The sequence below is a fragment of the Vombatus ursinus genome, unplaced genomic scaffold, assembly GCF_900497805.2.
Source record: "Vombatus ursinus unplaced genomic scaffold, bare-nosed wombat genome assembly UNPS02014264.1, whole genome shotgun sequence".
Classification (NCBI taxonomy): Eukaryota; Metazoa; Chordata; class Mammalia; order Diprotodontia; family Vombatidae; genus Vombatus; species Vombatus ursinus.
In genome coordinates, this window is record NW_020954042.1 from 4,553 (window position 1) to 76,641 (window position 72,089).

Genomic DNA, 72,089 nt, shown 5'->3' on the forward strand with positions numbered 1-72,089 from the left:
TTGGTCATTAGATTCTGCAGCAACTTGGTCACCACAGTGAGGCAGACAGAACATCCAAGAAGGCCAAATTTAGAAGGAAAAAGTACATGGGATTATACAGTCCTGGATTTAGAATGATCACAATGACAACGAGGGAGTTACCTGTGAAATCCACTATGAAAAGTCCTAAGAAGAGGCTGAAGAGGAAGATCTGAACTTGAGGATTTTCAGAGAAACTTTGTAAGGTGAACTCAGTCACTGATGAATGATTGCTTGATGCCATGTGAATAGGTGGTCAGGTTTTCTTTTGTTAGGGTATACCCACAAAATGAGACCAACAATAGATTGTTTTGTTCACTAAAGAAAAAAAAATCTGAATTAAAATGAGGCAAATTAAAAATGCCTTGATATTCCAAAATCGAATTTTGACAGCGTCATCTAACTGTATTACACCACAGACTCAGAATAGAGAGACATGATTTGGTTTGTGAGAACTCTTCTCAATGAATTTGTTCTCCCTGCAGAGTTAAATCTCACACACATACACACACACAGGCACACACACAATCTTCCTTCAGGGGAATCATGCTCTTTTTCATCTGACATTTTATAGTATCTTCAGCTCTTTGTTGAAAATTCCCCTTACTGTCCCAGTTATGTGATGAAACCAAGTAAGTTCCATGGTATAATTCATTTATCTGAGTCTGGAGTGTGAGGGTTGGCCATGATTGGGAATTCTCTGAACTATTTGCAGGCCAGAAACAAAACTGACATGCAGGATATAGGGAGTGGAGTTGCATGACTGGAAAGTAGTTGAAAGTAGTGCTGTATATGTAATGCAAACTGGGTCAGAAACAGGATCAGATACAGAATCCAAGAGTCATACAAAGAGATTTGTTAAGTAATTAGATATTTCAGCACATAAAGTTTTGGACCTAGAGTTATTAATACCAAAGTTCAAATCTAGGATCATACACTTACACATATGGCTTGGACAAGTCACTTCATCTCTGAATGCTATCATGATCTCCTGTGTCATTTAAACACTCAGTTTCTTCATCAATATTATTCCCTTTCCTCTTCTGAATTCAATATATAGATAAGATGCAATTTCAACATAGAATGCAACAAAGAATAAAACTCAAGTATTCCTATTCTCATACCTGCCTAGGTGGGACCAGCCATGTTTTCCAGTTTCCTCTCATTTCACCATGGCTGGACAGGTGCTTTTAAAGCATTTCTCACTCTTCATGACAATGGTCCCTTGAAGTGGCAGAAATTTAAATTGTTTCTATGCAATCTTAATAATAGAAAGGAATCTTTAATATATAATTTAAAATATAATAGAATATAATGTGATCTAAATTGCCAAATTCAATTGTACCTCCAAGGCCTTTTTTAGGTCATTTTGGATCAGGTTGATTAGTTTTCCTTTTTTCCTGTTTTTTCTTGGTGATATGCTCAGTGTCTGACATGATATTAATTAAGTATAAGATGAAGCTATTGCTTAATGGACCCCATTATACATGAAATGTTCACATTTCAATGACCTATACTGACATCATGTAGATAGAGCTTCTATACAAACTATCTTCTAGCAAATGGTTAGTTTAAAAAAGTCACATTTTTGTTTTATTTTTCCTTTAAACCAAAGAATAATGGGAATGGGCCTAAATTATATCAAGGGGACCCATTTAATCTAAGAAAAAAATATATTAACAATATACGTAATTGACCATTGAACAAAGACTACTGGAAGAAGGGGTGGGATCTTACCAAAATTTGCCAACCTTTAGGTTTTAATGGAGGTCTTTCTAGTCTGTCAGTCAACTCCACATTGTAACTGGACAGAACTCTCTCATTCTTCTAAATCTTAATGCTCCTTACAAGGGGTCATACTGTACACATGACTGGGAAGTTCTGAGAATGGTCTGGGCCTTGAAGAAGTAAGGCAAAAGCTCATATAACAGAACCTAGAGACCCAAAAGTGTAGTCCCAATTTCCATCATTGGTAGGAGATAAGGATGTGAACAAAGAGCTGGCTTTTCAATAAGAGAATTTAATTTAGTCCTTCTTCTGTGTAGACTCTGTATAACTTAAATACATTTTTTTTGTCCCAATCAAATCTCACTCTCTAAGATAATTTGAAGATGGATTGCTCTTCCTTTGTAAAGGAAATACTTCATCACGAACTCCCTATGGCAAAGAAACCACACGTATGAATAGAGAGAGAAAGACACAGAGAGAAAGAGGCCATCTCCCTCTAAAATTACCTCCAGCTCACCTTCTGTATATCATGTTTATATGTAATTGTTTGCATGTTGCCTCCCCCATTAGTGTCTGAGCTTCCATAAGGCAAGTACTATTTTTGCCTTTCTGTGCAGTCCCAGCACTTAGCACACAGTGCCTGGCATATACCAAGTGCTTAGTATTTGCTAATTGACTGACTCATGCAAGGATATTTAAAATATCATTGGCTTATGAGTATTAAAAAGCAATAAAGGAAGAAACATGAAACAATAGCTAGATTCCTGGCTTTGGAGTCTGAAGAAATCTGAATTTGAAGCTCTCTTCTGTATTTAACTCAATAGGGGAACATTGGTGAGTCTCCTACTTTGCCTCTATGAATCTCAGTGTCCCCATCTCAAAAATAGGGATAAATATCACAGATGTTTTCCACAGGAGGTTGTTATAAAACTCCAGTGAGAAAATAAAAGAAAAATGATTCACAAACTTTAAAATACTATGTAGCATCAGTTATCATTACTATTATTCAATGGTAAGAACAATGAAAATAAATATGGTTCCTTTGCAAATGAAGATGAAAGAAGAAATAGAGGCGAAGAGAAAGAAAGAGAGAGAACTGAAAAATTATATCATGTACATTGCTTCATTTGGTCTAAGTGACAATACCACAATATAGATAGGACATACATTATTGTTCTCATTTTGAACCTAAAGATAGTAGTAGTAGTAGGAGTAGTAGTAGTAGTAGTAGTAGTAGCAGCAGCAACAGCAGTAGTGGTGGTGGCGGTGGTGGTGGTGGTGGTGGTAATAGCAAATTATGGTTAAAGAAATGCCTGATAATAAAGAATTTCTAGACTCTGATTCTTTGATGCAATCATAAACCTGAAGATGGAATTTCAAAAGGAAAAAAAATGACATTTGTTATTCTTATCAATAACTATATCATTTCCTATTTTACTGTAAATTCTCTTTCTCAGCCTGTGTCTTTCCTATCTCTCCTTCCCACCCTTTCTATCTCCATCTCCCTTTTTATATGTCTGATTCTCTCTCACACGCTATTGTTTTATCCCCCACTCACACTTTTAATAATTTACATGGATATAAAGAAATCTATCATAAAAATATAAGTGTGCTTAAATTTTAAACATGATTTTTTTTCCTTCCCTGCACTTCTGGTCAGTTTTTTGCTCTTATAACAAAGGAAGGACTATTTGTCATTTCTTAGCAAACTTACCTCTTTCTGCTTGAGTGTTACAACTGGAAAATTCTTTTTTTCTAGAAAACCTTCAGCGCTCCTTAGTTTGTGCGTTCATTGGTCTATAAGTAGGGATTGAACAATGATGCAGTTATGCCCAGTAATTTTCCAAAGGTCAGTTATAGAGAGTCCTGGGAAATTCTGTCATCTTAGCCCCTAGAGGAACAATTAAACAATGATTTTTCTTGGACTCTGTTGAAGCTATGACACTCTAATTCCAGTCAAAAGAAAATACAAGTGCCAAGTTCTTCTTTCTTTTACCTGGACTAAGGAACTGATGTGACTGATGTTTTGAGGTTTATTTTTCCACCAGTGAATTAACAAAATGAACTGTCTAGTAATAGGATGTTGGAATCTTAGACAAGCCTCTAAGATGTGCTACTAGAATTAACACATATTGTGACTTCTTTATCCCTTAGAACATAAAACAAAAAATTGTAGAAATATAGTAACAACAATAAAAAATCAGATTCCACAGGATACCTAAAACCATCCTAAGTAGGCCACTAGAAGCTTGAAACTGACCTTTTATAAACTAAGACAAATCTCCATGCTACAAAAGCAAACCTCAAACCATCCTTGAAAATTTAGAAAATCTGTGATGGAAGTGGAGCATCATTAGGGACAGAACTATTGCCTACAACTGCCTGAATATAACTTTAATTTGTAAATGCTCAAGAATGAGATTTTTTTATTAATTTATTTTGATTTATCAACATTCACTTCCACATGATTTTGAGTTTAAAATTTTTCTCCCTCTTCCTCCCCACTGCCCTTCCCAAGATGGTGCACAATCTGATACAGGCCATACATATTCAATCCTATTAAACATATATTCATATTAGTGATGTTGTAAGTGAAAACTCAGAACCAATAGGAGGAACCATTAGAAAGCACAAAGGAAACTCAACAGAAGAGAAAAAATAGCAATCCAGCTTCCACAGTTCTTTATTTGGATGTGGACACCATTCTGTCATGAGGCCTTCGGAGATGCCTTAGATCCTTTTGTTGATGGGAAGGGTTAAGTTTATCAATGTTAGTTATGGCTGTTACTATGCACAACATTCTCCTGATTCTGCTCACTTCACTCAGCATTAGTTCATACAAGTCTTTCCAGGTTTTTATGAAGTCTGTCTGCTCATCATTTCTTATAACCAATAGTATTCCATTACATTCATATACCACAACTTGCTCAGTCATTCCCTAATTGATGGGCATCCTCTCAATTTCCAATTCTTTCTCACCACAAAAAGATCTGCTATGAATATTTTTGTACATGTGGGTCCTTTTCCCATTTGTATGATCTTTTTGGGATATAGCCCTAGAAGTGCTATTGCTGGGTCAAAGGGTATGCACATTTTTATAGCCCTTTGGGTATAGTTCCAAATTGCTCTCCAAAATGGTTGGATCATTTCACAACTCCACCAAGAATGCATTAGTATTTCAATTTTCCCATATCTTCTCCAACATTTATTATTTTCCTGTTTTGTTCTGTTGGCCAATCTGATAGGTGTGATGTGGTACCTCAGAGTTGTTTTGATTTGCATTTCTCCAATCAGTAGTGATTTAGATCATTTTTTCATTTGACTATAGATGGCTTTAATTTCTTCATCTGAGAACTGTCAGTTCATATCCTTTGACCATTTATCAATTGGGGAATGACTTATATTCTTATAAATTTGACTTAATTCTCTATATATTTTAAAAATGAGGCACTTATCAGAGAGACTGGTTGTAAAAATTCTTTCCCAATTTTCCACCTTCCTTCTAATCTTAATTTCATTGGCTTTGTTTGTCCAAAAACTTTTGAATTTAAAGTAATCAAAGTTATGCATTTTGCTTTTTGTAATGTTCTCTATCTCCTGTGTGTCATGAATTCTTCTGTTCTCCATAGATTTGATCAGTAAACAATTCCTTGCTATCCCAGTTTGCTTCTAGTATCAGCCTTCATATCTAAATCATGAACACATTTAGACTTTGTTTTGGTTTGTGGTGTGAGATTTTGGTCTATGCCTAGTTTGTGCCATGCTCTTTTCCAGTTTTCCCAGCAGTTTGTTTCAAAGATTGGGTTCTTATCCCAGAAGCTGGGGTCTTTGGGTTTATCAAATAATGGATTACTATAGACATTAACTACTGTGTCTTGCTTATTTAACTTATTTCTCTGATCCAGCACTCTATTTCTGAGCCAGTACCAAGCAGTTTTGATGATTGCTGCTTTAAAATACAATATAAGATCTGAAATAACTAGGTGACCATCCCTTGCATTTATTTTCATTAGTTACCTTGATATTCTGGACCTTTTGAAGAACAAGATTCTTAATAGGTGCTGCCACCTCAAGTATTCAAAACCTCCAAATTATTTGAAAAAAATACCTTTCAAAACATGGAGACTTAGAAGAGATTAAAACCCTATGCCAAAAAGATTATGTGCATGTCATCTATATCCTGCTATCTATTCCTGGAGATGTCCTAAAGTTAATTTAACTGCATCATTCAATTACAGAATTAGAATTATTCAATTACAGAAGGCATTTATTTTATCTGGCTGCACAAAGCTCCATAATTTATTAAATATGAAAGAATAATAGTAACATAATGACTTGGGTTTCTCTATTTGTATTCCATCAAGAAAGATAATGAAGTGATGAAGATGATTATGATAATGGTGATAACAATTTTTGGTTAGATGCAAGCCTCGTGTAATCATTGTATTTTGTTTAATCATTTTTCAACTGTGTTCGACTCTTTGTAACCCCATTTGGGGTTTTCCTTGCAAAATTAATTGAGTAGTTTGCCATTTCCTTCTCCAGTTCATTTTACAGATGAAGGACTGAGTCAAACAGAGTTAAGTGACTTGATGAGGGTCACACAGATAGTAAGTGTGTGAGGCCTGATTTGAACTCAAGAAGATGAGTGTTTCTGATTCCAAATCCAGTGCTGTATCCACTGTGCCACCTAGCTGCCTAAGCCTTTTACATGTATAGTATAATTAAAATGTATCAGTAATAGATGGACAAGACAATGAGATGGGAATGGTAGAATGCAATCTTCTTCCCACTTGCTGTCTGGATTTTAATTATACTATACATAATGAACTCAGAGAACATCAAAGTAAACAGAAAATGTACCATCACATAGAAGGCATTTGCCAGGAGAGTTATAGCATTATTTGTATAGGTGGAAGTACATGAGGACAATAAGAGATGGGGAGGTGGGAATTTCACAGAAGACATGACTGATGGCATTGGGTTCACAACAGGAAAGGCTCATTATTAGAATAGTGTTTAATGAATAAACAAGGGCTCAGATGTAGCACACTCTAGACATCAAAACAATACAGAGTATTGTTGGCAATCACGCTTTTCCATGACTGGGAAAAGAAGTAGTTCAGATGGTGTAGCCTATGTGAAGAAGTAGGAAAGGGTCATGTACACTTGACTGTGTGAAGCTCAATTGTGTGTCTGTGTGTGTGTGTGTTTGTCTTACCTCTTGTTACCAGTTCAGATGAGAGTCAGGTTAAATCATCAGCTCCCATCTTTCTTGTTTGAGTAGATTGTACCCTGATTAGGTAAGATACTTTTCTTTAACCTTTCTTTCCCTCTACCACCTCTCCTAGGTGTTACTTTCCCCTTCCCTTTCCATTCTTCTAAGACCATCAACACATAACACAGTCTTTCTCAAGCTTTTAGTCTAGCTTCACTCCATGAGCACTGACGATGATAAGGTACAGAAGAAATACATGTATTATTCCCCCATATTTCAATTTAAGTAGTTTATCCGTTTTCCCTTATGTTTATCTTTTTTATGATGTTTAACTCCCGTATTTGAACTTCAATGTTTTTCGTTAGATGTTCTTTTCATTAGGAATGCATATCAGTCTTCTAATTCATTAAAAAACAACTTTTTCAACTTTCATATTATATTTGCTGGGTAACTTTTGTTTTTTCATAAAAAAGTAAGACTGTATTTAGATATAGATATATTTCATAAAAAGAGAAGAAAACCAAATCACCAATATCAAAAATGAAAAGGGTGAATATAATGCTAACACAAGAAATTAAAAGAATTGTGCGCTACTTTGTCCAATTATATGCCAATAAATTTAACAGTTTAAGTGGAATGGAAGAATATTTACAAAAATATAAATGGCCTAGATCAGCAGAAGAGGAAATAGAATATCTAAACATACTTATTTTAGAAAAAGACATTGAAAAGGCCATAAATGAGCTTCATAAGTAAAAAAGTCCAGGACCATATCATTTTTTAAACAAATACTATAAAAGATTTAGAGATCAACTAATTCCAATATTAAATAATTTATTTGAAATAATAAGTAAAGAAGGGATCCTACCACATTCATTTTAAAATACAAATATGATATTGATAACTAAACAAAGAAGCACAAAAACAGAAAAAGAAAATTATAGACCAATGTCCTTTATGGATATGGATGCAAAAATCCTAAATCGAATACTATCTAAAGGATTAAGTGGGATTTATAAGAGGAATTAATTTATTTTAATTTTTCAACAATCATTTCCCTAAGCATTTAAGTTTTAAATTTTTCTCACCATCCTTCCTCACCTCCCTGACCAAGATGACATGAAATCTGATGTAGGCTATACATACACATTCCCATTAAACATATTTTCACATTGTTGATGTTGTAGGGAAGAATTAGAATTAATAGGAGGAACCACCAGAAAGAGGAAACAAAAGACAAAAGAAGAAAAAATAGCAAATAGTATGCTTCAATCTACATTCAAACTCCATAGTTCTTTTTTTGGATGTGGATAGCATTTTCCATCATGAGACTTTTGGAGAAGTCTTAGATCCTTGCATTGTTGAGAAGGGCTAAGTCTCTAAGTTAGTCATCACACAACATGGCTATTACTATGTACAGCATTTTCCTGGTTCTGCTCATTTCACTCAGCATCAGTCCATATAAGTCTTTCCAGGTTTTTCTGAAGTCTGTCTGCTCATCATTTCTTATAACACAATAGTATTCCATCACATTCATAGACCACAACCCTGTTCATCCATTCCCCAAATGATGGGCATTCCCTCAATTTCCAATTCTTTGCCACCACAAAAAGAGCTGCTATAAATATTTTTGGAATGGCTGGGCCTCCTTCCCCTACATTTCTTTTCATTAGTTCCCTTGACATTCTAGACCTTTTGTTGTTCCAAATGAATCTTGTAATTATTTTTTTCAAGTTGTATAAAATAATTTTTGGTAGTTTGAAATTCTTCTAATTTCTTATAAATGAGTTCATCCCAAGAACACTCACAGCTATGATTCTTAATTGTTTACCCCCTTGCATTTTATTCTCTTTTAGTTTTCCTTCTCTATACTCTTTTGTTCCTGTGTATTTAGAGTTATTATTCTTTTCCTCTCTTTTAACCTTTTCCTTACTATCCCCTCTCCAAGTGTAAGATTTGTTATATTTAAAAACACCAATAGATTCTTGAATCCACCTTCCCACTTATATTTCCCTTTTCCTTCTTCTTTTTTTCTTATTTTTTCCCTGTTCTGTTGAATATATTTATAAACCAAACTCTGTGTGTGTTCTCCCCTCTTTTGACCAGTTTAGATTAAACCCTAATTCAAGGGACATTCACTTTCTTCACTTTATCTATATTGGATATATGCCTACTTATGAAAGCTGATTATGTCTTCACAAAACTGCCATTTTTTTGTCATCTCTCCTTAATGTATATTCTCTAGCTGCCTTTTTTCTTACATCTTCAGAACAATACTATTTATCTGTCTTTGTTTTAGTTGTCTTCTTCTATGATCCCTGTGATAATAGGGTTCCAAAAGAAATCTTTTAACATTCTCTTCTATCTCCATTAGAATATAAATAGATCTATATATTAATTTCAAAGCTCTTTTTTCAATTCAATTTCTATCAAGAATGTTTGAAAATCTGTTTCATTCAAAGTCTCTTCTTATTCATGGAATATAATACTCAGTTTTACTGGGTAAAATATTCTTGGTTATGGACCTTTGTATTTTGTTTCATAGAACATTTCACTCTATGTTCTCCCTTCCTTTGAGGTGATAGCTGCCAAATCTTGTTCAATCTTCACTGTGGTTCTTCTATGTTTTAATTCTTTCTTTCTGACTGCTTATATATATTTTTCCTTTTTCTGGAAGCTCTGAGTACTGCCAATAATATATCAATTCATTTTTATTTTGGAATTTCTTTTAGGAGGTCATCAGTGTATTCTTTCTATTTTCAGTTTTCCCTCTTATTCTTATATGTCTGGATATTTTCATTAATGATTTCTTGCAAAATGATATCCAAGCTCTCTTTCTCTTTGTGGTTATGGTGTTCAAGTCAACCTGTTGTAGCTTGGCTCAAGAAACATAAGGTAGATTTATAAAACAAGGCCCACATTTTTGAGAATCCCAAAACTTACTTTGTCACTGTGAGTGAAAAAATAAAAATAAAAATCTCTACCCCCACCCACAACTGAGGGCTGATCTCCACTCAGTTTTCTTGGTGAAAAACTATAAATCCCAGGGAGTTTTGTGACCCATGAACTACTTCTTGGGGATCGTTACGTAATAAGTCTTCCATTATCTCACATTGATCTATTTTCTACATCACTTATTTTTTATAACAAATACCTTACAGTTTCTATGATTCCATCCTTTTGACTTTATTTTGAGAATTCTTGTTGACTTTTAGAATCATTAATTTGGTCCATTAAGATTTTTAGTGAATTTTTACTACAGTAGGGTTTTATACCTCTTCTGTTAAACTAGGGGGCTTTAATTAAATTTTCTCATCCTAGAGCCCTAGGTTTGGAATCAGAAAGCCTTCAGTTGAAATTTTTCCTCAAACACTTACTAGCTCTATTGGTCTCTGTTTCCTCAACTGCAAAACATGGGTAATCATAGCACCTATATTTCAGTCTATTGAGTATATAAAATGATACAATATTTGGAAAAAGTGCTTAGCACAGTACTGGGCACATGGTAGCCACCACATAAATGCTTATTAATTTCCTTTATATAGTTTTCATTCTTATGTAATTTTTAAAAATGATTTTTTGGAAAAATCCTAATTCTTGTGTGGGAATACATTTTCTTTGAGGTTCTGATTATAAGTACTATTTTGGGGTTATTTTCATCTTCTGAGTTGGTACTTACATCATTCCCAGCATAAGAAAAGTTTTTTTTCTGTTTTGTCATTCATTTTTGTTACTGAGGCCTCAGGAGTTGAGTTCTAGATCTCCCTTACTCAGAAGATGCAATCATTTTGAGGACCTGTCCATACTGCTAGTCTCTCTTTATGACTTTTCCATCACCACGGTCACCAAAGTTCTCTAATACAAGCAGCCTTAGTTGAAACCCTTTTTTTGCATGAAGAGAGAAAGCAGGAGAAAACTTTTCTTTACTCCTCATTTAAATCAAAGGAAGTCTTCTTGTGGTGTAAGAGACCTAATAGAAGCCTTTTCCACTGCACCTAAAGTCTATCAGGTTCATAATAAAAACTCCAATATGTATTTGACATCAGAGAGAACAGGCAACCATACCTTCAAATAAATTATCTCTTCAAATATGACTTGACAACAAAATCCTATTTTTCTTAAACCATGGATCTGACATGGTGTGGCATTGTTTCTGTGCTATTCTTTGGAGACATTCTGACTTTTCCTTCATTAAAAGTATTCAAGAAAAAAAATGTAAGGAGGGAGTTAGCTAGTTCACCTAAGAACACATCCTGAGTTCAGGAGCATTGCTTATCAGGAGAAATGATGTGTAAAGCTGTGATCTATGTACACTTTTCTTTCTCAGAGATACTCTTAATCCCATTATGCTGAACTACATCATGGTCAATTATTTCCTAAGAACGGACATAATTTCTTGAGGATTATTTTCACATCTTTGTTTCTCAGGGAATAGATCAGAGGGTTTATGGCTGGAGTCACTGTGGCATAAAACACTGAGGCTAATTTGCCTTCCTTCAGAGACTGACCGAAAACAGGAAGAATGTAGATATAAATTATACTGCAATAATACATGGTGACCACAATAAGGTGAGAAGAACAAGTGGAAAATGATCTTTTCTTCCCTTCTTTAGTCCGGATTTTCAAGATGCTAGAGATGATGAAACCATAGGACACCAGGATGAGCAGAAAATTGAAAAGAGCAAAGAACATGTCTGCCATAATTACCAAAATATTGTTGACATAAGTTGAGGAGCAAGAGAGAGGCAATAATGATGGAATTTCACAAAAGAAATGATCGATGACATTGGGGCCACAGAAAGACAAGCGAACAATCAATATGATGTGTATTGTTGCATTGGTCCCACTGATAGCCCACACTGCAGATGCTATGAGGCAGCAAGCTGCCTTGCTCATAATAGTGCTGTAGTGGAGGGGCTGGCAGATGGCTACATACCGGTCATAGGCCATGGCTGTGAAAAGTAAGAGCTCTGCCACCAAACACCAACTTAGGAAATAGATCTGAGATATGCAGCCACCATAGGAAATGGTGTTCTTGGTCATTAGGTTCTGCAGCAACTTGGGCACCACAGTGGAGGCAGAGAGAACATCCAAGAAGGCCAAATTTATAAGGAAAAAGTACATGGGAGTATGGAGGCCTGGATTTAGACTGATCACAATGACAATGAGGGAGTTACCTGTGAAAGCCACTATGAAAAGTCCTAAGAAGAGGCTGAAGATGAAGATCTGAACCTGAGGATTTTCAGAGAAACTTTGTAAGGTGAACTCAGCCACTGAGGAATGATTGCTTGATGCCATGTGAGTAGATGGCCAGGTTTTCTTTTGTCTGGCCATGCCCACAAAATGAAAAAAAACAGTAGATTGCTTTGCTCACTAATGAAAAAAAAAAAAAAAAACCAAAGATCCAAATTAAAAAGAGGCAAATTAAAAATACTTTGATATTCCAAAATCAAATTTTCACCAAGTCGTCTAACTGTATTACATCAGAGACCCAAAAAGACAGACATGATTTGGTCAGTGGGATCTCTTCTCAATAAATTCTTTCTCCCTGCAGAGTTAAATCACACACGCACAGATGCACACATACACACACACAATCTTCCTTCAGGGAAATCGTGATCTTTTTCATCTGACATTTTATAGTAACTTCAGCTCTTTTGTTGAAAGTTCCCCTTACTGTCCCAGCCGTGAGTTGATACCAAGTACGTTTCTAATCTATAATTCATTTATCTGAATCTGGAGTGTGAGGGATGGCCATAATTGGGAATTCTCTGAACTATTTACAGGCCACAAACAAAAATGATACCCAGGATATAGATAGTGGAGGTGCATGAATGGAAAATGATGGAAAGTAGTGCTGTATCTGTAATGGAAAATGGATCAGAACCAGGATCAGAAACAGAGTGCAAGATAATCGAACAAAGAGATTTGTTAAGTAGTTAGGTGGTACAATGCATAAAGTTTTGGACCTAGAGTTTGTAATACTTAAGTTCAAATTTACACATATGACTTGGGCAAGTCATTTTATCTCTGACTGCCATCATGATCTCCAGTGTCATTTAAACACTCCTCATCAATATTGAGCCCTTTCTTCTTCCAAATTCAATATATAGCTAAAATGTAATTTCAACATAGAATTCTACTCAAGTAGTTTTATTACCTACCAAGGTGGGACCAACCCTTTTTTTCAGTTTCTTCTCATTTCACCATAGCTGGACAGGTGCTTTTAAAGCATTTCTCACTCTTCATGACAATGGTCTTTTGGAGTGACAGAAATTTACATTGTCTCTAAAAAATCTGCATAACAGAAAGGAGTCTTTAAATTATAATTTATCAACATTCACTCTAAAGTAATTGCAAATGTGATATAAATTACCAAATTCAATTTTACCCCAAAGGATTTTCTTATGTCATTTTAGCTCAGGTTGATTAGTTTTCCTTTTCTTCCAATTTTTTTGGTGATGTGCTCAGTGTCTGACATGATATTAATTAAGCATAAGATGAAACTATTGCATAATGGACCCCATTATACATGAAATGTTCACATTTCAATAACCTGCCCTGATATCATGTAGATAGAGCTTCTATACAAACTGTCTTCTAGCAAAGGGTTAGTTTAAAGAAGGTACAATTTTTTTTTATTTTTCCTGTAAACCAAAGAGTAGTGCGAATGGGCTTAAATTTTATCAAGAGGACAAATTTAATCTAAGAAAAAAAATATGTTAACAGTATAGGTAATTGACTGTTGGACAAAAGCCACTGGGAGAAGGAATGTAATCTTACCAAAAATCTGTTATCATTTATCTAGAATTTAATGGAGATCTTTGTAGTCCATTAGTAAACTCAATGTAATAACTGCTTAGAACCTTCTCATCTTTCTAGGTCAAGGAAACCCTCCCTTTCCAACATTGAAAGAAGACTGACTTCTTTAAGACTTGAAACCACCAGTTTTATGATTATGACTCAAAATTAAGAGACAATTTTGCCATTCATCATTATGCTTTCTAAAATTGTTATTAAAAATGTACTGATCATTTGTCCATAATGCTGTGTGGCCACTTCCTTCATGAGCTCAGTTTTCATATGGAACAAAGATATATTAAAGGGCACAGAAGTGCACAAACCTACTGTAAGATCATAATGTCAAACACACTACTGGCCCTGAATCATCCACTGTCTGTGGCAAAAGTGCTGATTTTTAAGGGATTTTTTTTTATTAATATAGGAAACTGGTGGGTAAAAAAACTGCCTCTACTAACACAGTCTGCTGCCTTCTCTTCCACTTTTAGTCTTTCAGAGTTGCCTAGAACATTGATTTGCTCTGAATCATAGTCCCTGTATGTGTCAAAGATAGGACTTAAATTCAGGTCTTCTTAGCTTTAAGCTCAGGCTTTTGTTTTTCACACAGCCTCTCAATACCAAAAGAAGAAATATTCACAGGAGTAAAGAATATCAGAGCTAGAAGAAACTTGAGCTCATTCAGTTACCACTTTAATTTGACAAATGGGATATCAAAAGGGGAGAAACGTGTCCAAGGTCACACAGAAGGTTAGGATGAATAGAGATTAAAACCCAATGCTTCAGACTACTATTCCAGTGCTTTATTTCTTTCCAGTACTCCACCAAATGCCAGTTTGGAATGAGCATTTTCAAAATCTGAAAGAAGACCTCATTGAAAGCAATTCCTGATCTAAAGGAAATTGAAAGGACTCACAATCATTAAGAACAGAAATGCAGTTATTGCTTCTCATGAGATTTCAAGGTTGGAAATTAGTATCTAAAATATTCTTTGAAATTCAACTCTATTGTTTCTGTCAGAGGAATACGTTCTAAGATTCAGACCTCCCTCCTACAAACAGAGAGAGACAGATAGACAGAGACGAATTTGTCTTTTGTAGTAGGAGGTAGTAAGTAAGACTAGGTGATTTCTGATAGACTTAGAGTTCTAAATCCATGAATAAAAATTCTAGGTTGGGATAAATGGAAAAGAGTGATTTTGAGCATGGTGCTGAGGAATTTAGGATATTGTCACCTGATCAATCAACTGGAATATCTAAAGCACCTCTCATGTACCAGGACCTGGGCTAGATGCTGGTGATAAAAAGACAGAAATTTGGAATAATTAGAAATAATAATAACTTGTATATAGACAGACAGACAGATAGATAGATAGATAGATAGATAAAATATTTATTAAGAACCTACTATGTACCATACGTTATGTGAAGCTTTGAGGAACACAAATACAAACAAAACAGTCCCTTTTCTCAAGGAGCTTATAATGGAGAAAACACACATAAAGATGGTGATGAAAACAGAGGGGTAAGGTACTCACAAGGGTACATAATGTAGATATGACTGGGAAGTTGTGAGAATGGTCTGGGCCCTGAAGAAGTAAGGCAAAAGCTCACATAACAGAATCTAGAGACCCAGAAGTATAGTCCCAATTTCCATCATTGGTAGGAGATGAGGATGTGCACAAAGAGCTGGCCTTCCAATAAGAGAGTCCTAAATTTATTCCTTCCTCTGTATAGACTCTGCATGTCACTTATCTTTTTCGTCATAAGCAATTCTCACTCTCTAAGATTATTTGAAGAAGGATTCATCTTTCTTGGCAAATGAAATGCTTCATCATGAACTCCCTATGCTAAAGAAACAACACGTATGAATAGAGAGAAAGAGAGACAGACATAGACAGAGACAGCCAGAGACAGACACAGAGAGAAAGAGGCCATCTCCTTCTGAGATTTCCTCCAGCTCACCGTCTGTATATTATGTTTATACATAATTGTTTGCATGTTGCCTCCCCATTAGTATCTGAGCTTCCAGAAGGCAAGTACTATTTTTGCCTTTCTTTGCAGGCCCAGCACTTAGTACACAGTGCCTGGCACATATCAAGTGCTTAGTATTTCCTGTTTGACTGATTCATGCAAGCATATTTAAAATATCATTGCCTTATGAGCATTAAAACAGCAATAAAGGAAGAAGCATGAAATAATAGCTAGATTCCTGTGTTTGGAGTCTGGAGAAAGCTGAATTTGAAGCTCACTCTTACTTTGCCCCTATGAATGTCAGTGTTCCCATCTGCAAAATTGGGATAAATATCATAGATGCCTTCCACAGGAGGGTGTTATAACACTCCAATGAGAAATGAATGAAAAATGATTCACAAAACTTAACATACTATGTAACATCAGTTATCATTACTATTACTCAATCGTAAGAATAATGAAAATAAATATGAGACCTTTACAAATGAAGATGATAGGAGAAATAGAGGCAAAGAGAAAGAAAGAGAGATAATACTATTGATAAAACTATTTCATGACATTGTTTCATTTGGTCTGAATGACAATACTAAAATATAGATAAGACATATATTATTGTTCTCATTTTGAAACTTAAGATACTTGAGAAACATGGTAGTTAACTGGCAATTTATTGCCTTTTGACCTTAGGCAAATCACTTGCATTGCTTATCCTCTATTCTGCACCCCTTGTAACATGAGAACGTTGGACCTATAGGAAGATATAAGATATGAGGACTCATAAATAATCTATAAACTCCATCACCACTCTAAATTTAGGACCCTTGACTTACTCAGACATTCATAGCAAAAGACAAAGCTGCAGAGACAAGGTTTCTTGACTCAGTTTATTGACTTTCAATTCAGTGTGTTGCAGGTGTCTTTGCTGAATGCTATTTAGTATTAAGATGATAATTTCCCTGTTTTGTTTTGTTTTTTACTCAATCAGACAGGCTTAGAGTTTGCCTTCCCCCATTAGGATATAAGCTCCTTGATAGTGGGGACTTTTTTTTCTACTTGTACTTGTACACCAATCTAAATTTAGGACCCTTCACTTACTCAGAGTTTCACAGCAAAAGAAAGAGCTGGGCATAGATTCTAGGTTTCTTGACTCTGTTTCCCAACTCTTATTTTAGTGTGTTCTAGCTGTCTTTGTTGAATGCAATTTAGTATTAAGATGATGGCTTCCCTGTATTGTTTGATTTAGTTTAGTTTTTTTTTTTTTTGGTTTTTTTTGTTAGTTTGTTTTTTTTTTTTTACTAAATAAGACAGGCCTACAGTTTGTCTTCCCCCATTAGGATATAAGTTCCTTGATAATGGGAGATTTTTTCTACTTGTATTTATATTCTCAGCCCTTAATATAGTGTCTGGTGCGTTGTTATTCCTTACAAAAAATTCTTGTAAACTTGGCTTGCTGACTTGACTTCTATACCAGCTGTTATGGGCAAGCATATCAGCTGTAGCAGCCCCTCTATACCATCAAGACAATACAATCAGAATTATGTTCTTGGTGGTTTTTTCAATGAAAAGGTTAATACAGACTATATTTCCTTTTGAAAATGACAGCTTTCCTGTCCTGAAAATGCTTCTAGAGGTATCTGAATTTCAAGTGAGTGTTCACTGGCTGGCTAATCCTAGTCCCCTTTCTCTTATACCTAAACACACACATCACCCTCTGTCCTGATATTCCCAGTCCCCAAAGTCTCACAATGTTAGTAGTCACTTGAGAAGAAGACTGCATACTTGAGCAAAGACAGGAAATTGACAAGCCTGGTGAGTTTCCAAGACAGTGGGGTTCCCAGAAAAAAGAGTGGGTTATTTTGGTGTCTCCTCATCTGTAATGAAGCAATGCAAAGCGTAGGGGGGAGAGAAGGTGGGCCAGCAGTAATTTACCTTTTTGTCTCTTCTCATCTCTCACTCCTCACCTTTCCTTTGTGATCCCCATGTCTGAAATCATCTCTTGCAACTGTCCCCAAGAAAGAAAACCCAAGGGATCAGGGAAAAGCAAGAATAGTAGCCATATAAATTCAGAAGGGACTCTGCTTGTGATAGTTGCTGGACTGAAACAAATTATATAAAAACTTTATTGAACTGAAATTGAAAATTGAAAGTCTTTAAGAAGGAAAACTTTACCAGTTCTACAAAGTTAACCACTTCTCTACCATAATATTCTAATAAGGATGGGATGAAAGTTCTGGACCTCTCAGGTTAACTCTCTGCTAATAAAAGAATTAAGATTTTGAAGAAATCTGTAAGTTTGCATATAGTAAAGTTTTATGCAACATTTCTTTTCATGGTCAAACAGTCCTGCAAAACCTGGGAAAAATATAATTATCTTCACTTTGCAAATGAGAAATCAGGCTCTCAGAGCTCACCCAGCTTGCCAGCAATGGAAATAAGTGGCAAAGCTAGATCCCTCTGATTCTAATTTCTAATCAGATCAGATTTGTAATCTAATCAGATCTAATCAACTCTAAGTCAAATCAGATCCTTCTTTTACTAAGTTCAATTATCTTTCTATTATGCCATGCTGCCTTTTTGAAATAATGGGTTTAAACACTGACATGATTATATGATCCCAAAGAGGGAAATCACTTAACTGCAAGGCAGTTATCTGACCTAAGTGAAGTAAATTAAAAAAATTATTACTAATAAAGTATAAATAAAATATATATACATAAAGTTGTGATATATTTATAAATATATATTTATAAATACCATGTACATATAAATGTATAATCATTATTTATTTGTACACAAAGGAAATCACAAATTTATATATATATAAATGTATAAACATTATACATTTATATGTCATATACATATCTACATATTGTATTGTACTGTATTATATTGTTGTTATTGTGTTTAATGTATTTATTATAGTTCCTTTTGTGTTTGCATAAAGGAAATTACCAATGTGTGAAGGAGGACATAGAATTTACACTTTACACCAAAACCACATAGAACAAAATTTATATTTGAGTATTTCAAAATGTTAAGAGCTCACAATATATTATTGCCATGAATGCAAACATGATGTGAGAGGCAGTGCAGAAGGGTAGACAGAGGGCTGGCCTCAGTGTCAGGAAGAACTTGATTCAAGTCATGCCTCTGATAGACACTTGAATGTGTCAGGGACTCAATGCTTATCACCCCAGGCAATTAAGACAACAAATTACAGATGGTGCCAAACTGTATGAATGAAGCAAATGTCCATGCTAATGTTCCCTACAGCCATGAAATTACTGGTCTGGACAAAAGGAGTGGTAGCAGTAGTAGCAGTAATGTTGATGGTGGTAATAACAAATTATGATGAAAGAAATGCCTGATAATAAAGAAATTCCTGACTGTGATTCTTTGATTCAATCACAAACTTTAAGATGGAATTTTAAAAGGAAAAAAGAAATAACGTATTTATTCTTTCAACGATTATATCATTTCCTATTTTACTGAAAATTGTCTCTGTCTTTGTCTTTCATCTTTCTCTTTTCCTCCCTTTTTATCTCCATCTCTATCTTTTTATCTGTCTGACTCTCTCACACTCTTTCTTTTTATCCCTCACTCCCACTTTTGAGAATTTACATAGATATAAAGAAATCTATTATAAAAAAGAAAACGTACTTAAATTTTAAACATGATTTTTTTTCTTTCCCTGCTCTTGTGGTCAGTTTTTTTGCTTTATAAAAAAGGAAGCACTATTTCTCATTTCTTAGCAAATTCACCTTTTTCCGCTAGAGCGTAATAACCGCAAGATGCTTTTCTCTAGAAAACCTTCAGCGCTTATTAGTTTGTGAGTTCATTGGTGTATAAATAGGGATTGAACAGGGATGCAGCTATGCCCGTCATTTTCCAAAGGTCGGCTACAGAGAGCCCTGGGAAATTCTGTCATCTTAGCCCCTAGAGGAACAATTAAACTGTGACTTATCTTGGACTCTGTTGAAGCTATTACACTATAATTCCAGTCAAAAGAAAATACAAGTACTAAGATCTTCTTTGGATTATCTGGCACTAAGCGATTGATGTGACTGATGTTTTGCAGTTTATTTTTCCAGTAGTGAATTAGCAAAATGAACTGTCTAGTAACAGGGTGTTGGAATCTTAGACAAGCCTCTAAGATGTGCTAACAGAATTAACACATATTGTGACTTCTTCATCCCTTAGAAAATAAAACAAAAATATCATAGAAATACAGTAACAACAATAAAAAACAGATTCTATAGGATACCTAAAAAACATGATATGTAGGGCACCAGAAGCTTGAAAGTGAGCCTTTATAAACTAATACAAATATCTGTGCTACAAATGCAAACCATAAGCCATTCTTGAAAATTCAAGGGATTTGTGATGGAAGTTGAGCATCATTAGAGACAGAACCATTCCCTATAACTGCCTGAATATGACTATAATTTGTAAATACTCAAGAACAAGATTCTTTTTTATTAATTTACTTTGATTTATCAATAATCACTTCCATATGCTTTTGAGTTTAAAATTTTTCTCCCCCTTCCTCCCTACCACCCTTCCCAAGATGGTGCACAATCTGATATAGGGTATACATATACATTCCTATTAAAAATATTTCCATATTAGTGATGTTTTAAATAAAAATTAGAACCAATAGGAGGAACCACCAGAAAGAGGAAGCAAAACTAAACAGAAGAGAAAAAACATAGCCATTCAAACTTCATAGCTCTTTCTTTGGATGTGGATAGCATTTTCCATTACAAGTCTTTGGGAGATGTCTTAGATCCTTGTATTGCTGAAAAAGGTTAAGTTTATCAATATTATTCATCACACAGCATGGTTCTTATTTGTACAATGTTCTCTTGGTTCTGCTCACTTTACTCAGCATCATATTATACAAGTCTTTCTAGGTTTTTCTGAAGTCAGCCTGTTTATCATTTCTTAAACCGTAATAGTATTCCATTACATTCATATAACACAACTTGGTCGACCATTCCCCTATTTGATGGGCATCCTCTCAGTTTCCAATTCTTTCTCACCACAAAAAGAGCTGCTATGAATATTTTGGTACACATGGGTCCTTTTCCCATTTGTATGATCTCTTTCGGATATATTTGGATCATCATTAGAGACAGAACTATTGCCTACAACTGTCTGAACATAACTTTCATTTGTAAATGCTCAAGAACAAGATTCTTAATAGTTGCAGCCTCATCAAGTATTCAAAATCTTCACATTATTTGAAAAAAATACCTTTCAAAACATGGAGACTTAGAAGAAATTAAAACCCAACAGCAAAAATGTTATGTACATGTCATCTATATCATCCTATCTATTCCAGAAGATGTCCTAAAGTTAAATTAAGTGAATCATCAGAATCACAGCATATATTCCAGTAGAATTATTCAGTTACAGAAAGCATTCATTTTATCTGCCTGCACAAAGCTCCATAATGTATTAAATATAAAGAATAATAGTTACACAAGGACTTGGGCTTTTCTATTTGTATTCCATCAAGAAAGATAATGAAGTGATGAAGATGATTATGATAATGGTGATAACAATTTTTGGTTAGATGCAAGCCTTATATAATCATTGTGTTTTATTTAATGTTTTTTCAATTGTGTCCAACTCTTTCTAACCACTTTTGGGATTTTCCTGGCAAAGTGAGTGGAGTAGTTTGTCATTTAATTCTCCAGTTCATTTTACAAATGAGGGACTGAGTCAAACAGGGTTAAGTGACTTGACCAGGGTCACACGCCTAGTAAGTGTCTGAGGGCGAATTTGAATTCAGGAAGATGAGCGTTCCTGATTCCAAGTCCACTGTTCTATCCACTGTGCCTCCTTGCTGCCTAAGCCTTCTATATGCATAGTATAATTAAAATGTATCAGTAATATATATACAAAAGAATGAGATGGGAAGGGTAGAATGCTCTCTTCTTCCCCAGGGTTGTCTGGATTTTAATTATATTATACATAATGAACACAGATGACAACAAACTAAATAGAAATTGTACAATCACATAGAAGGCATCTGCCAGGAGAGTTATAGCACTATTTATATAGATGGAAGTACATGAGGACCATAAGAGATGGGGGGAGGAGGGAATTTCACAGAAGATGTGAATAATGGCGTTGGGTTCACAACAGAAAAGTTGCATTAGCAGATAGTGTTTAATGAATAAATAAAGGCACAGATGTAGCACACTCTAGACACCAAGACAATACAGAATATTTTTTGAAATCATGCTTTTCCATGACTGGGAAAAGAAGTAGATTAGATGATATAGACTATGTGAAGAAGTAGAAAAGGGTTGTGTACACTTGACTGTGTGAAGCTCAATTGCGTGTGTGTGTGTGTTTGTGTGTGTGTGTGTCTTTGCTGCTGTGACCGGTTCAGATGAGATTCAGGTAAAAGCATCTGCTGTTCTTCCCTTCCATCCTTCTTGTTTGAATAGAGGGATACTTGTGCACTCTAATTATGTAAGATACTTTTCTTTTTCCTTTCTTACCTTCTACCCCTTTCCTGGCTATTACTTTCCCCTTTTCTTTCCATTCTTTTATGACCATCGATACATAACAGAATCACTCTACGAGCACTGATGATGATAAGGAAAAGAAGAAACACATGTATTATTCCTCCATATTTGAATTTAAGTAGTTTATCCTTCTTTTGTCCCTTATGTTTATATTTTTATAATTTTTAACTACTGTATTTGAATTTCAAATTTTTTTCATAGCTGTTCTTTTCATTAGGAATGCATGTCAGTCTTCTAATTCATTAAAATCCAACTTTTTCAAATTTGGTATTATAGTTTAGTGGGTAACTGTTGTGTTTCAAAAAAAAAGGAACACTCTATCTAGATATAGATATATTTTAAAAATAGAGAAGAAAACCAAATAACTAGTATCAAAAATGAAAAGGGTGAATATACTAATAGCAAAGATGAAATTGAAGGAATTATAAAGAGTTATTTTGCCAAATTATATGCCAATAAACTCAACAATTTAAGTAAAATGGAAGAATATTTACAAAAATATTAATTGTCTAGATTAGCAGAAGAGGAAATAAAATATCTAAACAGGCCTATTTTAGAAAAAAAGAAATTGAAAAAGCCATAAATGAGCTTCATAAGGAAAAAAAGACCAGAATCAGATGGATTTACAAGTGAATTCTGTCAAACACTTGAAGAGACACTAATTCCAATATTAAATAAATTATTTGGAATAATGGTTATAGAAGGGATCCTACCAAATTCCCTTTACGAAACAAATATGATATTAATATCTAAACAGGGAAGAATAAAAACAGAAAAACAAAGTTATAGACCAATTTTCTTAATGAATATGGATGCAAAAGTATTAAATAAAATACTAGTTAAAATATTACATGGGATTTATACCAGGAATAAAGGGATTTTTTATTAATTTATTTAAATTTATCAACAATCACTTCCATAAGCATTTAAGTTTTAAATTTTTCTCCACCTCCCTCACCACCTTCCTCTCAAAGAGGGCATGCAATCTGCTGTAGTCTTTACACATACTTTCCTATTAAACATATTTTCACATCAGTGATGTTGTAAGGAAGAATTAGAATGAACAGGAGGAAGCACCAGAAAAAGAAGACAAAACAAAAGAAAAGAAAAAATAGCAAATAGTATGCTTTGATCTGCATTCAGACTCCTTAGTCCTTTTTCTGCATGTAGATAGCATTTTCCATCATGAGATCTTTGGAGAAGTCTTAGATCCTTGCATTGCTGAGAAGAGGTAAATCTATCAAAGTTAGTCATCACACAATATGGCAATTATTGGGTACAACATTTTCCTGGTTCTGCTCATTTCATTCAGCATCAGTCCATACAAGTTTTCTTATAGCACAATAGTATTCCATTGCATTCATATACCACGACTTGTTCATCCATTCCCCAATTGATGGGCATCCCTCAATTTCCAATTCTTTGCCACCACAAAAAAAGCTGCTATGAATATTTTTGGAATGGCTAGACCACCTTCCCCTGCATTGGTTATCATTTGTTCCATTGATATTCTGGACCTTTTGTTATTCCAAATGAATCTTGTTATTATTTTTTTTTAGCTCTATAAAATATTTTTGGTAATTTGAAATTCTTCTAATTTCTTATAGATGAGTTCATCCCAAGTACACTCACAGCTATGATAATTAATTGTTTACTCCCTTCTGTTTTATTCTCTTGTACTTTTCCTTCTCTGTACTCTTTTGTTCCTATTTATTTAAAGTTATTGCTGTTTTCCCTACTTTTAATATTTTCTTTACTAATCCCCTCTCCAAGTCTAAGTTGTTATATTTAAAAACACAAATAGCTTCCTGAATACACCTTCCCATTTATATTTTCTCTTTCCCTCTTCCTTTTTCTTATTTTATCCCTATTATGTTCAATATATTTATACACTGAATGCTGTGTGTGTTCTGCCCTCTTTTGACAAATTTAGATTAAAGTTTAATTCAAGGGACATCACTTTACCCGCTTTATCCATGTTTGGATATATGCCTACTTATAAAAGATGATGTCTTAACAAAGCTCCCATTTTTCTCCCATCTCCCATTAATGTATATTCTCCAACTCCCTCTTTTCTTATATCTACAAAACAAAACTATTTATCATTCTTTGTCTCAGTTGACTTCCTCTATGATCCCTGTGATAGTAGGGTACCAAAAGAAATCTTTTAACATTCTCTTCTATCTCCATTAGAATATAAATAGATCTACATGTTTATTTCAAAACTCTTTTTTCAATTCAGCTTTATCAAGAATATTTGAAAATCTATTTTATTCAAAGTTTATTTTATATTCATAGGATATAATACTCAGTTTGATCAGGTAAGATATTCTTGGTTATGGACCTTTGTATTTTGCTTCATAGAATATTTCACTCAATGTTCTTCCTTTCTTTGAAGTGATACCTGCTAAATCTTGTTCAGTCTTGACTATGGTCCTTCAGTATTTTAATTCTTTCTTTCTGACTGCTTATACTTTTTTTTCTGGAAGCTCTGAGTATTGCTGATAAAACATCAAGTAGTTTTTATTTTGGACTTTCTTTTAGAAGGTCATCAGTGTATTCTTTCTATTTTCAGTTTTCCCACTTATTCTTAAATATCTGGATATTTTCTTTAATGATTTCTTGAAAAATGATATCCAAGTTACTTTTTTCTTTGTAGTTACAAATTTCAAGTCATCCTGTTGTAACTTGGCTCAAGAAACATAAGGCAAATTTATAAAATATGGTCCACATTTTTGAGAATCTCAAAACTCACATTGTCACTATGTGTGAAAAAAATATCTCTACCTCCACACACAATTGAGGGCTGATCTACACTTAGTTTTCTTTGAGAAATATTATAAATCCCAGGGGAATTTGGGACCCATTAACTACTTCTTGGGGATGATTACATATATAGTCTTCAGTTATCTCCTTGATCTATTTTCAAGGTCAGTTATTTTTCATATCAAATATCTTACAGTTTCTTCAATTTCATTCTATAGAATTTATTGTAAGAATTTTTGTTGACTTATAGAATCATTAATTTGATCCATTATTTAGTGATTTTTTACTACAGTAGGATTTTATACCTCTTCTGTTAAACTATGGAACTTTATTTCCAATTTTCTCCTCCTAGTGCACTAGGTTTGGGATCAGGAATCCTTGAGTTGAAATTTGTCCTCAAACACATACTAGCTCTGTTTGTCTCTCTTTCCTCAACTGCAAAACATGGATAATCGCACCTATATTTCAGGCTGTTGAGTATAGAAAATGATATAATATGTGGAAAAAGTGCTTAGCATGGTACCTGGCATATGGTAGCCACCCCATAAATGCTTATTCCTTTCCCTTATATTGTTTTCATTCTTATATAATTTTTTAAAATGCAGTTTTATGAAAACTCCTAATTGTTGTGTGGGAATACATTTTTCTTTAAGGTTCTGATTATAGGTAATTTTGGGGGGGTTATTTTCATCTTCTGGGTTAGTTCTTGGATCATTCCTGGCATAATAAATGTCTTTTCTGTTTCTGTTTGATCATTCATTTTCATTGCTGAGGCCTTAGGAGTTGAGTTCTAGCTCTCCCTTACTCTGCAGATGGAATCAAGTTGAGGACTGTCCATACTGCTAGTCTTTCTTTATGCCTTTTCCATTGCCACAGTCACCAAAGGTCTCTAATACAAGCAGCCTTAGGTGGAGCCCAATCCTTTGCATGAGGAAAGAAAGCAAGGAGAGGCCTTTTCTTTACACCTCAGTTAAATCAATGGAAATCCTTTTGTGGTGTTAGAGACCTAATTGAGGCTTTTCCACTGCACCTGAAGTCTATCAGGTTCGTAAAAAATACTCAAATATGTCTCACATAAGTATTTGACATCAGAGAGAAGAGACAACCATACCTTCAAATAAATAATCCCTTAGAATGTATCTTGGCAACATAATCCTATTCTTCTTAAACCATGCATCTGACATGGTATGCCACTTTGATTGTTTCTCTACTATTCTTTGGAGACATTCTGACTTTTCCTTCATTAAAAGCCTTCAAAATTTTAATGAGGGAATTAGCTAGTTCACCTAAGAACATATCCTCAGTTCAGGAGCATTGCCTAACAGGAGAAATGATTTGTAAAACTGTGATCTATGTAAACTTTTCTATGTCAAAGATACCCTTAATCCCATTGTTCTGAGTTATATCTGTTTGCCAAATGATGAATTATTTCCTAAGAATGGACATGATTTCTTGAGGGCTATTTTCACATCCTTGTCTCTCAGGGAGTAGATCAGAGGGTTCAAGGCTGGGGTCACTATGGTATAAAACAATAAGGATACTTTGCCTTCCTTTAGAGTCTGACCCAAACCAGGAAGAATGTAGATATAAATTATGGTACAATAATACATGGTGACCACAATAAGATGGAAGGAACAAGTAGAAAATGCTCTCTTCTTCCCTTCCTTAGTCCAAATCTTTAAGATGCTGGAGATGATGAAACCGTAGGACACCAGGATGAGCAGAAAATTGAAAACTGCAAAGAACATGTATGCCATAATTACCAAAACATTGGACATAGGTTGAGGAGCAAGAGAGAGGCAATAAGGGAGGAATCTCACAAAAGAAATGATCAATGACATTGCGGCCACAGAAAGACAAGCGAACAGTCAATATGATGTGCATTGTTGTATTGGTCCCAGAGATAGCCCACACTGCAGATGCCATGAGGCAGCAAAGTGCCTTGGTCATATTAGAGCTGTAGTGGAGGGGCTGGCAGATGGCTACGTACCAATCATAGGCCATGGTTATAAAAACCAAGACTTCTGCCCCAAACACCAATTTAGGAAATAGATCTGAGCTATGCAGCCACCATAGGAAATGGTGTTGTTGGTCATTAGGTTCTGCAGCAACTTGGGCACCACAGTGGAGGCAGAGAGAACATCCATGAAGGACAAGTTTATCAGGAAAATGTACATGGGAGTATGGAGGCCTGGATTTAGACTGATCACAATGACAATGAGGGAGTTACCTGTAAAAGTCACTATGAAAAGTCCTAAGAAGAGGCTGAAGAGGAATATCTAAACCTCAGGATTTTAAGAGAAACTTTGTAAGCTAAACTCAGCCACTGATGAATGATTGCTTGATGCCATATGAGTAGGTGATCAGGTGTTCTTTTGTCAGGGTATGCCCACAAAATGCAACCAACAATAGATTGTTTTGTTCACTAAAGAATAAAAAAAGATCTGAATTAAAATGAGGCAAATTAAAAATGCCTTGATATTCCAAAATCAAATTTTGACAAAGCCATCTAACTGTATTATACCACAGACCCAAAATAGAGAGACATGATTTGGTTAGTGAGATCTCTTCTCAATGAATTCTTTCTCCCTGAAGAGTTAAATCACACATGTGCAAGCACTCACGCACACACACAAACACACAGTGCATAAAGTTTTGGACCTAGAGTTAGTAATACCTAAGTTCAAATCTAATATCATACATTTACACATATGTCTTGGACATGTCACTTAGCCTCTGACTGCTATCATGATCTCTATTGTCATTTAAACCTCAGTTTCTTCATCAATATTATTCCCTTTCCTCTTCTCAATTCAGTATTTAGATAAAATGCAATTTCAGCAGAGAATTCATCATAGAATTCTACTCAAGTATGCCTATTCTCATGCTTGCCCAGGTGGGAACAGCCCTGTTTTTCAGTTTCCTCTCATTTCACCATAGCTGGACAGGTGCTTTTAAAGTATTTATCACTCTTCATGACAATGGTCCCTTGGAGTGGCAGAAATTCACATTGTTTCTAATTAAACTGAATAATAGAAAGGAGTCTTTAAAATATAATTTAAAATATAATAATATATAATGTGAACTAAATTACCAAATTCAATTTCACCCCCAAGGATTTTCTTATCTCATTTTGGCTCAGGTTGATTAGTTTTCCTTTTTTCCTGTTTTTTCTTGGTGATGTACTCAGTGTCTGACATGATATTAATTAAACATAAGATGAAATTGTGCATAATGGACCCCATTATACATGAAATGTTCACATTTCAATGACATGTCCTGACATCATGTAGATAGAGCTTCTACACAAACTATCTTCTAGAAAATGGTTAGTTTAAAGAAGGCATATTTTTTTTATTTTTCCTGTAAACCAAAGAGTAGTGGGAATTGACTTAAATTATATCAAGGGGACACATTTGATCTAAGAAAAAAATATATTAGCAAAATAGGTAATTGACAATTGGACAAAAAACACTGGGAGAAGGGGTGGGATCTTATAAAAAATCTGCTAACCTTTATCTAGGTTGTAATGGAGCTCTCTCTAGTCTGTCAGTCAACTCCATGTAATACTGGTCAGGACCTTCTCATCCTTCTAAGTCTAAAAAGTAATCACAAGAAGTCATAATGTAGACATGACTGGGAAGTTGTGAGAATGGTTTGGGCAGCTCCTCTGTACCATCAAGACAATACAATCACAAATATGTTCATAATAGTTTTATAAATGCAAAGGTTAGTACAGACTATATTCACTTTTGAAAATGACAGCTTTCCTATCCTGAAAATGTTTCTAAAGTTGCATGAATTTCAAGTCATTGTTCACTGGCTGGTGAGTCCTAGCCCCATTCCTCTTATACCTTAACACACACATCACTCTCTGCCCTCACAATCTCTGCCCCCAAAGCCTCAAAGTATTAGTGGTCAGTTGAGAAGGGAGATTACATACTTGAGCAATGATTCAAAGTTGACCAGCCTTGTGAGTTGCCAAGATAGTACATTTTCAAGAAAAAGGAGTGGGTTATTTTGGTGTCACATCATCTGTGATGAAGCAGTGCAAAGGGTGAGGGGAGAGAAGGTGGGCCAGCAGTAATTGGCTTTTTTGTCTCTTCTCATCTCTCACTCCTCACTTTTCCTTTGTGATCCTCATGTCTGCATCCACCTCTTGGCACTCTCGCCACCAAGGAAGACCCAAGCGATCAGCTAAAAGCAAGAATAGTAGCCATATAAATGCAGAAGGGACTCTGCTTATGGTAGTTGCTAGATTGAAACAAAGTATATACAGACTTTATTGAACAAGACGTTAGGAAGGAAAAGTTAACCAGTTCTCTAATGTTAATCAGTGCTCTATCATACCATCCTAATAAGGATGCAATAGGAATTTTGGTAATTTTCTGGTTAACTCTCCGCTAATAAAAGAATTAAGATTTTGAAGAAATCTATAAGCCTGTATAAAGCAAAGTTTTATATAACATTTCTTTTCATGTTCACACAGTCCTGCAAAACATGGGACAGATGTAATTATCTTCACTTTGCAAATGAGAAATCAGGCTCACAGAGCTCAACCAGATCCTCAGCAATAGAAATAAGTGGCAAAGCTAGATCTCCCTGATTCTAATTTCTAATCAGATCAGATTTGTACTCTAATCATATCTAATCAGATCTAATCAACTCTACCTCTAATCGGATCCTTCTTTATCTAAGTCCAATTATCTTTCTACTATGCCATGTTGCCTTTTTGAAATAATGGGATATAAACACTGGCATGATTATATAATTCCAAAGAAGGAAATCACTTAAATGCAAGGCAGTTATCTGACCTAAGCTAGGTAAATTTTTAGAAACATTATTACCAAAAGAGTATAAATAAAATATTTAAATATATGAAGTTTTTATGTATTTATATATAATATGCAAGTCTATTTGTATTATACATTTATATATCATATAAATATCTGTATGTTGTATTGTATTGTCTTTAATGTGTTTATTGCATTCATTATAGTTTATTGTGTGTTTGCATAAAGGAAATGAGTAACTGGTGAAGGAGGACATAGAACGTATACTTTACAACAAAACCACATACAACAAAATTTCATGTTTGAGGATTTCAAAATGTTAAGAGCTCACAATATGTTATCGCTCTGAATTCACCTATGAGAGGAGAGGCAGGGCACAAGGGTAGACAGAAGACAGGCCTCAGTGTCAGGAAGGGCTGGATTCAAGTCATACTTCTGACACACACTTGAATGGGTCAGGGACTGAATGCTTAGTGCCCCAGGCAATTAAGACAAAAAGTTACAGCTGGTGCCAAACTGCATCAATGAAGCAAATTTCCATGATAATGTTCCCTACAGCGACAAAATTACAGGTCTGGACAAAAGTAGTAATAGTAGTAGTAGTGGTGGTGGTGGTAATAGCAAATTATGGTTAAAGAAATACCTGATAACAAACAAATTGCTGAGCGTGATTCTTTGATTCAATAACAAAATTTAAATAGAAAAGGAAAAAAGAAATAACATTTGTATTCTTATTAATAATTATATCATTTCCTATTTTACTGAAAATTCTCTGTCTCTGACTTTTTTTCCTCTCTCCTTCCTTCCCTTTCTATCTCCATCTCTCTTTTTTTATCTGTCTGACTCTCTCTCACAGTCTCTCTCTTTCTATCCCTTACTCCCACTTTCAAGAATTTACATAGATATGAAGAGATCTATCATAAAAATGTAAATGTGCTTAAATTTTAAACATGATTTTTTTTCTTTCCCTGTTCTTGTGGTCAGTTTTTTAGCTCTTATACCAAAGGAAGCACTATTTCTCAATTCTTAGTGAACTTACCTTGTTCCACTAAAGGGTAACAACTGGAAGATTCTTTTTTTTCTAGAAAACCTTCAGCACTCATTAGTTTGTGTGTTTATTGGTCTATAAGTAGGGATTGAACAGGGATGCGGCGAGGCCCCGTCATTTTCCAAAGGTCAGCTACAGAGAACCCTGGGAAATTCTGTCATCTTAGTCCCTAGAGGAACAATTAAACTATGACTTATCTTGGACTCTGTTGAAGCTATGACACTATAATTCCAGTCAAAAGAAAATACAACTTCTAAATTCTTCTTCATTTTACCTGGCACTAAGCAACTAATGTGACTAATGTTTTGAGGTTTATTTTTCCACCAGTGAATTAACAAAATGAACTGTCTGGTAATAGGATGTTGGAATCTTAGACAAGCCTCTAAGATGTGCTAACAGAATTCACACGTATTGTGACTTCTTTACCCCTTAGAAAATACAATGATAAATAGTAGAAATATAATAAAACAACAATAAAAATCACCTCCTGAAAGAGATCCCAAACTGACAAGGGCAAGGAATATAGTAGCCAAATTCCAAAATTACCAGGTCAAAGAGAAAATGCTGCAAGCAGCCAGAAAGAAACAATTTAAATTTCATGGAACTACAGTTAGGATTACACAGGACCTTGCAGCTTCTACCCTAAAAGACCATAGGGTGTGGAATACAATATTCCATAAGGCAAAGGAGCTTGGATTAAAACCAAAGATCAATTACTCAGAGAAAATAAGCATGAATTTTCAGTGGAGGAGATTGATATTCAATGAAATATAGGACTTCCAAATCTTCCTGATAAAAACACCAGAACTCAACGGAAAATTTGATCTTCAAATACAAGATTCAAGAGAGACAGAAAAAGGTAAACGGGACCAAAAGAAACAACATGTTATTCATAAGGGCAAACTGTTCACATCCCTACAAGGGAAGATAACACTTGTAACTCTTGAGAATTGTATTGTTATTACCCCATGTTAAAGGGGTACACATAAAGGGGGTGGGTATAAATTGACTTTGATGTAATGATAAAAAAAAATCTAAGCAAGTGGATTAAATAGATCCAAGTAAGTGGATTAATCTGATCTAACTAAGAAAATGTACTGAGAGAAAAGGAAAGGAGGAGACAGAAGAGGTTAAATTACATTACTAATGAAGGCACAAAAACCTATTACAGTAGAGGGAAAGAAGGGAGGGAAATGAGCATTGTTTGAAACTTACTCTCACTAGATTTAGCTCAAGAAGGGAATAACATAATGAGTTATATATAGAAATCTAACTTTCCCTATAGCAGAAGGAGGGAAAAGGAGAATAAAAGGGAGAGGAGTTGGAAGAGAGGGAAGAAATAGTAAGGATAAAGGGGAAGCAAAGGGAGGGGACTAATATAAGAGAGGCAGGACTGAGGGAGGCAGAGGTCAAAAGCAAAACACTAGTGAGGAAGGGAAAGGAGAAAGGAGAAAGAAAAACATATACAATGGGGGAAAAGGATAGCAAGAAAGACACAGATAGTAATCATAACTGTGTGATATATGAATGTAATGGAATACTATTGTGCTATAAAAATGATGAACTGACAGACTTCATAAAAACCTCAAAAGATTTGTTTGGTCTGATGCTGAGTGAAGTGAGCAGAACCAGGAGAATGTTATACACAGTAACAGCCACATTGTGCGATGACTAATATTGACAGACTTAGCTCTTCTCAGCAATATAAGGATCTAAGACATCTTTAAAGGCCTCATGATGGAAAATGCTATCCACATCCAAAGAAAGAACTATAGGGTTTCAATGCATATTGAAGCATATTATTTGCTATTTTTTCTTCTGTTTTGTTTCCTCTTTGTGGTGCTTCCTCCTATTGGTTCTAACTCTTACTTACAACATCACTAATGTGAAAATGTTTAATAGGAATCTATATGTATAGCCTATATCAGATTGCATGCCATCTTGAGGAGGGAGGTGGGGAAGGATGGGAAGAAAGATTCAAAACTCAAAAGTTTATGGAATGAATTGTTGATAAATCAAAATAAATTAATAAAAAAGAGATGAGAAATAAATGACTGCTTCCTGACAATAAATAAATAAATAAATATATTAAATTACCTCAAAAAATAATATCAACATAATGATTTAGACTTTTCTACCTGTATTCCATCAAGAAAGATAATGAAGTGTTGAAATGATAGTGATAACAACTTTTGGTTAGATACAAGCCTTACGGAATCCTCATATTTTGTTTAATCATTTTTCATTTGTGTTCAATCCTTTGTGACCCCATTTGTGGTTTTCCTGGCAAAGATAATGGAGGAGTTTGCCATTTCCTTCTCCAATTCATTTTACAGATGGCATTGAGTCAAACAGTTAATGTCTGAGGCCAGATTTGAACTCAGGAAGATGAGTGTTCCTGATTTCAAGTTGACTCTTCTATCTACTGTGCCATGTAGCTACCTAAGCCTTATATATGTATAGTATACTTAAAATGTATCAGTAATATATGGACAACACAATGAGATGGTAAGTGTAGAATGCCCTCTATTTCCCAGTGGTGTCTGGATTTTAATTATACTATACATAATGAACACAGAGGATGCCAAAGTAAGGAGAATATGTACCATCACGTAGAAGGCATCTGCAAAGAGAGACCTAGCACTAGTTATATAGGTGGAAGTACATGAGGACAATAAGAGATGGCAAGAGGAGGCAAATTCACAGAAGACATGAGTAAAGGTGTTGGGTTCACAACAGGAGAGTTGCATTAAAGAATAGGATTTATTGAATAAGTAATGGCACAGATGCAGCACACTCCAGGACAATACAGAGTATTTTTAGCAATCATGCTTTTCCATGACTGGAAAAAGAAGCACTTCAGATGAAGTAGACTATGTGAAGAAGTAGAAAAGGATCATGTAACTGTGTGAAGCTCAATTGCATGTGTGTGTGTGTGTGTGTGTGTGTATGTGTGTGTGTCTCTCCTTCTGTGACCAGTTCAGATGAGAGTCAGGTTAAAGCATCAGCCATTCTTCCCTCTCATCCTTCTTGTCTGAATAGATGGTTACTTGTGCACTCTAATTATGTAAGATACTTTTCTTTAACCTTTCTTGCCCTCTGCCCCCTTTCCAAACTATTGCTTTCTCCTTCACTTTTTCCATTCTTCTAAGATCATCAACACACAACAGAATCACTCTATGAGCATGGATGATGAAAAGGTACAGAAAAAATACATGTATTATTCCCCCATATTTGAATTTAATTAGTTTATACTTCTATTGTCCCTTATGTTTGTCTTTTTTATGATTTTAAACTCCTGTATTTGAACTTCACAGTTTTTTCATAACTGTTCTTTTCATTAGGAATGCGTGTCAGTCTTCTATTTCATTAAAGATTCAGCTTCTTCAACCTTGATATTATAGTTTACTGGGTAACTTTTGTTTTCTGTTTTCAAATGAAAGGAAAACTATATCTAGATATAGATATATTTTAAAAAGAGAAGAAAACCAAATAACTAGTATCAAAAATGAAAAGTGTGAATATACTAATAACAAAGATAAAATTGAAAGAATTATGATGAGTTATCTTGCTAAATTATATGCCAATAAATTCAAAAATTTAAATGAAATAGAAGAATATTTACAAAAATATTAATTGCCTAGATTAGCAGAAGAGGAAATAAAATATCTTAAGAGGCGTATTTTAGAAAAAAGAAATTCAAAAATCCATAAATGAGCTTCATAAGTAATAAAGATCAGGACCACATGGATTTACAAGTGAATACTATCAAACATTTAAAGATCAACTAATTCCAATGTTAAATAATTTGGAATAATGTGTAAAGAGGGGATCCTACCAAATTCTTTTATGAAACAAATATAATATTGACATCTAAACAAGGAAGTATAACAACAGAAAAAGAAAATTATAGACCAATTTCCTTAATGGATATGAATGCAAAAGTCCTAAATAAAATATGAGCTAAAAGAGTAAGTGGGATTTATACCAGGAATAAAGGGATGTTTTTGTATTAATTTCTTTTACTTTATCAACAATCTCTTCCATGAATATTTGAGTTTTAAATTTTTCTCCACTTCTCTCCTCCACCTCCCTCTCCAAGATGGCATGCAATCTGATGTAGGCTATACATGTACATTCCTATTAAACATATTTTCACATTAGTGATGTTGTAAGGAAGAATTAGAACCAACAGGAGGAGGCACCAGAAAAAGAAAAAAAAAAACAAAAGAAAAAAATAGTATGCTTAAATCTGCATTCAGACTCCATAGTCCTTTTTCTGCATGTGGGTAGCATTTTCCATCATAAGACCTTTGGAGAAGTCTTAGATCCTTGCATTGCTGAAAAGAGGTAAGTCTATCAAAGTTAGTGATGGCACAACATGGCTGTTACTGTGTACAATGTTCTCCTGATTCTGCTTACTTCACTCAGCATTAGTCCACACAAGTCTTTCCAGGTTTTTCTAAAGTCTGTCATCATTTCTTATAGCACAGTAGTATTTCATTACATTCATAAACCATGACATGTTCAGCCATTTCCCAATTGATGGTCATTCCCTCAATTACCAATTCTTTTCCACCAACAAAAGAAATCCTATGAATATTTTTGGAATGGCTAGACCACCTTCCCCTGCATTGGTTTTCATTAGTACCCTTGATATTCTGGACCTTTTGGTATTCCAAATGAATCTTGTTATTATTTTTTTCTAGCACTATAAAACAATTTTTGGTAGTTTGAAATTCTTCTAATTTCTTATAGATGAGTTCATCCAAAGTAGGCTCACAGCCATGATAATTAATTGTTTACTTCAATTTTATTCTCTTGTAGTTTTCCTTCAGTATTCTCTTTTCTTCATGTTTATATAAAGTTATTGCTCTTTTCACCACTTTTAACCTTTTCCTTACATATCCCTTTCCAAGTCTAAGGTTTGTTATACTGAAAAACACCAATAGCTTCCTGAATACCCCTCTCACTTACATTTCCACTTCCCCTCTTCCTTTTTCTTATTTCATCCCTCTTCAGTTGAATACATTTATACACTAAACTCTGTGTGTGTTCTTCCCTCTTTTGACCAGTTTAGATTAAAGTCTAATTCAAGGGACCTTCACTTTCCCCACTTTATTCACATTTGGATATATGCCTACTTGTAAAAGCTGATTGTGTGTTCACAAAGCTCCCATTTTTCTCCAATCTCCCCTTAATGAATATTCTCCAACTGCCTCTTTTCTCACATCTTCAAAACAAAATTATTCATGAGACTTTGTCTCAGTCGACTTCCTCAATGATCCGTGTGATGATAGGATTCTAAAAGAAATCTTTTAACATTCTCTTCTAACTCCATTAGAATATAAATAGTTCTGTATGTTTATTTCAAAGCTCTTTTTCAATTAAGTTTTTATCAAGAACATTTGAAAATCTATTGCATTCAAAGTCCATTTTTATTCATAGGATATAATACTCTATTTTTACCAGATAAGATATTCTTGGTTATTTACCTCTGTATTTTGCCTCACAGAATATTTAACTCCATGTTGTCCCTTTCCTTGAAATGATAGCTGTCAAATCTTGTTCAATCTTGACTGTGGTTCTTCTATAATTTAACTCTTTCTTTCTGACTGCTTATAGATTTTTTCTTTTATTTCTAGAAGCTCTGAGTACTTCCAACAACACATCAAGTAGTTTTTATTTTGGAATTTCTATGAGGACGTCTAACTATCTTCTTTCTACTTTCAGTTTTCCCACTTATTCTTAAATGTCTAGATATTTTCTTTAACGATTTCTTGAAAATTGAAATTTATCTTCCTTTTCTCTTTGTTATGAAGTTCAAATCATCCTTTTGCAATTTGACTCAAGAAACATAAGGCAGATTCAGTAAATAAGACCCAAATTTTGAGAATTACAAAAATTGTCACTATTAGTGAAAAAAAATCTCTACCACCACTCACAATTGAGGGCTGATCTCCACTTAGTATTCTTGTGAAAAACTATAAATCCCAGGAAGATTTGTGACCTATCAACTGCTTCTTGGGGATCATTACATAATAAGTCTTCAGTTATCTCACATTGATCTATTTCCAGGCCAGTTATTTTTTATATCATATATCTTACAATTTCTTTAGTTTCATTCTTTTGACTTTATTTTAAGAATTCTAATTGACTTTTAGAATCATTAATTTGGTCCATTATGATTTTTAATGTTTTTTGACTACAGGAGGGTTTTATACTTCTTCTGTTAAACTATGGGACTTTATTTCCAATTTTCTCCTCCTAGAGCACTAGGTTTGAAATCAAAAAACGTTAAGTTGAAAGTTGGCCTCAAACACTAACTAGCTCTATTTGTCTCTGTTTCCTAAACTGCAAAACATAGATGATCACAGCACCTATATTTCAGGTTGCTGAGAGAATCAAATGAGATAACATTTAGAAAAAGTGCTTAGCATGGTACCTGGCACATAATAGCCATGACACAAATGCTTATTCCTTTCCCTTCCATAGTTTTCATTTCTTACATAAATTTAAAAAATGCATTTTTATTAAAAATCCTAATTGTTATATGGGAATAGTTTTTTCCTTGAGGTTCTGATTACAGGTAATTTTGGGGGGTTATTTTCATCTTCTAGGTTAGTACTTCGATCATTTCTGCTATAATAAAACTATTTTTTTTTTCTGTTTGATCATTCATTTTTGTTGCTGAGGCCTCAGGAATTGAGTTCTAGCTCTCCATTACTCTGCAGATGGAATCAAATTGAGGACCTGTCCATACTACTAGTCATTCTTTATGCCTTGTCCATTGCCACAGTCACCAAAGTTCTCTAATACAAGAAGCCTTAGTTGAAACCCTTTCTTTTGCATGAATAGAGAAAGCAAGGAGAGGTCTTTTCTCCTCAGTTAAATCAAAGTAAGTCCTCTTGTGGTGTAAGAGACTTAATTGAGGCCTTTTCCACAGCACCTGAAGGCTATCAGGTTCATAATAAAAACTCCAATATATCTCATATAATCATTTGACATCAGAGAGAACAGGCAACCATACCTTCAAATAAATTATCTCTTAGCCTATGACTTGGCAACAACATTCTATTCTTCTTAAACCATGGATATGACATGGTGTGGCACTTTGATTGTTTCTGTATTATTCTTTGGAGACATTCTGACTTTTCCATCATTAAAAGTCTTCAAAAAAATTTAATGACAGAGTTAGCTGGTTTGCATAAGAACACATCTTGAGTTCTGAAGCATTGCCTACCAAAAGAAATGATGTGTAAAGCAGTGATCTATGTATACTTTTCTCTCTCAAAGATACTCTTAATCCCATTGTTCTGAGCTATATCAGTTTGCCAAATGGCCAGTTATTTCCTAAGAAGGGACATAATTTCTTGAGGGCTATTTTCACATCCTTGTTTCTCAGGGAGTAGATCAGAGGGTTCAAGGCTGGGGTCACTATGGTATAAAACACTGAGGCTACTTTGCCTTCCTTCAGAGACTGACCCAAACCAAGAGCAATGTAGATATAAATTGTAGGGCAATAATACATGGCGATCACAATAAGGTGGGAAGAACAAGTGGAAAATGCTCTCTTCTTCCCTTCCTTAGTCCGGATCTTCAAGATGCTGGAGATGATGAAACCATAGGACACCAGGATGAGCAGAAAATTGAAAACAGCAAAGAATGTGCCTGCCATAATTGCCATGACATTGTTGATATAGATTGAGGAGCAAGAGAGAGGCAATAATGGAGGAATCTCACAAAAGAAATTATCAATGACATTGGGGCCACAAAAAGACAAGTGAGCAGTCAATATGATGTGTATTGTTACATTGGTCCAACTGATAGCCCACACTGCAGATGCCATGAGGCAGCAAGCTGCCTTGCTCATAATAGTGCAGTAGTGGAGGGGCTGGCAGATGGCTGCATAGCGATCATAGGCCATGGCTGTGAAAAGCAAGAGCTCTGCCCCCAACCACCAACTTAGGAAATAGATCTGAGCTATGCAGCCACCATAGGAAATGGTGTTCTTGGTCATTAGGTTCTGCAGCAACTTGGGCACCACAGTGGAGGTAGAGAGAACATCCAAGAAGGCCAAATTTATAAGGAAAAAGTACATGGGAGTATGGAGGCCTGGATTTAGACTGATCACAATGACAATGAGGGAGTTACCTGTGAAAGCCACTATGAAAAGTCCTAAGAAGAGGCTGAAGATTAAGATCTGAACCTGAGGATTTTCAGAGAAACTTTGCAAGATGAACTCAGCCACTGATGAATGATTGCTTGATGCCATGTGAGTAGGTGGTCAGATTTTCTTTTGTTAGGGTATGCCCACAAAATCCAATGAAAAATAGATCGTTTTGCTCACTAAAGAAAAAAAGATCCAAATTAAAATAAGACAAATTAAAAATACTGTGATATTCCAAAATCAAATTTTGACAAAGTCATCTAACTGTATTACACCACAGACCCAAAACAGAGAGACATGATTTGGTTAGTGAGATCTCTTCTCAATGAATTCTTTCTGTCTGCAGAGTTAAGTCACACACACACACAAAACACATGCATGCACACACAGAGACACACACAATCTTCCTTCAGCGAAATCATGCGCTTTTTCATCTGACATTTTATACTACCTTCAGTTCTTTGGTTGAAAGTTCTCTTTACTGCCCCAGTCATGTGGTGAGACCAAGTAAGTTCCATGTTATAATTAATTTCTCTGAGTCTGTGGTGTGAGGGATGGCCATGATTGGGAATTCTCTGAACTATTTACAGGCCAGAAATAAAATTGACATCAGGATATAGAGAGTTTAGGTCCATGACTGAAAAGTAGAGGAAAGTAGTGCTATATCTATAATGGAAACTGGGTCAGTAACAGAATCCAAGAGTCATACAAACAGATTAGCTAAGTTCAAATCTAGCATCCTACACTTACGCATGTGACTTGACCAAGTCACTTAATCTCTGATTGCTATCATGATCTATACTTTCATTTAAACACTCAGTTTCTTCAACAATATTATTCCCTTTCCTCTTCTCAATGTAATATATAGATAAGTTGTAATTTCAACACAGAATGCAACAAAGAATTCTACTCAGGTTTTCGTATTCTCATACCTGCCCAGGTCACACCGGCCCTGCTTTCCCGTTTCCTCTTATTTCACCATAGCTGGACAGGTGCTTTTAAAGCATTTATCACTCTTCATGACAATGGTCCCTTGCAGTGGCAGAAATTTACATGATCTCTAATCAATCTGCATAAAAGAAAGGAGTCTTTAAAATACAATTTAAAATATAATAAAATATAAGGTGATCTAAATTACCAAATTCAATCTTACCCCCTTCCTTTTCTCCTGTTTTTTTTTTTCTTGGTGATGTGCTCAGTGTCTGACATGATATTAATTAAGCATAAGATGAACCTATTGAATAATGGACCCCATTATACAAGAAATTTTCACATTTCAATGACCGTCCAGACATCATGTAGATAGAGCTTCTATACAAACTATGTCCTAGCAAGTGGTTAGTTTAAAGAAGGCACAATTTTTTTTTTATTTTCCCTGAAAACCAAAGAATAATGGGAATGGGCTTAAATTACACCAAGGGGACACATTTGATTTAAGAAACAAATATATTAATAATATAGGTAATTGACCATTGGACAAAAACCACTGGGAAAAGGGGGGGACCTTACCAAAAATCTGCCAACCTTTACGTTTTAATGGAGATCTTTCTTGTCTGTCAGCCAACTCCACATTATAACTGATCAAAACCTTCTCATCCTTCTAAGTCTTAAAGCTACTCACAAGGGGTCATAATGTAGACATGCCTAGGAAGTTGTGAGAATGGTCTGGGCCTTGAAGAAGTAAGGCAAAAGCCCATATAACAGAATCTAAGAGACCCAGAAGTGTAGTCCCAATTTCCATCATTTGTGGGTGTCAAGGATGTGGACAAAGAGCTGGCCTTCCAATAAGAGAGTCCTAAATTTAGACCTTCCTCTGTGTAGACTCTGCAGAAGTCACTTATCTTGTTTGTCCCAATCAAATCTCACTCTCTAAGATTATTTGAAGATGGATTGATCTTCCTTCGTAAAGGAAATACTTCATCATGAACTCCCTGAGGCAAAGAAACCACATGTGTAAATAGAGAGAGAGACAGACACAGAGAGAAAGAGGCCATCTCTCTCTGAGATTATCTCCAGCTCACCTTTTGTGTATCATGTTCATACAGAATTGTTTGCATGTTGCCTACCCTATTAGTGTCTGAGCTTCCAGAAGACAAGTATTCTTTTGGCCTTTCTCTGCAGTCCCAGTACTTAGCACACAGTGCCTGACATATATCAAGTGCTTAGTATTTGCTGATTGACTGACTCATGTAAGGATATTTAAAATACCATTGGCTTATGAGTATTAAAAAGCAGTAAAGGAAGAGGCATGAAATAACAGCTAGATTCCTGTGTTTGGAGTCTGGAGAAAGCTGAATTTGAAGCTCACTTCTGTATTTAACTAGCTATGAGAACATTGGTGAGTCTCTTACTTTGCCTCTTTGAATCTCAGTGTCCCTATCTGCAAAATGGGGACAAATAACAGAGATGCCTTACACAGGAGGTTGTTATAAATCTCCAGTGAGAAAATGAATGACAAATGATTCACAAACCTTAAAGTTCTAGGTAACATCAGGTATCATTATTATTATTCAATGGTAAGAATAATGAAAATAAATATGGGACCTTTGCAAATGAAGATGATAGAAGAAACTGAGACAATACTATTGAGAAATTATTTCATGTACTTTGCTTCATTTGGTCTGAGTGAAAATACCACAATATAGATAAGACATACATTATTGTTCTCATTTTGAAGCTAAAGATCCTTGAGAAATGGGGTAGTTTACAGACAATTTACTGCCTTTGGACCTTAGGGAAATCACTCGAGTTGCTGATCCTCTATTCACCACCCCCTGTAAAATGAGAACATTGGACATATAAGAAGATATAAGACATAAGGATGTATAGATTATCTATAAACTCATCATCACTCTAAATTTAGGACCCTTGACTTACTCAGACTTTCACAGCAAATGACAAAGCAGGGCATTGATTCTAGGTTCTTGACTCAGTTTCCCAACTCTTAATTTAGTGTATTCTAGATGTCTTTGCTGACTGCAATTTAGTATTTAAATGATGGTTTCCCTCTTTTGTTTTTTTTTGTTTTGTTTTGTTTTACTCAATAAGACAGGCCTACAGTTTGTCTTCCCCTGGTTGGATATACGCTCCTTGTTAATGGGGTATTTTTTTTCTACTCGTACTTGTATTCTCAGCCCTTAGTATAGTGTCAGGCAGTGCATTGTAATTCCTTAAAAAATTTCTTGTAAACTTGGCTTGCTGACTTGACTTCTATACCAGCTCTTATGGGCAAGGATATCAGCTGTACCAGCTCCTCTATACCATGAAGACAATATAATCACAAATGTGTTCCTGGTGCTTTTATCAATGAAGAGTTTAGTACAGACTATATTCACTTTTAAAATGACAACTTTGTTATCCTGAAAAAGCTTCTAAAGATGCATCAATTAAAAGGCATTGCTCACTGGGTGGTGAATCCTAGCCCCCTTCCTCTTCTACGTAAACACACACATCACTCTCTGTCCTGATAATCACAGTCCCCAAAGTCTTAAAGTATTAGTGGTCAGTTAAGAAGGAAGATTGGATGCTTGAGCAAAGATATGAAATTGACACGCCTGGTAAGTTTCCAAGACAGTGGATTTCCAAGAAAAAGGAATGGGTTGTTTTGGTGTCACATCATATGTGATGAAGTAATGCAAAAGTTGGCGGGAGAGAAGGTGGGCCAGCAGCAATTGGCTTTTTTGTCTCTTCTCATCTCTCACTCCTCACCTTTCCTTTGTGATCCCCATGTCTGGATCCACCTCTTGCTATTGTCCGCACCAAAGAAGACCCAAGCCATCAGCTAAAAGCAAGACTAGTAGCCGTATAAATACAGAAGGGACTCTGCTTGTGGCACTCCCTAGATTGAAACAAATTATATAATGACTTTATTGAACAAGATTTTAGGAAGGAAAACATAGCCAGTTCTCCAAAGTTAAGCAGTTCTCTATCATAACACCCTAACAAGGATGGAATGAAAGTTCTGGAACTCTCAGGTTAACTCTCTGCTAATAAAAGAATTAAGAATTTGAAGAAATCTGTAAGTTTGCATATAGTAAAGTTTTATACAACATTTCTTTTCATGGTCACACAGTCCTGCAAAACATGGGACAGAGGTAATTATCTTCACTTTGCAAATGAGAAATCAGGCTCACAGAGCTCAACCAGCTTGTCAGCAATGAAAATAAGTGGCAAAGCTAGATCTTTCTGATTCTAATTTCTATTCAGATCAGGTTTGTAATCCAAACAGATCTAATAACTCTAAGTCAAATCAGAACTATCTTTTTCTAAGTTCAGTTATCTTTCTACTATGCCATGTTCTATTTTTGAAATAATGAGTTTAAACACTTGCATGATTATACATTCCCCTAGAGGGAAATCATTTAACTGCATGGTAGGTAAATTTTGAAAAAAATTGTTACTGAGTATAAATAAGATATATGAATATAAAAAGTTGTTATATATTTATATATATAATATGCAAGGATAATGCATTATATATTTATGTATCATATAAATATCTATATATTGTTTTATATTATCTTGTATTGTATTTATTATACTTTATTTTGATAAAGAAAATTACCAAGTTGTGAAGGAGGACACAGAATTTACACCTTACAACAAAACCACATGGAACAAATTTTCATGTTTCAGGATTTCAAAATGTTTAGAGTTCACAATATATTGTTGCCATGAATTCATACATGATGTGAGAGGCAGGGCAGAAGGGTAGATGGAGGGCTGGCCTCACTGTCAGGAAGAACTGTCTTCCAGTCATACCTCTGACAAATACTTGAATGGGTCAGGGACTGAATGCTTAGTGCCCCAGGCAATTGCCATGATGAGTTGTAGCTGGTGTCAAACTGCAACAATGAAGCAAATTTCCATGCTAATGTTCCCTACAGACACAAAATTACTGGTCTGCACAAAAGGAGTGCTAGTAGTAGTAGGAGTAGTAGTAGTAGTAGTAGTAGTAGTACCAGTGGCGGTGGTGGTGGTAATAGCAAATTATGGTTAAAGAAATGCCTGATAATAAAGAATTTCCTGACTCTGTTTCTTTGATTCAATCACAAACTTGAGGATGGAATATTAAAAGGAACAAAGAAATAGCATTTGTATTCTTATCAACAATTATATCATTTCCTACTTTACTGAAAATTCTCTGTCTCTACCTTTGTCTTTCCTTTCTCTCCTTCCCTCCCTTTCTATCTCCATCTCTGTTGTTATATGTCTGACTCTCTCTCACACACACTATCTTTCTATCCCCCACTCCCATTTTTAACAATTTACATAGATATATAGAGATCTATCATAAAAATATAAACATGCTTAGATTTTAAACATGATTTTTTTTTCCTTCCCTGCTCTTGTGGTCAGTTTTTTTGCTCTTATAACAAAGGCAGAACTATTTCTCATTTCTTAGCAAATTTACCTTTTTTGTGCTAGAGGGTTCCAACTAGAAGATTGGTCTTTTTAGAAAACCTTCAGTGCTCATTAGTTTGTGTGTTCATTGGTCTATAAGTAGGGATTGAACAGGGACACAGTTATGCCCATTTTCCAAAGGTCAGCAACAGAGAGCCCTGGGAAATTCTGTCATCTGAGCCCCTAGAGGAACAATTAAACTATGACTTATCTTGGACTCTGTCAATGCTATGACACTATAATTCCAGTCAAAGGAAAATACAACTTCTAAATTCTTCTTCGTTTTACCTGGCACTAAGCAACTGATGAGACAATGTTTTGAAGTTTATTTTTCCACTAGTGAATTAATAAAATGAACTGCCTAGTAATAGGATGTTGGAATCTTAAATAGACAAGCCTCTAAGATGTGCTAACAGAATCGACACGTATTGTGAATTCTTTACCCCTTAGAAAATAAAATAAAAAATCGTAGAAATATAGTAACAACAATAAAAAACAAATTCGGTAGGATACCTAAAAAACATGATAAGTAGGGCACCAGAAACTTGAAAGTGAGCCTTTATAAACTAAGACAAATCTCCATGCTACAAATGCAAACCGCAAACTATTCTTGAAAACTCAAGGTATTTATGATGGAAGTGGATCATCATTAGAGACAGTACTATTGCCTACAACTGCCTTAATATAACTTTAATTTGTAAATGCTCAACAACAAAATTCTTTTTTTTATTAATTTATTTCGATTTATCAACAATCACTTCCATAAACTTTTGAGTTTAGAATTTTTCTCCCTGTTCCTCCCTACTCTCCTCCCCAAGATAGGGCACAATCTGATACAGGCTATACACATACATTCCTATTAAACATATTTTCATATTAGTGTTGTTGAAAATAAAAATTAGAAAATTAGCTGTTTTCAGAGCTACTTCTAGGGACCTATAAATTTTCAGTTCTTCAAGATAATATGAGAAAGGTTGAGGTGTTCACTCCTTTCCTGGCCTGTGCTCTGGTCTATGAGTGACCACAAGGCCCTCTCTTCTGTCTTGGACCTGTGAGGAGAATTTCCTGTCCAACACCACCACGACCTCCACAAAGCCAGCACCACTCCTCCTTGCCCCAGGACCACCCCTCAGAACAGTGACCCAGATTCAAGCTTGGGCAAAGCAAGAGATTCCTACCTCAACACTGGCAAAGAGGTCCCTGCAATCCCCCTCTAATCAGCCACTCAATTCTCCCTCTGTCTGTGGGCCAGAAGCTCAGGAGGCAGCCACTACCCCAAGCTGTGCTCAGGAACTAGGGCTGAAATCGAGCTTCTCTCTCACCAAAGACCAGATTTTTCCTACTGACCTTCTAAGTTGCCTTTGGAGTTCATGGGTTGAGAAGTCTGGAAACTGCCATAGCTGCCTGTGATTCAGTCAGCTGAGGTCTGTGCCAGGTTCGCTATGACCTGCGCACCCAGGACAAACTGCGCTCCTCTCCCAGCCTGGTGTGATACACCTTTCTTTTTTTTTTGGTAATTTTTATTCATTTTTTTGTTTTAACATTTACTTCCACAAGATTTTGAGTTCCAAATTTCCACCTCATTTCACCCCTCCCCCCACCCCAAGATGGCATGCATTCTAAATACCCCTTCCCCTAGTCTGCCTTCCCTTCTATTTCTCCCCCCCTTCTCTTATCCCCTTCCCCTTCAATTTTCCTGTAGGGCAAGATATATTTCTGTACCCCATTTACTGTATTTCTTATTTCCCTGTTGCATGTGAAAACACTTTTTTTAAACATGTGTTTTTAAAACTTTGGGTTCCAAATTTTCTCCCTTCCTCCCTCCCCACCCACCCTCATTGATAAGGCAAGCAACTAAATATAGGTTATATATGTGCAGTTATGCAAAACACTTCCATAGTAGACATGCTGTGAAAAACTAACTCTATTTCCCTTAATCCTCTCCTGCCCACCCATTTATTCTATTCTTTCTTTTGACCCTGTCCCTCCTCCTCAGAAGTATTTGCTTCTGATTACTCCCTTTCCCAATCTGCCCTCCTGGGACCTAGATACAAGCACCTGTTAAAGCAAGAGATTCCTGCCTCAGCACTGGCAAAGAGATTCCTGCAATCCCCCTCTGATCAGCCACTCGGTTTCCCCTCAGTCTGTGGGCCAAAAGCTCAGGAAAAGGCCGAGGCCCTGGGCTGCGCTTGAGACTTGTGGCTGAGATCTGGCTCCTCTCTCACTGTAGTAACAGACTTTTTCCACTGACCTTCTAAGATGTCTTTGGCATTTAGGGGTTGAGAAGTCTGAAAACTACCACAGCTGTCCGAGATTCAGTCCTCTGAGGCGTGCTCCAGGGTAGCTGTGGCCTGCACGCCCACAGCAAACTGTGCTCCTTTCCCCACCTGGGGCAATATACCTTTCTGATCAACCACCCAGGCTGTCTTTGGCTGGAAATTTGTTTCACTGTCTTTTTGTGGGTCCTGCTGCTTTAGAATTTGTTTAGAGCCATTTTTTTAGGTATTTGTAGGGCTTTGGGAGAGAGCTCAGGACAGTCCCTGCTTCTTCCTCCGCCATCTTGGCCTCGCGATGTACCTTTCTGATCAACCATCCAGGTTGTCTTGGGCTGGAAATTTGTTTCACTCTGTCTTTTTGTGAATTCTGCTGGTTTAGAATTTCTTTAGAAGCATTTTATAGGTATTTGGAAGGGTTTGGGGGAGGGCTCAGGCAAGTCACTGCTTTCGCTCCAACCCCATTTTGCTTTTCCTAATGTTCTCTATCTCCTGTTTGGTCATGAATTCTTCAGTTCTCCATAGATATGATAGGTAAACTATTCCTTGCTCTCCCAGTTTGCCTATAGTATCAGCCTTTAAATCTAAATCATGAACTCATTTTGACTTTATTTTGGTATATGGTGTGAGATTTTAGTCTATGCCTAGTTTTTGCCATACTCTTTTGAGTTTTACCAGTAGTTTATTTCAAAGAGTGGGTTTTTATCCTAGAAGCTGCGGTCTTTGGGTTTATCAAATAATAGATTGCTATAGTCATTGACTACTGTATCTTGCATATTTAAGCTATTCCACTGATCCAGCACTCTATTTCTTAGCCTGTACCAAGCAGTTTTGATGATTACTGCTTTATAATACAATTTAAGATCAGGAAAAGCTAGGTGACCTTCCCCTGCATTTCTTTTCATTGATTTTCTTGATATTCTGGACCTTTTGAAGAACAAGATTCTTAATAGGTGCTGCCACCTCAAGTATTCAAAACCTCCAAATTATTTGAAAAAAAAATACCTTTCAAAACATGGAGACTTATAAGAGAATAAAAACCCTATAGCAAAAAGATTATGTGCCTGTCATCCATATCATCTTATCTATTCCTGGAGATGTCCTAAAGTTAATTTAACTGAATCATGAGAATTATAGCATATATTCCAGTAGAATTATTCAATTACAGAAAGCATTCATTCCATCTGCCTGCACAAACTCCATAATATATTAAATATGAAAGAATAATAGTAACATAAGGACTTGGGCTTTTCTATTTGTATTCCATCAAGAAAGATAACGAAGTGATGAAGACGATTATGATAATGGTGATAATAATTTTTGCTTAGATGCAAGCCTTATGAAATCATTCTATTTTGTTTAATCATTTTTCAACTGTGTTCAACTATTTGTAACCCCATTTGGGGTTTTCCTTGCAAAATTAATGGTGTAGTTTCCCATTTCCTTCTCCAGTTCATTTTACAGATGAGGGACTGAGTCAAAAAGGGTTCAGTGACTTGACCAGGGTCACAAAGCTAGTCAGTGTCTGAGGCTGGATTGGGACTCAGGAAGATGAGTGTTCCTGATTCCAAGTCTACTGCTCTATTCACTATACCACCTATCTGCCTAAGCCTTCTTTATGTATAGTATAATTAAAATATATCAGGAATATATGGACAAGACAATGAGACGGGAAGGATAGAATGCAATCTTCTTCCCCAGTGCTGTCTGGATTTTAATTATACTATACAAAATGAACACAGACAACATCAAAGTAAACAGAAAAGTACAATCACATAGAAGACATCCGCCAGGAGAGTTATAGCATTATTTGCATAGTTGGAAGTACATGAGGACATAAGAGATGGGGTTGGGGGAAATTTCATAGAAGATGTGAGTAATGGCATTGGGTTCACAACAGGAAAGTTGCATTAGAAGAATAGTGTTTAATGAATAAATAAAGGCACAGATGTAGCACACTCTAGACATTAAGGCAATACAGAGTATTTGTAGCAGTCCTGCTTTTCCATGACTGGGAAAAGAAGTAGTTCAGATGATGTAGCCTATGTGAAGAAGGAGAAATGGGTCATGTACACTTGACTGTGTGAAGCTCAATTGTGTGTGTGTGTGTATGTGTGTGTGTGTATTTGTTTGTGTGATTCTGCATGCTTGTCTTTCCTCATGTGACCAGTTGAGATGAGAGTCAGGTTAAAGTATCAGCTCTTATCCTTCTTGTTTGAATAGAGGGGTACTTGTGTACCCTGATTAGGTCAGATACTTTTGTTTAACCTGTTTTGCCCTCTACTCACTCTCCTAGGTGTTACTTTCCCCTTTCCTTTCTATTCTTCTAAGTCCATCAACACATAACACAATCTGTCTCAAGCTCCAGGAGCACTGATGATTAAAAGGTACAGAAGAAATACATGTATTATTCCCCCATATTTGAATTTAAGTAGTTTATCCTTTTCCCCTTATGTTTATCTTTTTATGATTTTTAACTCCTGTATTTGAACTTCAATGTTTTTCCATAGCTGTTCTTTTCATTAGGAATTAATGACAGTCTTCTAATTCATTAAAATCCAACTTTTTCAACATTGGTATTATATTTGCTGGATAATTTTTTTTATAGAAAAGCAAGACTATATTTAGATATAGATGTATTTCAAAAAGACAGAAGAAAACCAAATTGCTAGTATAAAAATGAAGAGGGTGAATATACCACTAACAAAACAGAAATTGAAGGAATTATGAGTCACTTTATCCAATTATATGCCAATAAATTTAAAAATTTAAGTGGAATGGAAGAATATTTACAAAAATATAAATGACCTAGATTAGCAGAAGAGGAAATAGAATATCTAAATAGATTATTTTAGAAAAAGAAATTGAAAAAGTCTTAAGTGAGCTCCATAAGTAAAAAAGACCAGTACCAGATAGATTTACAAGTGAATACTATCACACATTTAAAGATCAACTAATTCCCATATTAACTAAATTATTTGGAATAATAGGTAAAGAAGGGATCCTAACAAATTCTTTTTATGAAACAAATATGATATTGATACCTAAACAAGGAGGCATAAAAACAGAGAAAGAAAATTATAGACTAATTTCCTTAATGAATATGGATGGAAAAATCCTAAATAAAATATTAGCTAAAAGATTACTTGGGATTTATTCCTAGAATAAAGGGAATTTTTTATTAATTTATTTTAATTTTTCAACAATCACTTCCATAAGCATTTGAGTTCTAAATTTTTCTCCCCCTCCTTCCTCACCTCCATCTCCAAGATGGCATGCTATGACGTAGGTTATACATATACATTCCTATTAAACATAATTTCACGTTAGTGATATGATAAGGAAGAATTAGAATTAATAGGAGGAACCACCAGAAAGAGGAAACAAAACACAAAAGAAGAAAAAAATAGTAAATAGTATGCTTCCATCTACATTCAAACTCTATAGTTCTTTCTTTGCATGTGGATAACATTTTCTATCATGAGACCATTGGAGAAGTCTGAGATCATTGCATTGCTGAGAAGGGCTAAGTCTATCAAATTAGTCATCACACAACATGGCTGTTTCTGTGTACAAAATTCTCCTGGTTCTGCTTGATTCACTCGGCATCAGTCCATACAAATCTTTCCAGATTTTTCTGAAGTCTGCCTGCTCATCATGTCTTATAGCACAATAGTATTCCATCACATTCATAAACCACAACTTTTTCAGCCATTCCCCAATTGATGGGCATTCCCTCAATTTCTAATTCTTCACCACCACAAAAAGAACGACTATGAATATTTTTAGAATGAGTGGGCCACCTTTCCCTGCATTTGTTTTCATTACTTCCCTTGATATTCTGGACCTTTTCTTATTCCAAATGAATGTTGCTATTGTTTTTTCTAGCTCTACAAAATAATTTTTGGTAGTTTGAAATTCTTCTAATTACTAATAGATGAGTTCATCCCAAGAACACTAACAGCTATGATAATTAACTGTTTACTCCCTTCCATTTTACTCTCTTGTAGTTTTCCTCCTCTTCACTCTTTTCTTTCCATTCATTTAAGGTTATTGTTCTTTTCCCCTCTTTTAACCTTTTCATTACTAACCCCTCTCCAAGCATAAGATTTCTTGTATTTAAAAACACCAATAGCTTCCTGAATATACCTTCCCATTTGTATTTCCCCTTTCCCTATTCCTTTTTCTTATTTTTTTCCCTGTTCAGTTGAATATATTTATACACCAAACTCTGTGTGTGTTCTGCCCTCGTTTGCCCAGTTTAGATTAAAGCCAAATTCAAGGGACATTCACTTTCTTCACTTTATCAGTGTTTGGATATATGCCTACTTATGAAAGCTGATTATGTCTTCACAAAGCTGCCACTTTTCTCCCATCTCCCCTTAATGTATATTCCCCAATGGTCTCTTTTCTTACATATTCAAAAGAAAAGTATTTATCAGTCTTTGTTTCAGTTGACTTCCTCTATCATCCCAGGGATCATAGGGTTCCAAAAGAAATCTTTTAACATTCTCTTCTATCTCCATTAGAATATAAATAGTTCTATGTGTTTAATTCAAAGTTTTTTTTTTCACTTCAGGTTTTATCAAGAATATTTGAAAAGCTATTTCATTCAACGTCCATTTTTATTCATAGGATTTAATACTCAGTTTTCCCAGTCAAGATATCCTTGCTTTGGACCTTTGTATTTTGCCTCATGGAATCTTTCACTCCATTTTCTCCCTTTCTTTGAAGTGATAGCTGCCAAATTTTGTTCAATCTTGACTCTGGTTCTTCTATATTTTAATTTTTTCTTTCAGATTACCTATATTTTTTTCTGAAGCTCTGTGTACTGACAATAACATATCAAGTAGTTTTGATTTTGGAATTTCTTTTAGGAGGTCATCAGTGTATTCTTTCTATTTTCTGTTTCCCCTCTTATTCTTATATGTCTGGATATTTTTTTAATGATTTCTTGAAAAATGATATCCAAGTTCCTTTTTTCTTTGTGATTATGAAGTTCAACTCATCCTTTCTAGCTTGGCTCAAGAAACATTAGGCAGATTTATAAAATAAGGATCACATTTTTGAGAATCCCAAAATTCACATTGTCACTGTGAGTGAAAAAGTATCTCTACCCTCACCCACAATTGAGGGCTGATCTCCACTTAGTTTTCTTTGTGAAAAACTATAAATCCCAGGGGGATATGTGACCCATCAACTACTTCTTGGGGATTGTCACATAATAAGTCTTCAGTTATCTCAACTTAATCTATTTTGTAGGTCAGTTATTTTTTATATCAAATATTTTACAGTTTCTTAGATTCCATGTTGTTGACTTTACTTTAAGAATTTTCATTGACTTTTAGAATCATTAATTTGGTCCATTATGATTTTTAGTGTTTTTTTGACTACAGGAGGGTTTTATACCTCTTCTGTTAAACTCTGGGCCTTTATTTCCACTTTTCTCCTCCTAGAGGACTAGGTTTGGAATCAGAAAGCCTTGAGTTGAAATTTGGCCTCAAACCCTTACTAGCTCTATTTGTCTCTGTTTCCTCAACTGCAAAACATGGATAACCATAGCACTTCCATTTCAGGTTGTGGAGAATATAAAATGAGATAATATTTGGAAAAAAGACTTAGCAAGGTGCCTGGTACATAGTAACCACCACATAAATGCTTATTCCTTTTCTTTACATAGTTTTCATTTCTTATATAATTTAAAAAATGCATTCTTTTGAAAAATCCTAATTGTTTGTGGGAATTCTTTTTCTTTGACGTTCTGATTATAGGTACTTTTTTCAGTTATTTTCATCTTCTGGGTTGGTGTTTTGATCATTCCCAGCATAAGAAAAATCTTCTTTTTTCCTGTTTAATCATTGCTGAGGCCTCAGGAGTTGACTTCTAGATCTCTCTTACTCTGCAGATGGAATCAAATTGAGGACCTGTCCATACTGCTAGTCTTTCTTTATGACTTTTCCATTGCTACAGTCACCAACGTTCTCTCATACAATCAGCGTTAGTTGAAACCCTTTCTTTTGCATGAGGAGAGAAAGTAAGGAGAGGCCTTTTCTTTACTCCTCAGTTAAATCAAAGGAAGTCCTCTTGTGGTGTTAGAGACCTAATTGAGGCCTTTTCCACTGCACTTGAAGTCTATCAGTTTCATAATAAAAATTCCACTATGTCTCATATAATTATTTGACATCAGAGAGTACTGGCAACCATATCTTCAAATAAATTATCTCTCAGAATATGTCTTGGCAAGAAAATTCTATTCTGTTTAAACCAAAGATCTCACATGGTATGGCACTTCAAATGTTTCTGTGATACTCTTTGGACATATTCTGACTTTTCCTTCATTAAAAATCTTCAAGAAAAAATGTAACAAGGGAGTTAGCTGGTTCAACTAAGAACATATCCTGAGTTCAGGAGCATTCCCTATCAGAAAAAATGATGTGTAAAGCTGTGATCTATGTATACTTTTCTGATTCAGAGATACTCTTAATCCCATTCTTCTGAGCTGTATCAATTTGACAAATGGCCCATTATTTCCTAGGAATTGGACATAATTTCTTGAGGGCTATTTTCACATCCTTGTTTCTCAGGGAGTTGATCTGAGGGTTCAAGGCTGGGGTCACTATGGCATAAAACACTGGAGCTACTTTGCCTTCCTTCAGAGACTGACCCAAACCAGGAAGAATGTAGATATAAATTATGGTGCAATAATACATGGTGACCACAATAAGGTGGGAGGAACAAGTGGAAAATGCTCTCTTCTTCCCTTCCTTAGTCTGGATCTTCAAGATTCTGGAGATGATGAAACCGTAGGGCACCAGAATGAGCAGAAAATTGAAAATTGCAAAGAACATGTCTGCCATAATTACCAAAACATTGTTGACATAGGTTGAGGAGCAAGAGAGAGGCAATAAGGGAGGAATCTCACAAAAGAAATGATCAATGACATTGGGGCCACAGAAAGGCAAACGAACAGTCATGATGGTGTTTATTGTTGCATTGGTCCCACTGATAGCCCACACTGCAGATGCTATGAGGCAGCAAGCTGCCTTGCTCATAATAGTGCTGTAGTGGAGGGGCTGACAGATGGCTGCATATCGATCATAGGCCATGGCTCTGAAAAGCAAGAGCTCTGCCACCAAACACCAAGTTAGGAAATAGATCTGAGCTATGCAGCCACCATAGGAAATGGTGTTCTTGGTTATTAGGTTCTGCAGCAACTTGGGCACCACAGTGGAGGCAGAGAGAACATCCATGAAGGACAAGTTTATAAGGAAAAAGTACATAGGGGTATGGAGGCCTGAATTTAGACTGATCACAATGACAATGAAGGAGTTACCTGTGAAAGCCACTATGAAAAGTCCTAAGAAGAGGCTGAAGATGAAGATTTGAATCTTGGGGTTTTCAGAGATACTTTGCAAGATGAACTCCACCATTGATGAATGGTTGCTTGATGCCATATGAGTAAGTGGTCAGATTTTCTTTTGTCAGTGTACGTCCACAAAATCCAATGAACAATAGATTGTTTTGCTCACTAAAGAAAAAAAGAAAGAAAGATCCAAAATAAAATGAGGAAAATTAAAAATACTTTGATATTCCAAAATCACATTTTGCTAAGTGATCTTACTCTATTACACCACAGACAAAAAATAGAGAAACATGATTTGGGTAGTGTGATCTCCTCTCAATGAATTCATTGTCACTGCAGAATTACACCACACATACACCCACTCACATACACACACACACAAATACACACACACATACACACACACACAATCAATCTTCCTTCAGGGAAATCATGCTCTTTTTCATCTGACATTTTATAGTACCTTCAGTGATTTTGTTGAAAGTTCCCCTTACTTTCCCAGTCAAGAGGTGAGACAAAGTACCTTAAAAATCTATAATCCATTTATCTGAGTCTGGGGTGTGAGGGATGGCCATGATAGGGAATTCTCTGAACTATTTATAGGCCACAAACAAAATTGATATCCAGGATCTAAATAGTGGTGATGCATGACTGGAAAGTGGTGGAAAGTAGTGCTGCTTCTGTAACGGAAACCAGGTTAGAATCAGGATCAGAAACAGAATCCAAGAGTTGAACAAAGAGATGTGTTAAGTATTTAGGTGGTACAATGCATAAAGTTTTGGACCTAGAGTTAGTAATACTTAAGTTCAAATCTAGCATGATACACTTATACATGTGACTTGGGCAAGTCACTTAAACTCTGACTGCTATCATGATCTCTAGTGTCATTTAAACACTAGGTTTCATCATCAATATTCTTCTATCTCCTCTTCTTAATTCAATAGATAGATAAAATGTAATTTCAACATAGAATTCTACTCATGTATTCCTATTATCATCCCTACCCAGATGGGAACAGTCCTTTTTTTCAGTTTTTCTCATTTCACCATAATTGGACAGGTGCTTTTAAAGCATTTATCACTCTTCATAACAATGGTCCCTTGGAGTGGAAGAAATTTACATTGTCTCTAATCAATCTGCATAACAGAAAGGAGTATTTAAATTATAATTTATCAGCATTCACTCTGAAGTATTTGCAAATGTGATCTAAATTACCAAATTCAATTTTAACCCCCAGAATTTTCTTATGTCATTTTGGCTCAGGTTGATTAGTTTTCCTTATTTCCTGTTTTTGCTTGCTTCTCAGTGTCTGACATGATATTAATTAAGGATAAGATGAAACTACTGAATAATGGACCCCATTATACATGAAATGTTCACATTTCAATGACCTGCCCTGACATCATGTAGATAGAGCTTCTATACAAACTATCATCTAGTAAATGGTTATTTTAAAGAAGACAGAATTTTTTTTTTATTTTCCCTGTAAATCGAAGAGTAGTGCAAATGGGCTTAAATTATATCAAGAGGACACATTTAATCTAAGAAAAAGTATATTAACAACACAGGTAATTGACCATTGGAGAAAAATCAATGGGAGAAGGGGTAGGATCTTTCCAAAAATCTGGCAACCTTTATCTAGGTTTTAATGGAGATCTTTCTAGTCCATTAGTTAACTCCAAGTAATAACTGTTTAGAACCTTCTCAACTTCCTAAGTCTAGGAAATCTTCCCTTTCCAACATTGAAAAAAGATTGACTTCTTGAAGGCTTGAAATCTTCTATGATTATGACCTAAAATTAACAGACAATTTTGCCATTCATCAAATATGCTTTCTAAAATTGTTATTAAAAATGTACTGATCATTTGTCCATAATGCTGTATAACCACTTCCTTCATGAGCTCAGTTTTCATGTGGAACAAAGATATATTAAAGGGCACAGTAGTATACAAACCTACTATAAGATCATAATGCTAAACATATTACTGGCCCTGAATCATCCTCTGTCTGAGGCAAAAATGCTGATATTTAAAGAATTTTTTTTATTAATATAGGAAACTGGTGAAAACAACTGCCTCTACCAACAGTCTGCTGCCTTCTCTTCCACTTTTAGTCTTTGAGAGTTGCCTAGAACATTGATTTGCTCTGAATCATAGTCCCTGTATGTGTCAAAGATAGGACTTAAATTCAGGTCTTCTTAACTTTAAGTTCAGGCTTTTTTTTTTTTACCATTATATCACACAGTCTCTCAATGCCAAAAGAAAAAGTGTTCACAGAACTACAGAATGTCAGAGCTCAAGGAAACTTGAGCTCATTAATTTACCAATTTAATTTGACAAAGAGGTTATCAAACAGAGGAGGTACTTGTCCAAGATCACACAGAAGGTTAGTCTGTGTAGAGATTAGAACCCAATGCTCTGGACTACTATTCCAATGCTTTATTTCCATTACTCAATCAAATACCAGTTTGGAATGAGCATTTTCAAAATTTGACACAAGATCTTACTGAAAGCAATTCCTCATCGTAAAGAAATTGAAAGGACTCACAAATATTTTAAGAAGAGAAATGCAGTGATCACATCTCATGAAATCTCAAGGTAGGATATTAGTATCTAAAATAATCTTTGAAATCCCATTCTATTGTTTCTGTCAAAGGAATATGGTGAAAGATTCTGACCTCCCTCCTACAAAGAGAGAAAGACAGACAGAGATGAATTTGTCGTCTGCAGAATGAGGGAGTAAGTAAGACTAGGTAATCTCTGATGGACTTAAGTTCTAAATCCATGAATAAAAATTCTAGGTTGGTATAAATGGAAAATAGTGATTTTGAGCATGGTGCTGAGGAACTTGGGATATTGTCACCTGATCAATCAACTGGAAAATCTTAAGCATCTCTCATGTGCCAGGCGCTGGTGATAAAAAGACAGAAATTTGGAATAATTAGCAATAATAATAGATGGTGTATAGACAGACAGACATACAGATAGATAGATAGATAGACATAACATGTATTAAGAACCTGTTGTGTGCCAGTCATTATATTAAGCTTTGAGGAATACAAATACAAGCAAGGCAGTCCCTTTTCTCAAGGAGCTTATAATGGAGAAAACACACAAAGGAATGGTGGTGAAAACAGAGGTTTAAGGTACTCACAAAGGGTCATACTTTCAAATTGACTGGAAGTTGTTAGAATGGTCTGGGCCCTAAAGAAATAAGGCAAAAGCTCATATAACAGAACCTAGAGACCTGGAAATGTAGTCCAAATTTCCATCACTGGTAGCAGAGAAGCATGTGGATAATCAATTCCAGCAAGAGAGTCCTGAATTTAGTCCTTCCTCTGTGTAGACTCTGCAAAAGTTACTTGTCTTTTTTATTCCAAGCACTCTCACTCTTTAACATTATTTGAAGATGGATTGATCTTCCTTGGTTAAGGAAATGCTTCCTCATGAACTCCCTATGCTAAAGACATAACATGTATGAATAGACACAAAGACAGATAGAGATAGACACAGAGATAGAGACAGACAGAGACGGACACAGAGAGAAAGAGGCCATCTCCCTCTGAGATTACCTCAACCTTACCCTCTGTATATCATGTTTACACGTAATTGTTTGCATGTTGCCTCCTCCATTAGTGTCTGAGCTTCTAGAAGGCAAGTATTATTTTTGCCTTTCTGTGTAGGCCCAGTACTTAGCACACAGTGCCTGGCACATACCAAGTGCTTAATAATTGCTGAATGACTGAATCATGTAAAGATATTTTAAATGTCAATGGCTTATGAGTATTAAAATAATAAAGGAAGAAGGAAGAAATAATAGCTAGATTCCTGGGTTTGGAGTCTGGCTAAATCTGAATTTGAAGCTCACTTCTGTATTTAACTAGCTAGGGAAACATTGGTGAGTCTCTTACTTTGCTTTTATTAATTTCAGTGTCCCCATCTGCAAAATTGGGATAAATATCAGAGATGCCCTCCACAGGAGGGTGTTATAATACTCCAATGAGAAAATGAGTGAAAAATGATACACAAACCTTAAAGTACTATGTAACATCAGTTATTATTATTATTATTATTATTATTATTATTCAATGGCAAGAATAATGAAAATAAATATTGGACCTTTGCAAATGAAGATGATAGAAGACACTGAGGCCGAAAGAAAGAAGGAGAGATAATACTATTGAAAAATTATTTCATGTTCATTGTTTAGTTTGGTCTCAATACCACAATATACATAGGCGATATATTATTGTTCTCATTTTGAAGGTAAAGATACTTGAGAAAGAGGGTAGTTAACTGACAATTTACTCCCTTTGATCTTGGGCAAGTCACTTGCATTGCTGATCCTCTATCCCCCACACCCTGTAAAATGAGAACATTGGACTTATAAGAAGATATAAGATACAATGACTCATAGATAATCTATAAACTCCACCACCACTCTAAATTTAGGACCCTTGACTTACTCAGACTCTCACATCAAAAGACAGAGCTGGGCATGGACTCTAGATTTCTTGACTCAGTTTCCCAGCTTTTTATTAAGTATGTTCTAGATATCTTTGATGAATACAATTTTGTATTAAGATGATGTTTTCCCTGTTTTATTTTGTTTTGTTTTTTCACTCAATAAGACAGGCCTACAGTTTGTCTTCCCCCATTAGGATATAAACTCCTTGATAGTGGGGACTTTTTTTTTCTACTTCTACTTGTATTATCAGCCCTTAGTATAGTGCCTGGTGCATTGTAATTCCTTAAGAAATGCTTATAAACTTGGCTTGCTGTCTTGACTTCTATACCAGCTGTTATGTGCAATCATATCAGCTATAGCAACTCCTCTATGTCATTAAGACAATACAATTAGAAATATGTTCATGGTGCTTTTATTAATGAAAAGTTTAGTACAAACTATATTTCCTTTTGAAAATGACAACTTTGCTATCCTGAAAATGCTTCTAAAAATGCATCAATTTCAAGTCATTGCTCACTGGGTGGTGAGTCCTAGGCCCCTTCCTCTTATAACCTTAACAGACACATCACCCTCTGTCCTCATATGTATTACTAGTAAGTAGAAAAGGAACATTAGATACTTAAGCAGAGATTTGATATTGATAAGCCTGGTGAGTTTCCAAGATAGTGGATTTCCAAGAAAAAGGAGTGGGTTATTTTGGTTGGGGTGAGAGAAGGTGGGCCAGTAGTATTTGGCTTTTTTGTCTCTTCTCATCTCTCACTCCTCACCTTTCCTTTGTGATCCCCATGTCTGGATCCACCTCTTGCCACTGTCCCTACCAAAGAAGACCCAAGGGATCAAATAAAATTAAGAGTAGTAGCCAAATAAATGCAACAGGGACTCTGCTTGTGGTAGTTGCTAGATTGAAATAAATTATATAAAGACTTTATTGAACAAACTTTAGTTAGGAAAAGTTAATCAGTTCTCTAAAGTTAACCAGTTCTCTATCATAACATCCTAACAAGGATGCAATAGAAAGTTCTGGATCTCTCAGGTTAACTCTCTGCTAATAAAGGAATTAAGATTTTGAAGAAATCTATAAGCCTGTATAAAGCAAAGTTTTATGCAACATTTCTTTTCATGGTCACACAGTCCTGCAAAACCTGGGAAAATATAATTATCTTCACTTTGCAAATGAGAAATCAGGCTCACAGAGTTCATCCAGCTTGTCACCAATGGAAATAAGCGGCAAAGCTAGATCTGCCTGATTCTAATTTCTAATCAGATCATATTTGTAATCTAATCAGATCTAATCAGATGAAATTAACTCTAAGTCAAATCAGATCCTTCTTTTTCTAAGTTCAACTATCTTTCTACTGTGCCATGCTGTCTATTTGAAATAATGGGTATAAACACTGGCATGATTATGTGATCTCAAAGAGGAAAATCACTTAACTGCAAGGCAGTTATCTGACCTAAGCTAGGTAAATTTTTAGAAAAATGATTACCAAAAAAGTATAAATAAAATATATAAATATATAAAGTTGTTATATATTTATATATAATATGCAAATATAAATGTATTATATTTTTATTGTATTTATTGTGTTTAATGTGTTTATTATAGTTCCTTGTGTCTTTGCATAAGGGAAATTATCAACTTGTGAAGGAGGACATACAACTTACACTTTATACCAAAATCACATAGAACAAAATTTCATATTTGAGGATTTCAAAATGTTAAGAGCTCACAATATATTATTGCCATGAATTCATATATGATGTGAGGGGCTGGGCAGAAGGGGAGACAGAAGGCTGGCCTTACTGTCAGGAAGAACTTGATTCAAGTCATACCTCTGACACATACTTGAATGGGTCAGGGACAGAATGCTTAGTGCCCCAGGCAATTGAGACAACAAATGAAGCAAATTTCCATGCTAACCTTCCCTGCAGTCACAAAAGTACTGACCTGGACCAAAGTAGCAGCAGCAGCAGCAGTAGTAGTAGTAGTAGTAGTAGTAGTAGTAGTAGTAGTAGTAGTAGTAGTAGTACTAGTAGTAGTAGTAGTAGTAGCAGTAGTAGTAATAGTAGTAGTAGTAGCAATAGTAGTAGCAGTGCTACTGGTGGTGGTAGTGGTGGTAATAGCGAATTATGGTTAAAGAAATACCTGATAAGAAAAAAATTCCTGAACCTGATTTTTTGATTCAATCAAAAACTTTAAGATGGAATTTTAAAAGGAAAAAAGAAATAACATTTTTATTGTTATCAACAAGTGCATCATTTCCTGTTTTACTGAAATTTCTCTGTCTCTTCCTTTGTCTTTCCCCTCTCTCTTTCCCTCCCTTTCTATCTCCATTTCTCTCTTTTTATCTGTGTGGATCTCTCTCAGACTCTCTCTCTTTCTATCCCTCACTCCTACTTTTGAGAATTTACATGAATGTAAAGAGATCTGTCATAAAAATATGAATGTGTTTATATTTTAAACATGATTTTTTTTCTTTCCCTGCTATTGTGGTTAGTTTTTACTCTTATAAAAAAGGAAGCACTATTTCTCATTTCTTAGCAAACTTACCTTTTTCTACTAGAGGATAACACTTGAAGATTCTTTTTTTCCTAGAAAACCTTCAGCGCCCAGTAGTTTGTGCGTTTATTGGTCTATAAGTAGGGATTGAACAGGGATGCAGCTATCCTCATCATTTTCCAAAGGTCAGCTACAGAAAGCCCTGGGAAATTCTGTCATCTTAGCCCCTAGAAGAACAATTAAACTATGACTTATCTTTGACTCTGTTGAAGCTATGACACTATAATGCCAGTCAAAAGAAAATACAAGTGCTAAGTTCTTCTTTGGTTTACCTGGCACTAAGCAACTGATGTGACTGATATTTTGACTAATTTACAAAATGAACTGACTAGTAATAAATGTTGGAATTTTAGACAAGCCTCTAAGATGTGCTAACAGAATTAAGCCATACTGTCACTTCTTTGACCCTTAGAAAATAAAACAGAAAGTATTAGAATTATAATAACAACAACAATAAAAATCAGATTCTACAGGATACCTAAAAAGATGGTAAGTAGGCCACCAGAAGCTTGAACATGAGACTTTATAAACTAAGACAAATCTTCATACTACAAAAGCAAACCTCAAACCATCCTTGAAAATTCAAAAAATTTGTGATGGACGTGGAGCATCTTTAGGGTCAGAACTATTGCCTACAACTGCCTGAATATACCTTTAATTTCTAAATGCTCAAGAACAAGATTCTTAATAGGTGCTGCCACATCAAGTATTGAAAATCTCCAAATTATTTGAAAAAAAAGAAAACCTTTCAAAACATGGAGACTTAGAAGAGATTAAAATCCTGTGGCAAAAAAAAAAATGTTATGTGCATGTCATTTATCTCATCCTATCTATTCGTGGAGTTGTCCTAATGTAAATTTAACTGAATCATCACAGGAGCAGCATGCATTCTAGTAGTATTATTCAATTACAGAAGGCATTCATTTCATCTGCTTGCACAAAGGTCCATAATGTATTAAATATAAAAATAAATAGGTCTTTTGTCTAAGAGAAAAGGTCAAATGACCATCCTTTTATTAACAAATATGCTGGTCTTGGTAATAAAATTATTAAATTAGAAAATTAACCTCTGAAAGCCCAGAAAATATCACCCCAGGACAAACCTTGGAACAGCTGAACCAGAAGAAAGATGGGGTGGAGTAGTCCAGGAGCCCAGGCAGCTTGAAGGATTAATGTGAAAGGCCCCTCTTGCCCTGGGGGGAAGGGGAGCAGTACAGAATGGGAGGCATCCCAGCAAACTAGCAGAAAGCCCCACCTTTCCATACCAGGAGGAGATCTTGAAACCCAGGTGGTAGGGTAAGCAAACACCAACACCTGGACCCTGAGTGCCTCAGTGAAGGTGGGGGAACTGGTGGAAACCAGCTTGGAAAACCACCAGGTGCCACAGCATTCTGCTGCAACTGCCTATCCCAGTACTTTAGCAAATCTAAGGAGAGCAATGCTGTATGGGGCCCAAGGCAGATAAACATCCTGCAACATCCACCTGAAACGAACTGAAGAAATTAAAAGTAAGGAAAGGGCCAGGTAAACAGGAAATCTCCAGGAGCCACACTACCCAATCCTACCCCTAGAGTTCCAGTGTTGCTGATTCCAGCCCAACACCAGGCAAGCTGCCAGAACCCTACAGCCTTCAACTGCAAGTATTGGAGGCTCCAGCATAGAAAGCCAGGGACCATGCCTTAAGGCTCCTAACACAAAAAGCTTGGGTGAGCGTCCTCTGCTTCCCAGCTGGAGAACTCAATCTCTTTACAAGCCAGGAAATAAGCAAACACTATGACCAAAAAGAAAGGGACAATAGATTCTTATTATGGGAAAAGTGAAGATCAAGGCAGAAATTCTGAAGAGGATAACATTGTCAATTGAACCTCAAAAGGGAAGATAAACTGGTCTGAAGACCAAAAAGCCTTCTTAGAAGAGCTCAAGATGGATATTAAAAGTCAAATGAGAATGGTAGATGAAAAAATGAAATGAGAGGTGTGCAACAGAGAGTCAAAAAAAAGCTGCATAATATATTAAATATGAAAGAATAATAGTAACGTAATGACTTGGGCTTTTCTATTTGTATTCCATCCAGAAAGATAATGAGGTGATAAGGATGATTATGATAATGGGGATGACAATTTTTGGTTAGGTGCAAGCCTTGTGTAATCATTGTATTTTCTTTAATCATTTTTTTGTTGCATTCAACTCTTTGTAACCCCAATTGGGGTTTTCCTTGCAAAGTTAATGGAGTAGTTTGCCCTTTCCTTCTCCAGTTCACTTTACAGGTGAGGGACTGAGTTAAACAGGGTTAAGTGACTTGACCTGGGTCACAGAGCTGATAAGTGTCTGAGGCCAAATTTGAAGTCAGGAAGATGAGTGTTCCTGATTCCAAATCTAGTGCTCTATGCACTGTGTCACCTAGCTGCCTATGCCTTCCATATGTATAGTATAATTGAAATGTATCGGTCATATATGGACAAGACAATGAGTTGGGAAGGGTAGAATGCAATCTTCCTCCCCAGTGCTGTCTGTATTTTAATTATACTATACATAATGAACACAGAGAACATCAAAGTGAACAGACAATGTACAATCACGTAGAAAGTGTATGCCAGGAGAGTTATAACAATATTCGCATAGGTGGAAGTTCATGAGGACAATAAGAGATGGGAGAGGGTTCACAGAAGAAGTGAGTAATGGCATTGGGTTCACAACAACAAAGTTGCATTATAAGAATAGTGTTTAACAAATAAATAAAGGCACAGATGTAGCACATTCTAGACACCAAGACAATGCAGAGTATTTTTGGCAATCATGCTTTTCCATGACTGGGAAAAGAAGTAGTAGATGTAGACTATGTGAAGAAGTAGAATAGGGTCATATACACTTGAATGCGTGAAGCACAATTAAGTGTATGTGTGTGTGTGTGTGTGTGTGTGTGTGTGTCTTTCTACTGTGACCAGTTCAGATGAGAGTCAGGTTAAAGCATAATGTGTTCTTCCTTCCCATCCTTCTTGTTTGAATACATGGGTACTTGTGCACTCTGATTATACAAGATCCTTTTCTTTAACCTTTCTTGCCCTCTCCAACCTCTCCGAGGTGTTACTTTCCCCTTCTCTTTCCAATCTTTTTAAGATCATCAACACATAACAGAATGACGCTCAAGCTTTTAGTCTAGACTCCCGCTATGATCACTGACGATGATAAGCTAAAGAAGAATCCCCCATATTCGAATTTAAGTAATTTATCCTTCTTTTGCCCCTTATGTTTATCTTTAAATGACATTTTAACTGCTTTATTTTAACTTCAAAGTTTTTGCATGGCTGTTCTTTTCATTAGGAAGGAGTATCAGTCTTCTATTTCATTAAAGATCCAAGTTTCTCAAGTTTAGTATTATACTTTACTGGGTAACTTTGTTCTGTGTTTTCAAAAAAAAGTAAAACAATATCTGAATATAGATATATTTTAAAAAGACAGAAGAAAACCAAATAATTAGTATCAAAAATGAAAAGGATGAATTTATTAATAAGAAAGATGAAATTGAAGAAATTATAAGGCCTTATTTTGCCCAAATATAGGCCAATAAATGTAACAATTTAAGTCAAATGGAAGAATATTTACAAAAATATAAGTGCCCTAGATTAGCAGAAGAGGAAATAAAATATCTAAACAGACCTATTTTAGAAAAGAGAAATTGAAAAATCCATAAATGAACTTCATCTGGAAAAAATACCAGGACCAGATGTATTTACAAGTGAATATATCAAACATTTAAAGATTTACTAATTCCAATATTAAATAAATGATTTGGAACATTTGGTAAAGAAGGTATCCTACCAAATCCTTTTTATGAAACAAATATGATATTGGTACCTGAACAAGGAAGCACAAAAACAGAAAAAGAAAATTATTTACCAATTTCCTTAATGAATATGGATGCAATAGTCCTAAAGAAAATACTAACTAAAAGATTAAGTGGTATTTATACCTGGAATAAAGGGTTTTTTTTATTAATTTATTTTACTTTATCAACAATCACTTCAATAAGCACTTGAATTTTAAATTTTTCTCCCCATCTTCTCCCGCCTTCCTCCCCAAGACAGCATGCAATCTGATGTAGGCTATACACATACATTCCTATTGAACTTATTTTCATATTAGTGATGTTACAAGAAAGAATTAGAACCAATAGGTGGAACCACCAGAAAGAGGAAACAAAACACAGAAGAAGAAAAAAAAGCAAATAGTATGCTTCTATCTACATTCAAACTCCATAGTTCTTTGTTTGGATGTAGATAGCACTTTCCATTATGAGACCTTTGGATTTGTCTCAGATCCTTGCATTGCTGAGAAGGGCTAAGTCTATCGAATTAGTCATCACACAACATGGCTATTTCTGTGTACAAACTTCTGCTGGTTCTTCTCACTTCACTCAGCATCAGTACATGCATGTCTTTCCAGGTTTTTCTGAAGACTGCCTGCTCATCATGTCTTATAGAACAATAGTATTCCATCACGTTCATATACCAGGACTTTTTCAGCCATTCCCCAATCGATTGGCATTCCCTCAATTTCCAATTCTGTACCACCACAAAAAGAATTACTATGAATATTTTTTAAAATGGGTGGGTCACCTTTTCCTGCATTTGTTTTCATTACTTCCCTTGATATTCTGGACCTTTTGTTATTCCAAATGAATCTTGTTATCATTTTTTTAGCTCTACAAAACAATTTTTGGTAATTTGAAATTCTTCTAATTACTAATAGATGAGTTCATCCCAGAACACTAACAGCTATGATAATTAATTGTTTACTCCCTTCCATTTTATTCTCTTGTAGTTTTCTTCTTCTTCACTCTTTTCCTCCCATTCATTTAAAGTTATTGTTCTTTTTCCCTCTTTTAACCTTTTCCTTGCTAATCCCTCTCCAAGCATAAGATTTCTTGTATTTAAAAACACCAATAGCTTCCTGAATATACCTTCCCACTTATATTTCCCCTTTCCCTATTACTTTTCCTTATTTTTCCCTGTTCACTTGAATATATTTGTACACCAAACTCTGTGTGTGTTCTGCGCTTGCTTGACCAGTTTAGATTAAAGCCAAATTCAAGGGACATTCACTTTCTTCACTTTATCTGTGTTTGGATATATGCCTACTTATGAAAGCTGATTATGTCTTCACAAAGCTGCCACTTTTCTCCCATCTCTCCTTAATGTATATTCTCCAAAGTTCTCTTTTCTTACATATTCAAAACAAAACTACTTATCAGTCATTGTCTCAGTTGACTTCCTCAATGATCTCTGTGATAATAGGGTTTGAAAAGAAATCTTTTAACATTCTCCTCTATTTCTATTAGAATATAAATAGTTGTATGTGTTTATTTCAAAGTTTTTTTTATCAATTCAGTTTTTATCAAGAATATTTGAAAATCAATTTCATTAAAAGTCCATTTTTATTTATAGGATATAATACTCAGTTTTTACCAGGTAATATATTCTTGGTTATGGATATATTTAACTCCATGTTCTCTCTTTCTTTGTGGTTCTTCTGTATTTTAATTCTTTCTTTCTGATTACTTATATTTTTCTTTTCTGAAGCTCTGAGTACTGCCAGTGTATTCTTTCTTTTTTCAGTTCACACTCTTATTCTTATATGTCTGGATTTTTTTTTAATGATTTCTTGAAAAACGATATCCAAGTTGCTTTTTTCTTTGTGGTTATGAAGTTCAATTCATCCTGTTGTAGCTTGGCTCAAGAAACATGAGGCAGATTTATAAAATAAGGACCACATTTCTGAGAATCCCAAAACTCACATTGCCAGTGTGAGTGAAAAAAAAATATCTCTACCCTCACCCACAAATGAGGGCTGATTTGCCTTCCTTCAGAGACTGACCCAAACCTGGAAGAATGTAGATATAACTTATGGTTCAATAATACATGGTGACTACAATAAGGTGGGGGGAACAAGTGGAAAATGCTCTCTTCTGCCCTTCTTTAATCTGGATCTTCAAGATATTGGAGATGATGAAACCGTGGGACACCAGGATGAGCAGAAAATTGAAAATAGCAAAGAACATGCCTGCCATAATTATATTCCATTCCCTGAGGTCCCTTAATGTAGAAGCAGCTAAATCTTGTGATATCCTGATTGTGTTTCTACAATACTTGAATTGTTTCTTTCTGGCTGCTTACAATATTTTCTCCTTGACCTGGAACTCTTGAATTTGGCTACAATATTCCTAGGAGTTTTCCTTTGGGGATCTCTTTCAGGAGGACATCAGTGGATTTTTTCAATTTCTATTTTGCCCTCTGGTTCTAAAATATCAGGACAGTTTTCCTGGATAATTTCTTGAAAGATGATGTCTAAGCTGTTTTTTTGATCATGGATTTCAGATAGTCCAATAATTTTTAAATTCTCTCTGCTGGATCTATTTTCTAGGTCAGTTGTTTTTCCAATGAGATATTTCACATTGTTTTCTAATTTTTCATTCTTTTGGATTTGTTTTACAGTATCTTGATTTCTCGCAAAGTCACTAGCTTCCAAATGCTCTATTCTAATTTTTAAGGAAGTATTTTTTTTTCAGTAATCTTTTGGACTTCCTTTGCCACTTTGCCAGTTTTGCTTTTTAGGGCATTCTTCTCCTCATTGGCTTTTTGGACCTCTTTTGCCATTTGGGTTAGGCTATTTTTTAAGGTGTTATTTTCTTCAGTACTTTTTTTGGGTCTCCTTTAGCAAGCTGTTGACTTGTTTTTCATGATTATCTTGCATCACTCTCGGTTTTTCCTCTACTTCTCTTACTTGTTTTTTCAAAATCCATTTTGAGCTCTTCCAAGGCCAAAGCTTCTTGGAAGTTTTGGATGTAGGAGCTTTCGCTTTGTTGTTTTCTTCTGGTTGTATATTTTGATCTTTTTTGTCACCAAAGTAAGATAATATAGTCTGACTCTTTTTGTGCTGCTTAGTCATGATCTTGGCCAATTACTTGAGTTTTAAACTCTTTGTTAAGGTAAAAGTCTGCTTTCAATGTGAAGAGTGTACTGTCCCAGGCTTTGGAGGTTTATACAGCTGTTTTCATATGTACTTCTAGGGACGTGTAAATTTGCAGTTCTTCCAAGGTGGTACAATAAGGGGTGAGGTGTTTCCTCTCCACAATCATAACAAGCTCCACAGCACCAGTGTTCCTCCTCGCCCCAGGACCGCCCCTCAGAACTGTGACCCAGATGCAAACACTGGTAAATCAAGAGATTCCTGCCTCAGCACTGGCAAAGAGATCCTTGCAATCCCCCTCTGATCAACCACTTGATTCCCCCTCAGTCTGTGGGCCGGAAGCTCAGAAGCCAGCCGCTGCCCTCAGGGCAGCTGAGATCTAGCTTCTTCTCTCACTGCAGTAACAGACTTTTTCCCACTGACCTTCTAAGTTGTCTTTCGTGTTCCTGGGTTGAAAAGCCTGGAAACCACCACTGCTGCCCTTGATTCAGTCCTCTGAGGCCTGCTCCAGGGTTGCTGTGGCCTGCGCGCCCACACCAAACTGCTCTCCTCTCCCTGCCAAGCATGATTTACCTTTCCAATTAATCATCCAGGCTGTCTTTGGCTGGAAATTTGTTTCGCTCTGTCTTTTAGTGGGTTCTGCTTCTTTAGAATTTGTTTGGAGCCATTTTTTTAGGAATTTGGAGGGGTTTGGGGGGAGAGCTCAAGCAAGTCACTGCTTTCCTTCCACCATCTTGGCTCCCCATAATTACCATTACTTTGTTGACATAGGTTGAGGAGCAAGAGAGAGGCAATAATGGAGGAATGTCGCAAAATAAATGATCAGTGACATCAGGGCCACAAAAAGACAAGCGAAGTATCAACATGCTGTGTATTGTTGTATTGATCCCACTGATAAGTCACATATTGTGACTTCTTTACCAGTTAAAAATAAAACAAAAAGTAGAGGAAATATAATAACAACAACAATAAAAATCAGATTCCACAGGATACCTAAAACCATGCTAAGTAGGCCACTGGATGCTTGAAATAGAGCCTTTATAAACTAAGACAAATCTCCATACTGCAAAAGCAAACCTCAAACCACCCTTGAAAATTCAAAAAATCTGTGATGGAAGTGGAACATCATTAGAGACAGAACTATTGCCTACAACTGCCTGAATATAACTTTAATTTCTAAATGCTCAAGAGCCAGATTTTTAATTGGTGCTACCACATCAAGTATTCAAAATCTTCAAATTATTTAAAAAAAATACCTTTCAGAACATTGAGACTTAGAAGACATTAAAACCCTATGGCAAAAAGATTATGTGCATGTCATCTATATCATCTTATCTATTCCTGGAGATGTCCTTAAGTTAATTTAACTGAATCATCAGAATTACCATACACATTCTAGTAGAATTATGCAATTACAAAAAGCATTCATTTTATCTGCTTGAAAAAAGCTACATAATGTATTAAATATGAAGGAACAATAGTAACATCATGACTTGGGCTTTTTTATTTGTATTCCATCAAGAAAGATAATGAAGTGATAAAGATGATTATGATAATGGGGATGACAATTTTTGGTTAGATGCGAGCCTTATGTAATCATTGTATTTTCTTTAATCATATTTTAGTTGTGTTCAACTCTTTGTAACCCCATTTGGGGTTTTCCTTGCAAAGTTAATGGAGTAGTTTGCCCTTTCCTTCTCCAGTTCATTTTACAGATGAGGGACTGAGTCAAACAGGGTTAAGTGACTTGACCAGGGTCACATACCTAGTAAGTGTCTGAGGCCAAATTTGAACTCAGGAAGATGAGTGTTTCTGATTGCAAATCTAGTTCTCTATCCACTGTGATACCTAGCTGCCTAAGCCTTTTATATGTATAGTATAATTAAAATGTATCAGTCATATATTTACAAGACAATTAAATGGTAAGGGTAGATTGCAATCTCCTTCCCCAGTGCTGTCTGGATTTTAGCTATATTATACATAATGAACACAGACAACATCAAAGTAAACAGACAATGTACAATCATGTAGAAGGCATATGCCACGAGAGTTATAGCATTATTCGTACAGGTGGAAGTACATGAGGACAATAAGAGATGGGGGGGAGGCAATTTCACAGAAGACATGAGTAATGGCATTGGGTTCACAATAGCAAAGTTGCATTATAAGAATAGTGTTTAATGAATAAATAAAGGCACAGATGTACCACACTCTAGACACCAAGACAATGCAGAGTATTTTTGGCAATCATGCTTTTCCATGACTGGGAATAGAAGTAGTAGATGTAGCCTATGTGAACAAGTAGAAAAGGGTCATGTACACTTGACTGTGTGAAGCTCAATTAAGTGTGTGTGTGTGTGTGTGTGTGTGTGTGTGTTTCTACTGTAACCAGTTCAGATGAGAATCAGGTTAAAGCATAATGTGTTCTTCCTTCCCATCCTTCTTGTTTGAATACATGGGTACTTGTGCACCCTGATTGTGCAAGATCCTTTTCTTTTACCTTTCTTGCCCTCTCCAACCTCTCCTGGGTGTTACTTTCCCCTTCTCTTTCCATTCTTTTTAAGATCATCAACACATAACAGAATCACTCTCAAGCTTTTAGTCTAGACTCCCTCTATGAGCACTGATGATGTTAAGCTAAAGAAGAAATACATGAATTCTTCCCCCATATTTGACTTTAAGTAATTTATCCTTCTTTTGTCCCTTATGTTTATCTTTAAATGATGTTTTAACTCCTGTATTTGCACTTCAAAGTTTTTCCATAGCTGTTCTTTCATTAGGAATGCTTATCAGTCTTCTATTTCATTAAAGATCCAAGTTTCTCAACCTTAGTGTTATACTTTACTGGTTAACTTTTGTTTGATGTTTTCAAAAAAAAGTAAAACAATATCAAAATATAGATATATTTTAAGAAGAGAGAAGAAAACTAAATAACTAATATCAAAAATGAAAAGGGTGAATATACAAATAAGAAAGGTGAAATTGGAAAAATTATAAGGACTTATTTTGCCCAATTTTTTGCCAATAAATGTAACAATTTAAGTGAAATAGAAGAATATTTACAAAAATATAAGTGCCCTAGATTAGCAGAAGAGGAAATAACATATCTAAACAGACCTATTTTAGAAAAGAGAAATTTAAAAAGCCATAAATGAGCTTCATATGGAAAAAAGACCAGGACCAGATGGATTTACAAGTCAATACTATCAAACTTTTAAAGATTTACTAATTCCAATATTAAATAAATTATTTGGAATATTTGGTAAAGAAGGTATCCTGCCAAATCCCTTTTATGAAACAAATTTGATATCAATACCTGAACAAGGAAGCAAAAAAACCGAGAAAGACAATTATACACCAACTTCCTTAATGAATATAGATGCAAAAGTCCTAAATGAATTACTAACTAAAAGATTAAGTGGTATTTATACATGGAATAAAGTGCTTTTTTATTAATTTATTTTACTTTATTAACAATCACTTGCATAAGCACTTGAGTTTTAATTTTTTCTCCCCGTCTTCTCCCCCCTTCCATCCAAAGACAGTATGCAATCTGACGTACGCTATACATATACATTCCTATTGAATATATTTTCACATTAGTGATGTTGCAAGAAAGAATTAGAACCAATAGGTGGAAGCAACAGAAGGAGGAAACAAAACACAACAGAAGAAAAAAATAGCAAATAGTATGCTTCAATCTACACTCAAACTCCATAGTTCTTTTTTTGGATGTGGATAGCACTTTCCATCATGAGACCTTTGGAGATGTCTTAGATCCTTGCATTGCTGAGAAGGGCTAAGTCTATCAAATGAGTCATCACACAACATGGCTATTTCTGTGTACAAACTTCTGCTGGTTCTTCTCACTTCACTCAGCATCAGTACATGCATGTCTTTCCAGGTTTTTCTGAAGACTGCCTGCTCATCATGTCTTATAGCACGATAGTATTCCATTACATTCATATACCAGGACTTGTTCAGAAATTCCCCAATCGATGGG

At 35.3% G+C, this 72,089-nt stretch overlaps 2 protein-coding genes and 3 pseudogenes across 2 annotated transcripts; all 5 read right to left on the reverse strand.

Annotated features, from left to right (window-relative positions):
* LOC114042125 overlaps positions 1–262 on the reverse strand; it is a 953-nt pseudogene extending 691 nt beyond the window's left edge.
* Positions 263–11,329: 11,067 nt separating this feature from the next.
* Positions 11,330–12,262, reverse strand: LOC114042134 (olfactory receptor 13A1-like). Its single transcript, XM_027860811.1, has one exon. It carries the CDS (start codon positions 12,260–12,262, stop codon positions 11,330–11,332), a length of 933 nt encoding a protein of 310 aa, XP_027716612.1.
* A 14,181-nt stretch (positions 12,263–26,443) lies between these two features.
* LOC114042135 lies at positions 26,444–27,394 on the reverse strand (annotated as a pseudogene).
* Positions 27,395–38,205: 10,811 nt separating this feature from the next.
* Positions 38,206–39,159, reverse strand: LOC114042136 (olfactory receptor 13A1-like). Its single transcript, XM_027860812.1, has one exon. The coding sequence runs from the start codon at positions 39,157–39,159 to the stop codon at positions 38,206–38,208; it is 954 nt and encodes a 317-aa protein (XP_027716613.1).
* Positions 39,160–53,261: 14,102 nt separating this feature from the next.
* Positions 53,262–54,184, reverse strand: LOC114042121 (annotated as a pseudogene).
* Positions 54,185–72,089: the final 17,905 nt, after the last annotated feature.

Bases quoted from the DNA above. Each gene is read 5' to 3' on its own strand.
- LOC114042134 (XM_027860811.1), bottom strand. From the start codon at position 12,262: ATGGCATCAAGCAATCATTCCTCAGTGGCTGAGTTCACCTTACAAAGT.
- LOC114042136 (XM_027860812.1), bottom strand. From the start codon at position 39,159: ATGGCATCAAGCAATCATTCATCAGTGGCTGAGTTCATCTTGCAAAGT.